Source organism: Oncorhynchus clarkii, chromosome 3 (assembly GCF_045791955.1).
Source record: "Oncorhynchus clarkii lewisi isolate Uvic-CL-2024 chromosome 3, UVic_Ocla_1.0, whole genome shotgun sequence".
In the NCBI taxonomy this organism is placed as follows: domain Eukaryota; kingdom Metazoa; phylum Chordata; class Actinopteri; order Salmoniformes; family Salmonidae; genus Oncorhynchus; species Oncorhynchus clarkii.
The window spans coordinates 69932570-70003205 of NC_092149.1; the positions used below are offsets into that span (position 1 = coordinate 69932570).

At 44.2% G+C, this 70636-nt stretch overlaps 4 protein-coding genes and 1 pseudogene across 11 annotated transcripts in view; 2 read left to right on the forward strand and 3 right to left on the reverse strand.

Moving 5' to 3' along the window:
- Positions 1-16760: 16760 nt before the first annotated feature.
- LOC139402738 (uncharacterized protein C3orf38 homolog) lies at positions 16761-20611 on the reverse strand. Of its 2 annotated transcripts, none has more exons than XM_071146649.1 (4): positions 20470-20611; positions 19705-19880; positions 19367-19605; positions 16761-19216 (listed from the first exon to the last, which is right to left on the reverse strand). In XM_071146649.1, the coding sequence occupies exons 1-4, from the start codon at positions 20609-20611 to the stop codon at positions 18850-18852; spliced, it is 924 nt and encodes a 307-aa protein (XP_071002750.1). In that variant the 3' UTR covers positions 16761-18849. The 2 variants fall into 2 exon arrangements, with proteins under 2 accessions (XP_071002750.1, XP_071002761.1); XM_071146660.1 differs by having other exon boundaries at positions 17135-19216; positions 20303-20543.
- Positions 20511-26709, forward strand: LOC139402712 (uncharacterized). Of its 4 annotated transcripts, none has more exons than XM_071146621.1 (11): positions 20511-20616; positions 21525-21764; positions 21953-22082; positions 22819-22971; positions 23075-23254; positions 23731-23804; positions 23894-24091; positions 24177-24314; positions 24470-24559; positions 24656-24799; positions 24882-26709. In XM_071146621.1, exons 2-11 carry the CDS (start codon positions 21525-21527, stop codon positions 25008-25010), a joined length of 1476 nt encoding a protein of 491 aa, XP_071002722.1. In that variant the 5' UTR covers positions 20511-20616; the 3' UTR covers positions 25011-26709. The 4 variants fall into 4 exon arrangements, with proteins under 4 accessions (XP_071002722.1, XP_071002740.1, XP_071002714.1 ...); XM_071146613.1 differs by having other exon boundaries at positions 20565-20798; XM_071146639.1 differs by lacking the exons at positions 22819-22971; positions 23075-23254 and having other exon boundaries at positions 20546-20616.
- A 44-nt stretch (positions 26710-26753) lies between these two features.
- Positions 26754-48784, reverse strand: LOC139402689 (zinc finger protein 654-like). 3 transcript variants are annotated; one of them, XM_071146603.1, is made up of 14 exons: positions 48415-48784; positions 43413-43558; positions 37154-37235; positions 36807-36942; positions 36476-36678; positions 36220-36356; positions 32454-32595; positions 32041-32322; positions 30967-31878; positions 30550-30891; positions 29602-30377; positions 29023-29439; positions 27828-28789; positions 27352-27486 (listed from the first exon to the last, which is right to left on the reverse strand). In XM_071146603.1, the coding sequence occupies exons 1-13, from the start codon at positions 48535-48537 to the stop codon at positions 27829-27831; spliced, it is 4659 nt and encodes a 1552-aa protein (XP_071002704.1). In that variant the 5' UTR covers positions 48538-48784; the 3' UTR covers positions 27352-27486; position 27828. The 3 variants fall into 3 exon arrangements, with proteins under 3 accessions (XP_071002698.1, XP_071002691.1, XP_071002704.1); XM_071146597.1 differs by having other exon boundaries at positions 26754-27486; positions 27837-28789; positions 30550-31878; XM_071146590.1 differs by having other exon boundaries at positions 26766-27486; positions 30550-31878.
- Positions 48679-58328, reverse strand: LOC139402749 (coiled-coil domain-containing protein 93-like; annotated as a pseudogene).
- A 10125-nt stretch (positions 58329-68453) lies between these two features.
- LOC139402759 (insulin induced gene 2) overlaps positions 68454-70636 on the forward strand; it is a 5669-nt gene continuing 3486 nt past the window's right edge. The window contains exons 1-3 of one of the 2 annotated variants that reach the window (XM_071146678.1): positions 68454-68630; positions 69510-69775; positions 69887-69980. In XM_071146678.1, the coding sequence (XP_071002779.1) occupies positions 69602-69775; positions 69887-69980 (268 nt within the window). In that variant the 5' untranslated portion in view covers positions 68454-68630; positions 69510-69601. Of the gene's footprint in view, positions 68648-69509; positions 69776-69886; positions 69981-70636 lie in introns of both variants that reach the window. The other variant, XM_071146687.1, reaches the window with a different exon arrangement.

Genomic DNA, 70636 nt, shown 5'->3' on the forward strand with positions numbered 1-70636 from the left:
ATCTGCCAGAGCCGCCAGTCAGCCAGGAGCTGCCAGAGCCGTCAACCAGCCTGAGCTACCTCTCAGTCCTGAGCTACCCCTCAGTCCTGAGCTACCCCTCAGTCCTGAGCTACCTCAGTCCGGAGCTGCCCCTCAGTCCAGTGGGGACCTTTGTTAGGGTTCCTAGGCCAAGGTCGGCGGCGAGGGTCGCTACTCAAAGGACGCTAAGGAGGTGGACAAAGACAATGATGGAGTGGGGTCCACCCAGATGCCCACCCAGACCTTCCCCTATAGGTTTAATGTGGAGTCCGCACCTTGGGGGGGGGGGGGGGGGGGGGGGGGGGTACTGTCACGTTCTGACCATAGTTCTTTTGTGTTTTCCTTGTTTTAGTGTTGGTCAGGACGTGAGCTGGGTGGGCATTCTATGTTGGATGTCTAGTTTGTCTGTTTCTGTGTTTGGCCTGATATGGTTCTCAATCAGAGGCAGGTGTTAGTCGTTGTCTCTGATTGGGAACCATATTTAGGTAGCCTGTTTTGTCATTGTGGGTTGTGGGTGATTGTCTATGTTAGTTGCTTGTGTCAGCACAGTTCTTATGATAGCTTCACGGTCGTTATTTGTTTATTGTTTTTGTACAGTTTACCTCGTGTTTTTCGTCATCTATTAAATTATGCATTCACACCACGCTGCGCTTTGGTCCGCTTCTTACGACGATCGTGACACTAGGCTGTAAGAGGACTGAGTGAGAGGGAGAGGAGCAGCAGCTGGGTGGGTGGGAGTTGAGTCTTCCACTGCCCATCTGGTAGGCAAAATGCAGTAAGTGAGGTTCCACTGGTAGGCTTAGCAGAACAGGGCCGGGGCCAGTAGTTGAACAGTTCAGCAGTTGACGGTATAGTAGTAGAGGTAGTAAGGCAAGTCAACTGTAGAAGGACAGCACCTACCCCCACACCTGAGGCAACTGGTGGCACCTTAATTGGGGAGGACAGGCTCATAGTAAGGCCTGGAACAGAATAAATGGAACGGTTTCGAACACGTCAATGTATCATAACTTTTAGAACTTTCAGCTAAGTTATTTGTTAAAACCTTCAAAGTTTTCCCGTTGTCTAAATCTCTCCTCTACTCAGCAGGAGAGAGCTGATGCTTTCTGGGTTTAGTCTCTTCATAGGGCTCTGAAAGAGAGAAAGAGAGCTGGAGGGAGAGGGAGAGAGAAAGCTATAACACTTCTGATGGCTTTACAGTGAATATCTCTCAATGTAATCTAGATGAAACATGGGACCAGATCTGATCCACCTGCTGTATATCTAGAGGCTGGGCTATAGGCAAAAGGACATAAGGTCATAGGGTCAGTACCCACATCTTTACCCTTCAAACTGGCAGTCCACTTCCAGACAGATGGATAGAGGTGGGGAGTGGACATTGCTGCTATTAAGAGCTATTAATAGCATCCAAATGTCCAGGCACTGATGTCATTTTGTGTGTGTGTGTGTGTGTGTGTGTGTGTGTGTGTGTGTGTGTGTGTGTGTGTGTGTGTGTGTGTGTGTGTGTGTGTGTGTGTGTGTGTGTGTGTGTGTGTGTGTGTGTGTGTGAAGTGGCAGCGGCTGGGTTCCCTGGGAATTGAAATTAATGAGTGTAATCAGAAGCAAACAGCGAGCAAAGCAAGGGCAATTAATACAAACAGGCGGGCAGTGGGCTGAGGGCTGGAGGCTGGAGAGAGACAGGGATTAAGATGCAGCGTGGACAGGCAGGCAGCTCTCAGCAGCAGATGTCCTGGAGGACGGGTGCTGGGAGGCTGGCACCAACACACATCCGCCAACCGGACGCTCTGGTCGGGGCAGCCAGCAGGCCCAACGCGAGCTGACAACCTCCTGGCAACGTTCTGATAACGTGATGATCTCTATTTAGAGCCAAGCTGAGAGAGTAGTCAGGGCCCTGGGCTGCTTGGTGAAGGCCTGGCTATATCAGAGTAACACTCAGTATGGAGGACCTTTAGAACTGTGCTGTTGTTCTAAAGGGCTGTGTGCTTATAGAACTGTGCTGTTGTTCTAAAGGGCTGTGTGTTTATAGAACTGTGCTGTTGTTCTAAAGGGCTGTGTGTTTATTGAACTGTGCTGTTGTTTTAACTGGCTGTGTGTTTATAGAACTCTACAGATGTTCTAAAGGGCTGTGTGTTTATAGAACTCTACAGATGTTCTAAAGGGCTGTGTGTTTATAGAACTCCACAGATGTTCTAAAGGGCTGTGTGTTTATAGAACTCTACAGATGTTCTAAAGGGCTGTGTGTTTATAGAACTCTGCAGATGTTCTAAAGAGCTGTGTGTTTATAGAACTCTACAGATGTTCTAAAGGGCTGTGTGTTTATAGAACTCTGCAGATGTTCTAAAGAGCTGTGTGTTTATAGAACTCTACAGATGTTCTAAAGGGCTGTGTGTTTATAGAACTCTGCAGATGTTCTAAAGGGCTGTGTGTTTATAGAACTCCACAGATGTTCTAAAGGGCTGTGTGTTTATAGAACTCTGCAGATGTTCTAAAGGGCTGTGTGTTTATAGAACTCTACAGATGTTCTAAAGGGCTGTGTGTTTATAGAACTCCACAGATGTTCTAAAGGGCTGTGTGTTTATAGAACTCTACAGATGTTCTAAAGGGCTGTGTTTTTGCAGAACTCTGCTGTTGTTCTAAACGGCTGTGTGTTTATAGAACTCTGCTGTTGTTCTAAAGGACTGTGTGTTTATATAACTCCACAGATGTTCTGAAGGGCTGTGTGTTTATAGAACTCAGCTGTTGTTTTAAATGGCTGTGTATTTATAGATTTGTGCTGTTGTTTTAAATGGCTGTGTGTTTATAGAACTGTTCTGTTGTTTTAAATGGCTGTGTATTTATAGATTTGTGCTGTTGTTTTAAATGGCTGTGTGTTTATAGAACTCTGCTGTTGTTCTTAAGGGCTGTGTGATTATATAACTTTGCTGTTGTTTATAGAACTCTTCTGCGCACAAACATCAGCCCACAGGGAGAAGCACGAGATTGAACTTCACTCAACTTTCTCAAGTAGTGGTCACCAACCGGTCGATCCATGGCATTCCTAGACGATCGTCAAACATTTCTGTAAAAAACCCAACGATAAGGCCTCTCTCAGCTGTTGGTAGAAGGTGCACCAGATTCAGCTGCCCTGCATGCCGGTTAGGTGAACTGTTGCCATTTTTAACAATTTCATGTGTCTGAAGGTACAAACTCTGCCTTCCCAGCAGGCCCAGAGAGCAAATCAAGTGCACTATAGGCCTACCACTTTGCCAGCAGCATACCACCCTGTATCCCACTGCTGGCTTGCTTCTGAAGCTAAGCAGGGTTGGTCCTGGATGGGAGACCAGGTGCTGCTGGTCTAAATATCCTAATGCCCCAGGGCAGTGATTGGGGACATTGCCTTGTGTAGGATGCTGTATTTTGGATGGGTAATTAAACGGGTGTCCTGACTCACTAAAGATCCCATGGGACATATTGTAAGAGTAGGGGTGTTGACCCTGGTGTCCTGGCTAAATTCCCAATTTGGCCCTCAAATCATCCCCAGCTTACAATTGGCTCATTCATCCCCCTCCTCTCCCCTATAACTATTCCCCATGTCGTTGCTGTAAATGAGAATGTGTTCTCAGTCAACTTACCTTGGTAAAATAAAACCACTGGCCAATTGGATGGCTCAGATGATTGTGTCTGTAGGAATGTAGCAGGCCTAAAAGAACGTTGATACTGTGAGATTTCAAAATGTTTAAAACCATGACTAGAGAGAGACTCAATGAATACAGAAAAAAATGAGTGAGTTCATATTTAAGTTCTTCCTCAGCACTGTATTCAACACTTTTATAAACCATAAAATGTGTGTTCTTCCTATTTCCCCTCAGCGCTAAAAGGCACACTGCATCAGTAATGAATGAGTTGGAAAGTGGATCTATAAGCAGGCGTTATTGTTATTATTAGCAGCTTGGGTCTTTTTTAATATTGAGGAATATTTCACTTTCTCTGTTCATGGGAGTAACAACATGAATTTGAGCATGTGACAGAAATAATGCGGTGCAACTCGAGTTTCACCATCATCTGCAAGACTGTGTCCCTTTTTGGTCAATGTCAGTGGAGGAAAGGGAGAGCGGAGGGATGTTGAGAGGCGGACCCTCAGTCTGTTCCTCTCTCCCTCTGCTGAGACTGACCATCAGATGCAGGCACCATCAGCCCAATAAATTAAAAATAAAAAGCACATTTATTTAAATGTATGCTCACTCAGCTGTGCTTTATAAGTAATACAACAATGGATCTATTACCGGTGTGATCATACAGCTTTTTTAATAAAGAAAAATGGCCCGAACAACAATGCATTGGCATGGCATTTCCAGCAATGCCAATATGCGGTGATAATGCATTGGGCCTATAGCTGACTCCACCAATCTCATTGCTACAGTACTGTTTTTAATTGATTAATGTTGCATAGGCTTATGTTTTTTACGTCATGTTAAAAAAATATGAGTGGTAGATATCGTCGTACATATGATCTTGACTCAGAAAAGATTGGTGACCACTGTTCTAGAGTTTTCCCTGTTAACACTATCAACGTTTCCCTTTACTGTGGCAATTGTGATCGAATCACGCAATATTAGCCACTTTCAAAGCAATATACCAAAACAAAACAAACTATGCAAGAGATTTTGTTATAGGCATAATTCATCGTAGTAGGATTCTATTGCATTGATACCACTACTCAGCCCATACTCCACACAGATCAGTGAGGCATAAACAATCAGAGCTGCAGTAGGCCTATATGCAAATAGACCGTTGCCATAAATGGATCTGTGCCATTTACTTTGAACTGGACTGTGTTTACAGCATGAGCAGTCGTGATGAAAAGATGCGCTGGTTTGAGATCAAAGCGAGGGCTACATGTAGCAATGTATACACATTTTGTTCATTTCCTTTGTTAGTTAGTGAGTTATTAACCAGTTATCAATCATTTGAATGTCAGCAACAGGGGAGGGAATGCTTCCTACAAGAGCACAAAACGTCTACATCTCTAAACATCTTTGAAAAGCGAGTCAAGTAAAGAGCTTTTTTTGGTCTTAAAGGGGCAGTGTTGTATTTTTAGATGGGCTTGAATAAGCTAAGCAGCCAATAGGCAGAGGGTTGCATAATTTGTCTGCTTCTCTGTAATAATGGTGTGGGAATAATAATGCATTTTATTTTGCAAAGTGGTTTCTTGCATCAAACACCACGCGGAGATAAGTGGATAAACAGGTTAATATCAAGCCCTGCATATTTTGTTTTTTCCTAATCTCATGGATTTTAGGCCTACATTGAATACCACACATTAGCTGCAATTATAGGCTAAAATAGGCTTAAAATGTTATGGGATGCATTTTCTCCGCTGTTTTTAATGGTAGGCCACTCTGGTAGGCCTACAGTGCATTCAGAAAGTATTCAGAACCCTTCACTTTTTCCACATTTTGTTATGTTACAGGCTTATTCTAAAATATATTAAATAGTTTTTTTCCCTCATCAATCTACACACAATACCCCATAATGACAAAGCAAAAACAGGTTTTAATTTTTTTTTAAACGAAAATATCACATTTACATAAGTATTCAGGCTCTTTACTTAGTACTTTGTTGAAGCACCTTTGGCAGTGATTACAGCCTTGTGTCTTCTAGGGTATTACGCTACAAGCTTGGCAAACCTGTATTTGAGAGGTTTCTCCCATTCTTCTCTGCAGATCTTCTCAAACTCTGTCAGGTTGGATGGGGAGGTTGCTGCACAGCTATTTTCAGGTCTCTCCAGAGATGTTCGATCGGGTTCAAGTCTGTGCTGTGACTGGGCCGCTCAATGACATTCAGAGACTTGTCCTGAAGCCACTCCTGCATTGTCTTGGCTGTATAAGTTATGAAAGTAAGACCACGTCGAATAAAAATGTAATAATTCAACAGGGGCGGGCCATAGACAGGTCAAGGCAGGTAGGGGTCAATAAACCAGAGGTGGGGCAACAGTACCGGACGGCATGCAGGTCAGGGTCAGGGTAAGGCAGAGGTTGGTAATCGAGAGGGGGGCAAAGGTACAGGTCGGCAAGCAGGCTCAGGGTCAGGAAACAGGAGACAAAGGGCTGTGAGACATGGGTTTGACTCTGGACACATGAAAGATGGGATGCATATGAAGGGTACGGGCAACAGAAGATGAACAGCAGAGGGGCTAATGATCTTGGAGATGGGAAACGGGCCAATAAACTGGGGGGAGAGTTTGCGGGATTCCACCAGGAGGGGCAGATACCGGGTGGACAGCCATACCTTCTGCCGAGAAGATACCGGGGAGCTGGGGTCCGATGGCGATCCGCTTGTCGTCGTTTCCTGTAGGTGGTCTTGAGGAGGGCCGACCGGGCTCTCCTTCAGGTACGACTACAGCGGCGGACAAACATCTGGGCAGAAGGTATGTCAACCTCCTCTTCCTGCTCAGGGAAGAGCGGGGGCTGATTCCTCAGGGAACACTCAAGCGGTGATAGGCCCGTGGTAGAGCAGGGAAGGATGTTGCAGGTGTATTCCACCCACACCAGCTGCTGGCTCCAGGTGGTGGGGTTGGCGGAGACGAGGCAGCGCAGGGTGGTCTCGAGGTCTTGGTTGGCTCGATCTGACTGGCCATTGGACTGGGGGTGGAACCCGGGGCACAGGCTGGCCAATAACCCAATGAGGGTGCAGAACGCCTTCCAGAACCGGGACGAGAACTGAGGACCACAGTCGGAGACAATGTCCACGGGCAGTCCACGGATCCGGAAGATGTGCTGGACCATAAACCGATTCAGCATGACGCGGAGAATGTCATTCACCAGAGCCTAGAATACGGCAGGGGCGTTGGTGAGGCCAAAGGGCATTATCAGATATTCGTAGTGGCCACTTGCCTTGTTGAAGGCGGTCTTCCGCTCGTCCCCCTCTCGTATCCACACCAGGTGGTAGGCGTTTTGTAAATCCAGCTTGGAGAACACAGTGGCCCCCTGGAGCGGCTGGAAGGCCTAGGAAATTAGTGGTAGCAGATAATGTTTCTTAACAGTGATGTCATTGAGTCCCCGGTAGTCAATGCACGGGCACAGGGTCTTGTCCTTGTGCCAGGGGGAGAGGAAGAGGGACGGATAAATCCAGTAGCTAGGGAGTCCCCAATGTAGTCCTCCATAGCCTTCCATAGATCCTGGAACTCCGTGGGAATGGCAGAGAGATCCGAAACCATATCCGAGGACACAGGAAGACGTCCCGGGGCAGGTTGCGCCAACTTCAGACAATGGGCGTGGCAGAACGGACTTCAGCCCATGATGTTATCCGTAGACCAGTTGATGAGTGGGTTGTGTCGCTGGAGCCAGGATAATCCCAAAACCACAGGAATCTGGGGGGGGCTTGATGAGCAGGAACTGAATGGTCTCGCTGTGATTCCCTGACACATGTAGGTTGATTGGAGGGGTGTTATGAGTGATCTGACCTATAGAGCGCCTGTCCTACACTCTAACATCCACGGGAATGGAGCGGGGCTGAGTGGGGATGTTCAGCTAGGAAGCCAGTGTGGTGTCCAAAAGGCTCTCATCGGCCCCAGAGTCAATGAGGACACGGAGAGATTTGAACTGTTTTCTGCACAGCAGAATGACATGAAAAGGGGTCAAATTCCCCATATGGCCCTTCAGAGTACTCGCTCCTACCGGTGAGCCTGGTCTTATACTGGGCACGAGGACACAAAATGACCAAATGTCCCGCAATACAGGCACATCCTTGTGCTGATCCGGTTTTGCTGCTCCACTGGCGACAGCCCAGCCCTGCTTAGTTGCATGGGCTCGGGAAACAGTGCCTCGGCCCTTGTCAGTGACTCTCGAAGAAGGTCGGGAAATCTCAGGTGCTCTTGGCCACGGGACCGCCAGGGACTTCTGGGATGACTTGGAGGCAATGTGGAATCCCTGGACATGCGAATGAAATCGAATTTCCTCTCCATCCGTCATTCCCACCCATCGATGTGGATGGTCATAGCGATGAGGGAGTCAAAATCTGTGGGTAACTCCCAAGCCGCAAGCTCGTCCTTAACCTCCTCTGAGATGCTGTGCAGGAACATGTCAAACAGTGCTTCCGGGTTCCACGCACTCTCCGCTGCCAACGTACAGAACTCCACTGCATAGTCCGCCCACAGTGCGGAAGTCCTGCCGGAGCTAGATTAGCTTCCGGGCAGCTTCACTCCCAGAGAACAGGGCATCAAAAACCTTCCTCACCTCTCTCACGAACCCCTCCAGGCTCGCGCATATGACTGGCTGCTGTTCCCATACGGCTGAGAGCCCTACCAGACATCAGTGTGATTAGGTAGGCAATTTTGGAGCGATCCGAGGGGAAGGAGGATGGCTGAAGCTCACAATTGAGGGCACACTGAGCTAAAAATGCCCGACAGGTGCTCAGCTCTCCATGAAAGCATTCCGGAGGAGGTAACCCGGGACTCCCGGGAATGTGGAGTGGCCGGTGGGGCTGCGTTGCTAACCGCTGAGTTTCTGAGGGGCGGTGGGGTTACCACCGAGGCAGGCAGACGACCCGCCAAATTGCTCCAGCAGCATGTCCAATGCCCGGTCATGGCGCTCAGCCAACGTTTTGTCCCCTCCATCAGCCCATGAAGCAATTCCTTGTGCCTACCAATTGAGACTCCTTGGGAGGAGATGGTGTTGCGCAGCTGGTCCAGGTCTGCTCGGTCAGTCATGGCCGGTTCGTACTATCAGGTATGAAGGTAAGACCCAGATGCAGACCACGTCGAATAAACAATAGTTTAGTAATTCAACAGGGGCAGGCGATAGACAGGTCAAGGCAGAGCTCGGTAATCCAGAGGGGTGAAAAGGTACAGGTCGACAGGCAGGCTCAGTGTCAAGGGCAGGCAGAGTGGTCAGGCAGACGGGCTCGGAGTCAGGACAGGCAAGGGTTAAAACCAGGAGGGCGAGAAAAGAGAGACTGGAGAAAGCAGGAGCTGAGACACAAAACGCTGGTTGACTCGAACAAACAAGACAAACTGGCAAAAGACAAACAGAGAACATAGGTATAAATACACAGGGGATAATGAGGAAGATGGGCGACACCTGGAGGGGAGGGGGGGGGGTGGGGGGGGTGAGAAAATCACAAAGACAGTTGAAACAGATCAAGGTGTGACAGGCTGAGTGCTTAGGGTCTTTGCCCTGTTGGATGGTGAACCTTCGCCTCAGTCTGAGGTCCTGAGCACTCTGGAGCAGGTTTTCATCAAGGATTTATTTCATCAAGGATATACTTTTTTATATATAAAAAAGTATTTAGTCAGCCACCAATTGTGCAAGTTATCCCACTTACGAAGATGAGAGAGGCCTGTAATTTTCATCATAGGTATACTTCAACTATGACAGACAAAATGAGAAAAAAAATCCAGAAAATCACATTGTAGGATTTTTAATGAATTTATTTGCAAATTATGGTGGAAAATAAGTATTTGGTCACCTACAAACAAGCGTGATTTCTGGCTCTCACAGACCTGTAACTTCTTCTTTAAGAGGCTCCTCTGTCCTCCACTCGTTACCTGTATTAATGGCACCTGTTTGAACTTGTTATCAGTATAAAAGACACCTGTCCACAACCTCAAACAGTCACACTCCAAACTTCACTATGGCCAAGACCAAAGAGCTGTCAAAGAACACCAGAAACAAAATTGTAGACCTGCACCAGGCTGGGAAGACTGAATCTGCAATAGATAAGCAGCTTGGTTTGAAGAAATCAACTGTGGGAGCAATTATTAGGACATACAAGTTTGAAGAAATCAACTGTGGGAGCAATTATTAAGACATACAAGACCACTGATAATCTCCCTCGATCTGGGGCTCCACACAAGATCTCACCCCGTGGGGTCAAAATGATCACAAGAACGGTGAGCAAAAATCCCAGAACCACACGGGAGGACCTAGTGAATGACCTGCAGAGAGCTGGGACCAAAGTAACAAAGCCTACCATCAGTAACACACTACGCCGCCAGGGACTCAAATCCTGCAGTGCCAGACATGTCCCCCTACTTAAGCCAGTACATGTCCAGGCCCATCTGAAGTTTGCTAGAGAGCATTTGGATGATCCAGAAGAAGATTGGGAGAATGTCATATGGTCAGATGAAACCAAAATAGAACATTTTGGTAAAAACTCAACTCGTCGTGTTTGGAGGACAAAGAATGCTGAGTTGCATCCAAAGAACACCATACCTACTGTGAAGCATGGGGGTGGAAACATCATGCTTTGGGGCTGTTTTTCTGATGAGTGTAAAGGAAAGAATGAATGGGGCCATGTATTGTGAGATTTTGAGTGAAAACCTCCTTCCATCAGCAAGGGCATTGAAGATGAAACTTGGCTGGGTCTTTCAACATGACAATGATCCCAAACACACCGCCCAGGCAACGAAGGAGTGGCTTCGTAAGAAGCATTTCAAGGTCCTGGAGTGGCCTAGCCAGTCTCCAGATCTCAACCCCATAGAAAATCTTTAGAGGGAGTTGAAAGTCTGTGTTGCCCAGCAACAGCCCCAAAACATCACTGCTCTAGAGGAGATCTGCATGGAGGAATGGGCCAAAATACCAGCAACAGTGTGTGAAAACCTTGTGAAGACTTACAGAAAACGTTTGACCTCTGTCATTGCCAACAAAGGGTATATAACAAAGTATTGAGATAAACTTTTGTTATTGACCAAATACTTATTTCCCACCATAATTTGCAAATAAATTCATAAATAATCCTACAATGTGATTTTCTGGATTTTTTTTCTCATTTTGTCTGTCATAGTTGAAGTGTACCTATGATGAAAATTACAGGCCTCTCTCGTCTTTTTAAGTGGGAGAACTTGCACAATTGGTGGCTGACTAAATACTTTTTTGCCCCACTGTATGTACTTTGCTCCTTCATTTTTTGCATCGATCCTGACTAGTCTCCCAGTCCCTGCGTCTGAAAAACACCCCGGACCATGATGCTGCCACCACCATGCTTTACCTTAGGGATGGTGCCAGGTTTTCTCCAGAGTTGCCACTTGGCAGTCATGCCAAAGAGTTCAGTCTTCGTTTCATCAGACCAGAGAATCTTGTTTCTCATGGTCTGAGAGTCTGTTAGGTGCCTTTTGGCAAACTCCAAGCAGACTGTCATATGCCTTTTACTGAGGAGAGGCTTCCGTCTGGCCACTCTACCATAAAGGCCTGGTTGGTGGAGTGCTGCAGAGATAGTTGTCCTTCTGGAAGATTCTCCCATCTCCACAGAAGAACTCTGGAGCTCTGTCAGAGTGACCATTGGGTTCTTGGTTACCTCCCTGACCAAGGCCCATCTCCCCGATTGCTCAGTTTGGCTGGGTGACCAGCTCTAGGAAGAGTCTTGGTGGTTCTAAACTTCTTCCATTTAAGAATTATGGAGGCCACTGTGTTCTTTGGGACCTGCAGAAATATTTTGGTACCCTTCCCCAGAACGACACAATCCTGTCTCTACGGACAATTCTTTCAACCTCATGGCTTGGTTTTTGTTCTGACATGCACAGTCACTTATATAGACAGGTGTGTGCATTTACAAATTATGTCCAATCAATTGAATTTACCACAGGTGGACTCCAATCAAGTTGTAGAAATATCTCAAAGATGATCAATGGAAATAGGATGCACCTGAGCTCAATTTTGAGTCTCATAGTAAAGGGTCTGAATGCTTCTGTAAATAAGGTTTTGCTCTTTCTTTTATTTTTATAAATTAGTAAAACAATTCTAAAAACCTGTTTTCACTTTGCCATTATGGGGTATTGTGTGTAGATTGATAAGGGGGGAAACTGTTTTTTCAATTTTAGAACAAGGCTGTAATGTAACAAAATGTGGGGTCTGAATACTTTCCACATGTGCTGCACATTATGATAAAATAGCCACAGTAGCCTACATGGCCACTCTTTAAACTGTAAGTTAAAGTTGGTACAGCCTCAGTGTTCAAAGTAAGAAGTTGCACAGAATTTTCACAAAGTTCAAGTTTGCGCTCAGCAGACCTAAAATTTGCTCAGTGCCGAAAAACATTATAGGGAACATTGGCTGTGTATTTACAGAACTCTACAGATGTTCTAAAGGGCTGTGTGTTTATTGAACTCTGCAGATGTTCTAAAGGGCAGTGTGTTTATAGAACTCTGCAGATGTTCTAAAGGGCTGTGTGTTTATAAAACTCCACAGATGTTCTAAAGGGCTGTGTGTTTATAGAACTCTACAGACGTTCTAAAGGGCTGTGTGTTTATAGAACTCTACAGATGTTCTAAAGGGCTGTGTGTTTATAGAACTCTGCAGATGTTCTAAAGGGCTGTGTGTTTATAGAACTCTACAGATGTTCTAAAGGGCTGTGTGTTTATGTGTGTTTGAAAAAACAAGTTGCTCACTCTATCTTTAATACTCCCATGATATGTATTGTGGATGAACCCGTTTTGAGCTGGCATTCAAGCAATAGAAAATCTGAGTTACTGGGTCAGTGTACCAGCCCCTTCCACCCCATGTCAACTACTGTATAGGATGATGGAGAGCAGTGATTGTTTCCTGGTTTATTTTAAGCTCTTCTGATTGAAACATCCTAGTTGGCTTCATGTATTTAGGTGTTCTTATCCCTGTGTTTTCCCTTGTATAAATACAGAAAGTGTTCTGGTTGTTGTTTGGGTTAATTGATGTTAAACTAGACTGTCACAGCCACAGGATCCTCTCACGCTCTGCCTGTTTGTTTCCTGGGATCCTGGGTATTCCCCTGTGGTATAACGTTTCCAATGTTTATATGAGGTAATTATGTGAGTGTAAAACTACACCAGGCCGGAGCACAGAGCACTGTCAGAACCTCTGAATCCTGCCTCTCCAGTCCACATCAATTTAGCCTGAAATGGAACAATGATGTCAGATGTAAATAGATGCATTTAGCTGACGTAAAGGGAAGGAAGTAAGAGAGAAGGTGACATCATTTGTCAATCGATAGAGACCTTGTCCAGAATCTAGTTTACCATCACCCTCAATTTTCTTACACAACTTTTTCTATATATTCTTTTAGATAAGTCTACTCAACTAAAGTTTGTAACAATTTGTATGTATTAGAAATTCTCTGACTGAATATCACTTCTGAGATTCCAATCACATTGATTGAATTTACCTCTTAATGTGATTTGTCAGTCAATTTTGAGGAGAAATATTATTGCCTATTGATTGATTATAGCTGCCAACATAAATCCAGTTTTTATTGTCTTTCTTCTGTAGCAGCCAATGCTGTCTCTGTCGCCTTCATGTGCATCCATAAATTACTGCCACTTGCATAACTAGTGAAATATGTGTTTTCATACCTTTGAAAGGGAATAGTTTAATGTGCCACTCTTTTAGAACCCTATTAATTTAATGGCAGACAATTCACAGTAAACTAAAAAATTTACTGTTTTGTTCATGACCTAGGCTTCAAGAAACTGCCAGCTTACATAAAGTAGCCCAGGCTGTGCTTAGGAATTGACAACTTTCCTCACATAATTGCTTTAAAAGCTTTTATTTTGGCCAAGGATCAAAATATCACTGCTCCCTGATGTAGCATGCCTGCCCCCTTGTGGAATGATGGGAAAATGTCACTTTGAAAGTCATCAAAACTTGAAATGGGGGGAAAAGATCAGTATCATTCTTTCAGTATGAGATTATTTAAAAAAATAGGGCATAATTATCCGGTATATAACGTTTTATTATTTCATATATTATACCATCATGAAACAGTAACCCAGTTCAAAAACAGACAGGATACATTTAACTCCATCTAAGGGGAAAATCTGGGTTTACAATGCACCAGTAAAGCCATCATTTTTGTCCGAGAGTGTCTGAGAAGGGATGATGGTTCCACCATACAGACTTTCACCAAATTATTCTCTCATTAATATGCTCATTCATCTCTATACAAAAGCAACTGTGTAACGTAATTAGAACCGTCAAATCAAACTGAAGTGCAAAAACAAAACTACTTGGCAATTAAAGCTGTTTCCATGGTTCACCACCCGAAAGCTATTTTAAAGCTCCAGGGATCCAGAGTTTAGAGTTGAACATTTCCTTTATGAGAAACACACTTCTTCATTAAAGAAAAACTCCAGTCACCGGGATCAGGAGACGCCAAACATACACACACACGCTCAGACGCCAGTGAGTCGTATTTTTGAAGCTGTGCGTCAGAGCCGTGCCATGGGCCAAACCACTTATTAAACAGAGGAAAGCCAAGTGCCATAAAGGCAGGAGGCTGGCAACTTGTTATTATTCTTTCTGTGAGGTGAACAGCCAGAGATCAATGGCCGTGGTGGTTTCCTCTGCCACAACTATGGCCCAGTAAAGTACAGAGCCCCAGCCGACAGAGACAGATATTAACTAGCTCAGTTCCTTTGAAGCGAATGCCAAGAATAATTTCCCACATGTAACATTTCCCACCAAAACCACAGAGTCACTGCTGCATTCTCTACCCCACCACACAGAGCCAGGCCTATAGGCTACATTCACACAGAGTGAGAGAGGAGAGAGTGACAGAGAGAGAGATTGAGGGTGAGAGAAAACCAGTGAAAAAGGGAGTGGACACATATCATTACTGTCATGAAATTGTCTTTGTGAAAGTACATACAGTGCCTTCAGAAAGTATTTACACCTCTTGACTTTTTCCATATTTTGTTGTGTTACACATTGGGATTAAAATATATTTAATTGTCATCTACACAAAATACTCTGCCGTAGTGGAATATTTGTATTATATTTTTATGAATATAAAATAAACATGAATATATCTTTATTAGTGCCCCAAGTCAATACATGTTAGAATCACCGTTGGCAGCGATGACAGCTGTAAGTCTTTCTGGGTAAGTCTCTAAGAAAAGGGGATACCTAGTCAGTTGTATAACTGAATGCATTCAACTGAAAGTAAGAGCTTTGCAAACCTGGGATTGTACAATTATTTGCCCATTATTTTTTTCAAATTCTGCAAGTTCTGTCAAATTGGTTGTTGGTCATTGCTAGGCAGCCATTTTGAAGTTTTAGTCAAAACTGTAACTAGGCCACTCAGGAGCATTCAACACTCATGTCTGAGAATGTCGGGAGATGACGTGGAAACCAGTCACTAGGGGCAACAGTGAGCACTGTTACCTTCAAGTAGGTTTTGGTTATGTTAAGGTGTTGTGGAAAGTGGTGGTGGATGGGTGTAAGCGTCTGCCTCTGGTTGCATGTAGGAATCCAGTGATAGAAAGTTGTTTTTGATATTTTGGTTTTAAACCTATCCCTAACCTTAAACTTTACATTAACCATTCAGAGTTAATACCAAACCTTAACCTTTACATTAACCATTCAGAGTTAATACCAAACCTTAACCTTTACATTAACCATTCAGAGTTAATACCAAACCTTAACCTTTACATTAACCATTCAGAGTTAATCCCAAACCTTAACCTTTACATTAACCATTCAGAGTTAATACCAAACCTTAACCTTTACATTAACCATTCAGAGTTAATCCCAAACCTTAACCTTTACATTAACCATTCAGAGTTAATACCAAACCTTAACCTTTACATTAACCATTCAGAGTTAATACCAAACCTTAACCTTTACATTAACCATTCAGAGTTAATACCAAACCTTAACCTTTACATTAACCATTTGGAGTTAATGCCAAACCTTAAGAATTTGGAGTTAATGCCAAACCTTAACCTTTACATTAACCATTTGGAGTTAATGCCAAACCTTAAGAATTTGGAGTTAATGCCTAAACTTAACATTGGAAGGATGAAGAGAAGTAACCAAAAACTTTGAAATTTGACATTTGAGAAACATGGATGAACATCTAATTCTGACGTGAGACTGTGAGAGTCTTGTTTTTTGCAGTATTATTTAGTGCCTTATTGTAAACAGTATGCATGTTTTGGAATGTTTGTTAGCTGTACACGCTTCCTTCTTTTCATTATGTAATTAAGGTTAGTATTGTGGAGTAAAAACAGTGCTGTTGATCCACAGTGGTGTATATTCATGGATACCTCTGTGTTTCATAATTTTACTACAATTCGCAAGAAGCTGAATGTATCTCACAGGAGAAAGCATCCGAGCGAGCAAAACAACGCCCCTCTGTCTGTCTAGTTGCTGTCTAGTCTGTCTCGTCCAAACGAGTATACTGTTGCCACCCTTGGCATTGAAGGCAAGGGAAGCCAGCGAGCATCTGGCCTTCCTTGACAAAAAGAGTATAATTTGCCAATCAGCATTGTGCTAAACCTAGCAAGCTCAAGTGTGAATGGTCCTGTCACACCAAAAAAAAGTGTCAACGGAAGCCAGCTTGGATTTGGCCATCACTCCGGTCTTTAAGGTGTCACTGTATTAGACAAAGCAGAAGTGATTTGATGATGTTGAAATGTTGAAGTTGAAATGGTGGAGGCAGCTCCTGTTTTCCACTTATGGAATTGCTTCAGGGGGGGTTGAGCATTGGCTTCCCCAGGGATTTTACCATCCAAAGTATAAGTAATAACTTCACTATACTCTAAGGAATATTCATTGCCTGCTTATTTTCTACCAACAGGTTCCCTTCTTTGTGAGGCAATAGAAAACCTGCCAGGTCTTTGTTAGAAATTCATTGCTTGACTGAGGGACCTTGGTACAGAGGTGAGATACAGTCATTCAAAAAACATTTTAAAGACTATTATTGCACACAGAGTGTAATTTATGTGACTTGTTAAATACTTTTTTACTCCTGAACTTATTTAGACTTGCCATAACAAAGGAATTGAATGCTTATTGACTTTTTTTTATTAATTATTAAATGTTGAAAATCATAATCCCACTTTGACATTATGAGGTATTGTGTCTATAGCGGTGACAAAACAATCTCAATTCAATCAATTTCAAATTCAGGCTGTAACACAACACAATGTGAGTACTTTCTGAAGGCACTGTAGCTACCTGGACTATCTACATTGACCCTTTTTGCGCTAACTTTGACTCATCACATGCACTGCTGCTACTATTTATTATCTTTCACTTTATTCCTACATGTACATATAGTATCTACCTTGACTACCTTGCACATCGACTCGGTACTGGTAGCCTGTGCATATAGTTATCATGACTCATTGTGTATTTATTATTACATGTCTTCATTTTCTATTATTTCTCTATTTTCTTTCTCTCTGCATTGTTGGGAAGGGCCCGTAAGTAAGCATTTGACTGTTAGTCCACACGCGTTTACAAAGCATGTATCGAAAAATGTGTATTTGATTTGAAAAGAGACGTCTTTTTGTTAGTGACAGTAAATTGAAGTGAGGATGTCGTCCATCTTCTCCAACTCTCTGCAACCATAACGCTCGTTGTAATTAAATCCTGACATTTTAAAAACTACAAAGAGCTCATTTAAAATCAGAAACGTGTGCTGAAACTTTTCATAGTAACTTTATGTCAGATCATGCCAGCAATATATGCCAATTTAACCAGTTCCATTTCAGCAGAGCATATCTGGGAGCTTTTGATTTCAATTACGCAAAATAGAAACCTTTGTAACCTCAATAAAAAATCGAATTAACTGCTAAACATTTGGTTCATTAACCAATGTATTGATGGTCTATTGCAAAATGATTGTGCAAAACATTGAAAAGTAATGCAAATTCAGTGAATTATAAGAATGCATAAAGCACAGGTCGAAAGAGAACATATACTGTTGGACTAGGTAAATGCAGTGCATTTGGAAAGTTTTCAGACACCCTGACTTTTTCCACATTTTGATATGTTACAGCCTTTTTCTAAAATTGATTAAATGTATTTTTTCCCTCATCAATCTACACACAATATCTCATAATGACAAAGTGAAAACAGGATTTTAGACATTTTCGCACATTTATGAAAAACCAAACAGCAATACCTTATTTACATAAGTATTCAGACCCTTTGTTATGAGACTCAAAATTGAGCTCAGGTGCATCCTGTTTCCACTGATCATCCTTGAGATGTATTTAGAACTTGACTGGACTGCTGTAAATTTAATTGATTGGACATGATTTGGAAAGGCACACACCTGTCTATATAAGGTCCCACAGTTGGAAGTGCTTGTCAGAGCAAAAACCAAGCCACGAGATCGAAGGAATTGTCCATAGAGCTCCGAGACAGGATGACACAGAGCGAAGCAAACAGTACACAGGCAAAGGTTTAAATTATTTTTAGTACTGGTATGATACATATTTACAATATAATATACTTAAAGTTTTAGCCATATACCGTTACCGATGATAGAGGCATGCTTCTGCTTATAGACTATTCTACATAAGGCACAGATCACAGGTAATTTAAGGGAAAATGCCTCAAATGAGAGAACAGAAGAATCGTGAAAACCACCCAGTCCTACACCAACCAAGAACTTTTCCCATTACATGGAGAGTAAACCTAAACATATCCTGGAATATAGTATTAATAGCAAAAATATTCCATTTTTCTTCTTGATACAGCAGTAAATAATAGCTAACTATATAGTATTGAGGAAAACAGACCATGAAATGTATGTTTACCCCATCATGACAATTAAATGACTTGCATAATGTATTGAGTGCACTTTGTCTTTCATTCTCACAGGCACATCTCTAACCACTGCTCCCTTATGGTCTACAGAGCAGTCCTCTTCTCTTAGTGACACCAAGTGTGAATTTCAATAATCTGAAGTGTGTCTCTCTCTTCTTCTCTCCTTTATCTGCACTGACCTGAGAACCCAAGATAGGTGAAAACAATATGGTGGATGGTGACATTGGCAATTTACTTTCACCTGTCCATGTTTTTCACAAGTGCAGATAAAGGAAAGGAAGTAAGGAGAGGAAGCCCCTTTAGACTATTGGGATGAACCTCAGTTCCCTCATCTGCAGAGCAGCTGTAGTTCAGAGGAGCTGCAGGTCAGTGCAGGAGAGGCCAGCTCCTCTGCTCCTCCCAGGGCGTCCTGCCCCTTGATCTTCAGGTTGACAAACTTGATCTTCCAGCTGTTCTGTTCCAGCGGTGAGCGGATGAGGCCAAACACCTGTTCATATACTCCTAAGCAGACATCATCTCTGTGAATGGTCCCTGCCACAGCCACCAACACCAGGCCGTGGGGGGAGGACAGGACCTTCAGGCCAGGAGGGTCAAGGTTGGGGCTCAACAGGAGCCTCTCGTCCCTCGCCAGGGCCAGGAGACGCAGGCTAGTCAGCTCAGAGCCATGGAATTCTTCCATTTGTTGGCCAACAGCACTGAGACAGAGAGTGAGAGAGAGAGGTCCTATGAATTAATATGGTATTTAATACTGTATGGTCAATACAAAAGAAAATGGTAAGTTAGTCAAAATCAATGCTTAGTCCCTAAGAGACCAAAAACGATATCATTTGTGTCCAGATTTTTACCTGGAGAAGAGGCGCAGACGGACGTCCTCCCAGAAGTGTTGTGGTCCCCAGTCCCCAGGAGGCTGGCGCAGGGAGGGGTTCTGACTGTTGAGAAGCTGGAAGAACCACTGACAGAACTGTCTGGCCAAGGACAGGTGGTCAAAACCAGGACTGTACCCTGCCTCAGAGGAAACAGAGACACTCTCAGCTGGTCTCAGACTTAGGCTGGTCTCAACTGCTGGGGTTTGATAGTCCAATGCCTACAAACAAGACCACAGACATTAAGTGACAAAAGCATGTTAAAATGTTCTTGCCAAATTCAGCCTCTATGAAACACAGAAACACGAATGTGTCTATACCTTCCCAGTAGACCAAAACTCTAGAGTCCGCTTCACTAGCTGGTGTTTATCACTGTTGGGGGGCATCACCACCCCCTCCTTTGCCAGGTACTTGAATATAACGTCACGATGGACCTTTTTTCGTTTTAGCAGCTCCTCCGTATCCTTGGTGTATGAAAGAATGGCCTCAACTGCTTCTGTAACCGACAGACGACCCCAAGATTTGACTATGGTATACCATTTACAGATCAAAACTTCAACAATCAAAACAAATCTGTCGTTCTGCCCCTGGACATGGCAGTTAACCCACTGTTCCTAGGCCGTCATTGAAAATAAGAATTCGTTCTTAATTAACTGACTTGCCTAGATAAATAAAGGTTACATTTATTTAAAAAAATACAAATTGTGATATGAAAGTAAAGCGATTTAGGATTCTACAGCCGAACCGCAATTGACAATTGATTCACGTTTAGATTGAGTATTTGTCTGTTTTTGTATCCAAAGCCAATTCGCATTTAAACAGAACATGTGGTATTTGGACTGAAAAGCAGCAACGTTCGGCTCCTTTAGTCCATTATTATTGGGCTAGCCTAGTTAACATTAGCCGCTAAGTTCTCACCTGTAATGTTTTCCACTGCAATCATTTTGTTGGTGACTGTATCGCTAAGCGAAAGTATGTCGCCCCTTGACATGATACCCAACATATGTTTACAGCCCTTACGCTCCGTATCGGACAATACAGGCATATTTAAAACGATAGTATACAACTTTTAACCCAGTAAACACCTGCAATGGCTGTGGTTGTACTTCCGTCATCCACCACTCGAGGGTACCAAAGGGAACGTCCGGGAGGAAACACGGCATCCCTCAAAGGTTCCGCAAGTATTTGCACGCTGCCTGTAAACAGAAGCAGAAGTGACAGTGCCATCTACAGTGAGTTAACTAATCATTTTCAGCATGTACTAGGTACAATTTTTTTTCTTAATAATGCATACTAAGGCATTATTATCGCGACAGAAGAACATAATTTATTCCGTGCATCTCTGAGATTTGTCGATAACGGTTGTGGCGTATTGCAAGTAACGTTAGGGTGTCCGACGCCGTCCCAAAACAAGGTAGGCAATGATGATAACTAGCTAGCTAAGGTTACCTAGACTATGCTATGGTGAGTATCATTAGCTAGCTATGTCAAGCATCTGCATTTTATATGATAGTTTAATGTTGGCCAGTTGATAATACACTACTGTACTGCTGGGCTTCGCAATCATTTAGCGATTCAGTAGCTAGCTATATGGGTCTTGCCAGCACAGTATGATGACGTTAATTAGCTAAGGGTGTTTCTAGCTAACGGTACGTTAATAACCCTAGTAACCCAAACAACCCCAACCCTAAACTAATCCTATTACCAGAGACGATGAACCTCTTTGCAGAAGATTGGACAAAGTGGATGTCATCAGTAGCCACGTTTTTTTTTTCTCGTGATTGCTCTATCTTGTCAGATTTATTAACAGAAAGTTGTAGGCAATGTTTAAACCACAGAGTCCTTCAACAGTGTGTTAAATGTCATCATGGAGGTAAAAATATACTTTTTCCAGTATTGATGAACTCTGCAGGTAAGCATGTTTTGAGGAGGAAGTTGATAGTGTACCATGATTTCATCAACCCAATGAACCTATATTGCAAATCACTGTCATTTCCCCACAAGGAACTTGGTACATAATTATTGCTACACATCCTCAAGGAAGTGTTGTCAAAATACTTAATTTCACCACTACCACCCAACAATGCTGCTTACTAAACCTCTGTCTCTTCTCTGTTTATCCTCTCCGGTGGCTGTTTAGATGGGGGAGACTGAGGGCAGGGTGCTGGGCAGGGTGACGGTGTACTCTGTGCTGGGCTGTCCCCACTGTGTGCAGGCTAAGACAAGCCTTGGCCGTCTGGGTCTGCCTGTGTGTGATGTAGACATGGGAAAGCACCCAGAGCTCCGGGACAGTGTGAAGGAGCTGACCGGACGGAGCACAGTTCCTCAGATCTTCTTCAACAGTGTCCACATCGGGGGGAATGATGACCTGCAGGAACTGGTGAGAACACTGTCTCTCAGATGGATGGATACATTGTCTCTTTGACTGCTCTATATTCAGTTAAGTGAACTTTAGGTACTTTACCAAAAAATGTACAAAAGGTGGGTTTGCTATTGTAGTAAGTAGAGGCTTGCTTCTGAATGCCTTACCTGGCTAAATAAAGGTTAAATAAACACTACTCTCTGAAGCTTCCAGAGGAGTTGGAGCGTCTAGTGCGTTTGGTGAGGGAGGAGCCTGTCTTGTCAGAAGCCCTGCCCCTGCCCCTGCCCGAGGAGAACCAATCAGATGGCCCAGACACAGCTGAGGAGGCTGATGGAGGTCAGTGAACACACAAGAAGCCCTGTGCCTGATTAGATTACGGTCGATTTAGAGTTGGGCCCTGCTCTATAGAAATGTTTGCACCTTAGAACTGGAATGGGTAGACTGGAATGGGTAGACTGGAATGGCTGCAAAGACACATTCAGTCAAATGTGGTTATTAACCATTTTTGCCTATTGCAGTTAAAAGACAGACCTCCTGCGGCGAGACTAATCTAGTCTTCCTCTAGTTATAAACATGAGCTCTGATTCGACAGGGTTATTTGGATATGATACTGATATTACTGGACATGCTACTGTTTGAATACCAGCTATAATATCAGTATCATAAGACCTGGGGAAGAAGTGTCTGTCTTGTCAGTGTGGAATGTTGGCGTCTGCTGCATGAGAGACAGGCTGGTTTTGTGGTTTTGTTTCAGCAGCCACAGCTCTCTGTGTGTGAGTGTGTGTGTGTGCGCCCATCTCCTGTCACCACAGCAGAAGCAAAGACAATGGATCAGTGTTACCTGATAGCCAGCACCTGGCCTCTCTGCCCAGCCACAGTATGTGTCTGAGTTCTAGTCTCCTCTGCTACCACTCAGGTCCATAAAATATATTCATATGGACTACAGTAAGAAATAAATATTGTCAATTGCTCCAACCATGTTCTCTTACACATTCCTATAGTGTTGATGTCTGGTGAGTGGCATCCATTCACACATTAGATGATTTTCAAGCCCTGTGTGCATTCTCTGCAGAGTTTAAGTGTGAGAGGCATGCGTTAGCGGACGTGGTAGAGGATCTCAAGCAGAGCGATGTGATTGGATTTCAGTGGAGGGGACTGAGCATGTGCAGAAACAGCTTCACAGGAGCACAGCTGGTTGGCTGGCTGCAGAAAGAGAGGGGCATGGGTAAGGAATGAGTAAACAGATATTCCTAAATTCTACGTACAAATTCTAATTCTATTGTTCTATTCTATGATTCTAACTGATTCTAATTCTCGGATTCTGGCAGAGATGACTAAGGCATGTGAGACTGGGCAGATGTTACTGGACAGGAAGTACATGGTGGGCGTGGCTGGGGCAGGGAAGGGGGAGGGGTTTGGAGTGAGTGACAGGCTGTACAGGCTGATGGAACGCAACCCTCACTCGGCCCTGAACGCAGGACAGACTGCTGCATGCTCTCCTTTACAGGGTAGGTAGGGAGGACTCTCTTTTCTGAGTCTGGTTCTTCTCAAAGTTTCTTCTTGCTAGTGAGCATTTCCTTGCCACTGTCGCCTCTTTGGGTGGTTTAGGCACTTTCAGATAAATCACACTGTGTAGGTGTGGGCTTTCCTGCATGGAGCTTCTCTTTCTGCTAGTTAAACACACAAGTGTAAGAGGCAATCCACACCTGGTGTGGGCTATTACATTAATTCCCTGATACGATTAACTGGGATTGCAGTAGGTGTCCTTAAAAGCTGCTGATCTGTCTGTGTTCGTGCAAACGTGTGTGTGAGTCTCTGTCATTGCATAAGTTTAGCTTTTCTGCATGCCTCTTGTTGTCTTGCATAAGAAGTAACCTTAATCAGAATGTCTTTCCTAGTTAGGACATCTGCTCATTATCTGTTAAAAATAGATTATTAATTATATAATGTGTCTATATTCTCTCTCTTTCTCCCTCTCTCTCAGCTGCTGAGTTGTCTGCCATTCTAAGGAATATGATCCTGAAGTTGTTCTCTGAGTACCTCTCTTCTGATGGAAAGGTAAGTCACACTGAACTAACTGCACCCTCCACTACAGTAGATATATTATGACATGAGAGTTGTACTACAATATGTGTGTTTCCTTACAGTGTGTGGACTACAAGGCCATGTCCCTGAGCCCAGTGTTTGAGCGCTACTGTGAGCTGGCTGTTCAGCTACAAAGAGTGGAGCTGCTGTCGCTGACCAGAGAGGAGAAACTAGCCTTCTTCATCAACACCTACAACGCTCTGGTCATCCACGGAAACGTCCGGATGGGAGCCCCAACCAACACGTGGCAGAGATACAAGGTAAGAGCACCATCTAGGATTGTGGAAAGACAACAAGTAATAGTCTGTTTAGCAGTGATATTACTTTGTTCCTGTGTGTTTGCAGTTCTTTAACTACGTGAGCTACCTGATTGGAGGAGAGGTGTTCACTCTGCAGGACATAGAGAACGGAGTTCTGAGAGGGAACAGAAAGGGCGTCGCACAGCTTCTCAAGCCCTTCTCTAAGACTGACCCTCGTCTACAGGTACACTACTCCGCTGGACCGGGAAAACTATTCAACTTATTATCATTTTTTTTTATTCACATCTCTGATTTACTGGTGAAAATGTATGTGCAACATTTCAAATAAAAACAATCTGTGGTAGTGGTGATAGTGGATGTTCTCTGTTTGTCCACCAGGTGGCTCTCCCAGACGCTGAGCCTCTCATCCATTTTGCGCTGAACTGTGGAGCTATGGGCTGTCCACCCATCAAAACATACACTCCACAGGTAACACACTGGGTTTTTACACTGAAAATACTACACAGTATTTTATGAATCTGGAGATGAGTAAAGTCACGTGATTTGTCCTCTCTGACCAATCAGGACATCGATAGTCAGCTGCGCACGGCGGCCGAGTCCTTCCTGGAGAACGATGATGGCTGTGTGGTGGATTCTGAGAAGGGGGAGGTCCGTCTCAGCCAAATATTTAAGTGGTACAAGGCAGACTTCGGAGGCACAGATGAGAAGGTACCTCAAAACTGACCTTTTACCTTTAACTGAAGAGTACGGTCTCCTGTCCTAACACAGCCTTGCCCGGTCTCTCCTTCAGCTGTTGAACTGGATCCTGGAGCACATGGGGGATTCTCCCAAGAGGTCCAGCCTGCAGAGTGTCCTCTCCTCTGGGAAAATCAAAGTCAGCTACCTGCCCTACGACTGGAGCACCAACAGCTCTCACTGAGGCAGAGTAACAAGCCATAGGAACACACTGTTCTGTCTACAACACAGAGAAACACACAGCTCAGCCTGCAGACATGTCTATCCTCAGTAAAGAGGTCTGTGTGTCTAACCCTTTCTTTCAATCTGCTTCCCTACCCTCCCACAGCATGTGAACCTATAGTTTAAACTGGTTTTACTTCCTCTTCTTACTGGGTCTTCCATTTTCAGCCTTGGAAGTGCTAATGCTGCATTGTAGCACGCATCTACTTATTATAAATTTGTTTTATCATTGATTATAAATATATTTATTGATACTGTATATGTTAGGAAGGCTTGATTAATTCCATGCATGTTTATGATCCAATTCAACATTTAAAGGACACATTTGTACTTTTTCTAACAAAATAAAAAGTTAACTATTTATAAATTTAAAAAAAGATCTAAAACTGTTTAGTAAAACTTATCTTATCCCAAATGGTTTGTTCATCTGCTTTATGCACACCACATTGTGCTGGTCTCTGTATAGCCAGGTATCAGTACCTTGTTCTCCAGAAAGAGCTTTGTATTGTGTAGCACACTGAGTCTGTTCTAGCCCATCTGTTTTTAGAACTCTCCCACGGTATGACAACGGAGGGGTATGTCTCCCTCTTTACCCACAAATCACTTGTGTGTTTATCTCAGGTCAGCTGCCCCATGATGCAATGGTAGGACTTCTTGTATGAACAAAATCTGGAAAACTGTTGTCATATCACATGTAATATCTGTATCATTCATATACCTGCAGTGTACTGCACTATTTCTGTCAAATCCTGATGTAGCTTAACCATTTGCTCTGTCTCCCACTCTGATGTTTGGCTTTGTTTGTTGGGTTTCTGTGAGGCTTGCTGTACCTCTAGTGAAGCAGATTCTCCAGTGAGAGGAATAACTCTCCTGCTCTGAAGGCAAAGCCGACCTTAGATACTGTTTAGAAGTATTACTAGGCATTACTATTTTTACTGTCTCATTCACTCACTGAAATGCATGTTACAATGACTGGAATGCATTAGTTTGTTTGATGCATGTACTACTGTATGCTTGGGATGCTGAATCCTCTCATCCTGAAGCCTGTAGTTAGAATATATGACCCTGTTCTCTAGCCAGTGCCTTCTAACCCTGCATGAGAGAGAGAGAGTACCTCAGACCCTGGCCACATCTATAGCTAGTACTCCTATTACAACTGCTCCTAACCCCTACTGCCAACAACAGGCACCAGTACTCCATATTAACAGAGTTATAACTACTAGTAAGTACTACACTGGTAGACATGTTGCCGGGAGATTCCAGTTGGGCAGTGTTCTTTACTCCTGGTCCTGGATAGCCACAGTATGTGCAAGCTTTTCTTCCAGCCCTGCACGAACATACCTGTTTCAGACCTTGATTAGCTCCGGGACCAGTAATGAACACTGCTTTAGTAAGGTTTCATGCATCTGCAACAGTAGGGGCTTGTACTCTGAATGATACCCTAAAAGTTGGAGCTCAGTCTGCTCTGACGACTACTGTACTTCCCTAAACTTACCTCATCTCTCTTTGTATTTGTCAGGGGCAAAAATGTGATGCAAACCTGTAGAGAACAACACTGTCGTGGCTTTTGCCTGGATCCAACTATGACCTAACTCTGAAGCAATACTTTTTATGATGGAAATGATGCAATTTGTCATCTGAAATAAATATCTTATAGTTCACTGATTGTGCTCTCCCTTCTTGACCCGTTGCAGTAAAGCACTACTTTGGTTCATACTGGAAATTGTTTATTGAAAACAAGTGACTTTTCTTTAAGAAAAATAGAGTTGAATTGAGTATATTTTCATTGAGTACAAACTTATAACATTTGTACATATAAACAACCAATGCAGGTAAGTGCACATCACCATATTCATCCCATTATGGGCTCTTCAACAGTGATTTTTATTCTCAAATGAATTTTGGAATCACTTTTACAAACAATTTAAATTAAATGCATAGATCCATTTCTAATACATTGTGAAACAGTTTAATTTGTCAGAACAAAATCAGTTAAAATACTGAACTAAAATATAGATTTTATGTGCCAACTAAAACTTATGCCTAAGAATACAATTAGAATGACTTTTGAAGCACCATACCTACTGTGTGATTCTTCATATTGATTTTAAAGCAAATAAGAATTGAACAAAGAAGTGTAATGACAAAGGCAGTACTGTTCGGTCCACATGTATGTACAGGGAAGTGTAGCAGTAACACTGATTCCAGAGGGTTGTGTGTGTTGTATTTTTAGTGCCCGGCAAACTTCAGGCCACGAGTCTGGCCCTACAGCTCTCAGAGCCGACTGTCTGCTAGTAGTGCCTGTATTAGGCCCTGTTCAGAGAGTACAGATATAACACAGAAGTGGAGACACCTGTCTGATAGGAGCATTGTGGCGCTTCATATGGTCTCTGTAGTGCTTGAACATGAAGAGCATTTCACTCCCCTTCACCACTAACCTGGGAAGGAATAGAACAAAATATATATTTGCTTTACAAAACAGAGTTGTCACATTACTATGCAAATGCTTTTTGTATATGATAGAGAAACTGTTGACCAAGTTCATGTTTCAAAACATTCTCTCCCTTTTGATATAAAGCTGTGCTCTATTCATTAGGTGTACTGTAGCTCATTTTCAAACATGCATTATGATACATTACAAGCTCAAAACATGTTTCAACAAATTACAATTATGATAAATGGATATTTGCATGACAATTAATCGTTACCCCAAATGTAATAATGGTCACAGCCCTAGCTCCCCGTTTGACAAATTCAGTGAACAGAAACTCCCACGTACGCTACTCACTGTCGTCATCGGAGTCGAAGCTGAAGAGGGAGGAGCAGGTATTTTGTGAGAGGTGTTTCTCCAGTTCCTCGGTGCTAGTGAAGGAGGAGAAACACTTGGAGCAGCGCTGTCTTTGAGGGGCCTCCTTCTCAGCCACCACCTCCTTCTTCCCCACCACACTCCTCTTTACAGCAGCCTTACTGCCAGGCCCGCAGGAAGTGACCTCACTGGGCTTCCTGCGCTTGCGCATGCTGAGGGCTGCCTCGGTCAGGTATGTAGAGGGGGGCGGGCGGATGAGGGGAGCTTTGGCCAGTGGTAGGTAGGAAGGATCCTCTTGTTTGAAGGTCTTGTGTTCCGCGATAACCGGTTCCTCTCCGCCAGGCACCACCTGAGCCAAACTGACGATATTGTCCACGTCCCTCATGGTCATTGGCTCAGTGATGTTTTGGAGGATTCTGGGATGGGGGTGTGTGGATGTGGTGGTTCGGGATGGGGGTGTGGGAGAGGTGGTAGTGGTGGCAGGGACGGCTGTCTCGGGGCCTTTGTCTTTCTTATCCTTTTCAGCATGGCCGTTGATGAGTTTCAGTGTGCAATGATTAGGAGGTGTGGTGACAGCACCATGAACAGTGCCTGGAGTCTCCATTGGGCCATCATAGTCGTTACCGTTGGTGTCTGACTCCGGAGTCTGCCCCTCCTCTTTGGATGCGCTCTGCTCCTCTGTCGGCTCGTCATTAGGCTGGCCCTGGATGTAATGCCTCCACTCATGGTCGTGGAGAGAGGGGAGACGGGAGAAGATCAGCCCACAGCCAGAGTACCCACAGGGGGCCTGGAGAGGCAGGTGCGTATCCATGTGCTCCCAGAGTAAGTGGCTTCTGTAGAAGCGCTGGCCACAGTTCAGGTGGAGACACACCTGTTTCAGAGGAGCATCATGGATCTTCATGTGTTCTAGGAAGTGCTGGTGGTTCCACAGGTACCTGGAACAGAAAAGAATAGAGACATAAGCAACACCATTTTCAACAAGCTACGGCCTGTTTTACCGGCTCAACCATCTATGGGCTGGTTCCCCAGCCTAATCATGGAGAGCAGTAGATTTGGTGTTCTCACTGGCTTCTGCAAGTCGTGTCTCAGGCCTGGCCTGAAGAACATTTCAAGGTTGAAATATTGTTTTGATAGAAATCATTTGACAACAGTGTGTCCCTCTTTTCACCTGTTACAGTGAAGGCACTTCTCATGAGGATCAGAGCGCCTGCTTTTGGGAGTAGGCGTTTCCCTCTGCCCCCTCCACCCGTGCACTGTCACATCCTGGCTCTTCGCCCTCTGTTTCCAGCGGGCCTCGCCCTCAGGGCTCAGCTCTGTGGTAGCGCCCTGCTCCAGCTCGTCTTTAGACTGGGGCTGGGTATAGTGCCTCCACTCGTGGTCGTGGAGAGAGGGGAGGGTAAAGAAGATCTCCCTACAGCCGGAGTACCCACAGGGGGCCTGGAGAGGGCGGTGGGTGTCTATGTGGTCTTTGAGCTCCTGGGCAGTCTTGAAGCGTTGGTCACAATTCGTGTGGAGACACGCATGTTTTAGAGGAGCATCGTGGAGCTTCATGTGGTCTCTGTAGTGCTCAATCACCAACAAGAGCCTGGGGCACAACAACAAAAAAGATGGAGACATAAGTGACACCATAGTAAAGTTGGAACCCCCGCCCCACCTAGATACATTTTGGTCTAGTTGGAGCCTACATATTTTTCTGTGCCTTTGCATCTGACCTGGGAAATAATCTGTGGGGAAAGACCCTTCTTACCTCTGGCAGATCTGGCACTTCCCCTTCCCCCACTGGAAGGTCTTGTCCAGGACGGCTGCGTCCTCCATGTGGTAGGTGACAGCGTGTCTCAGCAGCGATGGGCCGATCTTCATAAAGATGCTGTCACAGCCCTCTGAAGGACACAGGTGGTACTGCTTCTGCTTCCCCTCCTCCTCTCCTCCTTCGCTCTCCTTGTCCTCTCCTCCCTCTGTCTCCTTCCCAGGCACCACCTCTCTCACGATCACCACTTTGTCTTTCACAGTCACCTGTTCATCAGTCACTTCCATAGACTTCAGGTTGTCCATGTCCATTTTACACTTCTGGTTCTGGGTCTTTCTGATCAGGTTTCTCAGGTTCTGGATGATTCTACTCTGCTTGCTCACCACCGGCTTGGCTTTAACACGTTTGGGTTTAGGAGGCTGGTCCGTCGAAGTCGAGGGCTCAGTCACGTTCTCAACAGGTTTCGCTTCGTTCTCTGAAGCTTGATTAATATTCTTTGAGGGATATGTCTCCCCATTGACAGTGGGTTTGACCTTAATGTTGGCTGTGGAAGTTCTCAGTTCCTCTATGTGCTCTAGAACGTGTTCCCTGGCGCGGTTGTACCTTTGGAAGTGTTTGCCGCAAAAGACACAGCTGAGCCTGGTCTTTCTCAGCTTCAGGTGGGCCAGGGTGTGTCTCACCACGTTGCCTCCCTTGAAGAGTTTCTGGCAGTGGCTGCAGTGGAAGCGCAGGTGTTTGGAGCGTACTGGAGCCTTGCCTGGCTTGGTCTGTTCACCCTGCAGGTGCAGAAACAAGCTGTTATGCTGTCAAAGTGGAGAGGTGATAATCACAGAACCGGTGTACTAGATAAACACTAAAATAACTCTGAAGGAAGGTTAAACATACATTATAGATTAACATTATAGATGAATGAATCACTAGATTATTTTCTCTCCAGATAACACTAACCTGAGTGTTTGAGTCTGGTCCCGCCTCTGTCACTGTGAATTCACTTTCTCTAGAAAGTAGTTCCTTAGCAGCTGTCCCTTTGGAAAGTTTGGCGTAGATGTGGAACAGTTTCAGTGGACACTCCTCCATCTCCAAGGCTGGACCATCCAACTCTGGGTCAGTTTGCTCACTGGGACCTTCTAAAACCTTCACGTCTGAAGGCTCTACTTCTAAAGGCTCTACTTCTAAAGGCTCTACTTCTAAAGGCTCTACTTCTAAAGGCTCTACTTCTAAAGGCTCTATGTCAGAAGGCTCTACTACTGAACGTTTGGAGTCTAAAGGCTTTGCATCTGAAGGGTCTACCTCTGAAGGCTCCACTTTTAAAGGTTCCACCTCTAAAGTCTCCACCGCCGAAGTCTCCACCGCCGAAGTCTCCACCGCCGAAGTCTCCACGTCTGACTCTGGTTTATACTTAAACGGTCTCTCACCATATACACCATTAGGCAGTCCCATGTTAACATATTTCTCAGACTCACTGTGCTGTTGTTTAATACGAACACTGGGTTCTAGATGACTCTCTACCACTTCCCGGTCAACAGGCACTTCATTTTCAGGGAAGGACAGCTCCATGCCAGATATAGTCCGACGGTAAGGTCTCTTACTCTCCCTTCCCTGCCTCATCTCTCTCTTATTTTCCTTTTCATGCCACCTCTCTTTCCCCTCCCCTCCCTGTCTCTTATCCTCTCCTCTCATTCCCTCCCGTCGCTTCTCCCTCATTCCCCCTGGGGATATGTTCTCCGTCTGTCTGGTCATCTCCAGGAGCAGCCATCTTGGTTTCCTGCTGCGTCTCTTCAGGATCTTGTTCTTCACATGTCTGGCCAGGTATTCTCTCTGCCGATTGGCCGGTAGCTTGGTGGAGCTTTCAGAACTGAGATTGTGAATGAGGGAGTACTTAATGTCTGGGTCGTCAGCATGCTCAATATCTGACCTACACTTTCTTCTCCTCCACCTCCTCTTCCTCCTCCTCCTCACAGGGAAGTCCTCTGTCTGTGACTCAGGAGCATCCCCATTCAATACCTCTTCGGGTTCCTGACCTACAGTGTCAGAGCTCTCCAGTGCTGTGTTAGTGTGTGGGTGGAGGTGGGAGGCATCTGTGTGTATTCTGCATGTCTCCTCCTCCATCCAGTAGCTTGGTATCCACTCCTCCTCCACCTGCTCCAACTCCTCTTCCTCCTTCAGCTCATTTAGAGCATCCCTCATGGCCTTGTCAGTCATCAGCTCCAGACAATGGGTTCTCAGGGTCAGCAGATTCCAGAACTCTGGGTCAAAGAACAGACCTTCCTTCAGCACCTGGACCAGGACAGAGTTTTCAATTCTAAGTATTACATTATTATTACAACATGTATCCTCAATGAGGAAATCCAACATTTTCTTACATAGAAAAAAAATACATAGCCCAATGGGCTTTCAAATGCCATACTGTACAATGAAATACACTTTTGACAAACAAACCTGTAGGATATAGAAGCGGATGTTGGTTCTGACATGGGTGTGCTGGGGGTGTGGCTCCTCATCGGGGTATGTGTAGAGCAGATACATGGTCTTGTAGGCCTCCATGCTACGTTCCAGACAGAATACCAGCAGGGCACAGAGGCGACATACCTCCAGGTCCCTGGGGAGCAGGAAGGCGATGGTCTTACACAGTAGACAGCGTGTTACAGGGTCAGACTGGAGGTCTGTCTGTAACGCTGTAGCACAAAGCTCCACACACAAGGGCACTCCCTCACTACCCATCTGGCAAAGAAATAGGAACAAAGTTTTACATTTAATTATGTAAATAGCAGAACAACAAAGTGTATTTCTAAGTCAGGGTAAACTAAGCAAACAAGAGTGTCAGATTTGTTGGTGGTTGGCTGTACACCCACCTCTGCTGTGATGACTTTGATGAAGGGGAAGATGGCGCTGGCGTTGATGGCGGAGAGCATCAGCTGGCGACACTCAGACAGGAATCCCTGCTTAGAGGGATGGGCCCTGAGGTACAGTCTGCTCCACAAGAACACCAGATCCCTGTATGAACGCAACATTCTATTATGTTACAGTACTGTATTATTACTGACCAGATTTAGTACAGTCGTGGCCAAAAGTTTTGAGAATGAAACAAATATTAATTTTCACAAAGTCTGCTGCCTCAGTTTGTATGATGGCATTTTGCATATACTCCAGAATGTTATGAAGAGTGATCAGATGAATTGCAATTAATTGCAAAGTCCCTCTTTGCCATGCAAATGAACTGAATCCCCAAAAAACATTTCCACTGCATTTCAGCCCTGCCACAAAAGGACCAGCTGACATCATGTCAGTGATTCTCTCAATAACACAGGTGTGAGTGTTGACGAGGGCAAGGCTGGAGATCACTCTGTCATGCTGATTGAGTTCGAATAACAGACTGGAAGCTTCAAACGGAGAGTGGTGCTTGGAATCATTGTTCTTCCTCTGTCAAACATGGTTACCTGCAAGGAAACACGTGCTGTCATCATTGCTTTGCACAAAAAGGGCTTCACAGGCAAGGATATTGCTGCCAGTAAGATTGCACCTAAATCAACCATTTATCGAAAAATCAAGAACTTCAAGGAGAGCGGTTCAATTGTTGTGAAGAAGGCTTCAGGGTGCCCAAGAAAGTCCAGCAAGCGCCAGGACCATCTCCTAAAGTTGATTCAGCTGCGGGATCGGGGCACCACCAGTACAGAGCTTGCTCAGGAATGGCAGCATGCAGGTGTGAGTGCACACACAGTGAGGCGAAGACTTTTGGAGGATGGCCTGGTGTCAAGAAGGGCAGCAAAGAAGTCACTTCTCTACAGGAAAAACATCAGGGACAGACTGATATTCTGCAAAAGGTACAGGGATTGGACTGCTGAGGACTGGGGTAAAGTCATTTTCTCTGATGAATCCCCTTTCCGATTGTTTGGGGCATCCGGAAAAAAGCTTGTCCGGAGAAGACAAGGTGAGCGCTACCATCAGTCCTGTGTGCCAACAGTAAACCATCCTGAGACCATTCATGTGTGGGGTTGCTTCTCAGAACACAGCCATGAATAAAGAATGGTACCAACACATCCTCCGAGAGCAACTTCTCCCAACTATCCAGGAACAGTTTGGTGCCTTTTCCAGCATGATGGAGCACCTTGCCATAAGGCAAAAGTGATAACTACGTGGCTCGGGGAACAAAACATCAATATTTTGGGTCCATGGTCAGGAAACTCCCCAGACCTGAATCCCATTGAGAACTTGTGGTCAATCCTCAAGAGGCGGGTGGACAAACAAAAGCCCACAAATTCTGACAAACTCCAAGCATTGATTATGCAAGAATGGGCTGCCATCAGTCAGGATGTGGCCCAGAAGATAATTGACAGCATGCCAGGGCGGATTGCAGAGGCCTTGAAAAAGAAGGGTCAACACTGCAAATATTGACTCTTTGCATAAACTTCATGTAATTGTCAATAAAAGCTTATGAAATGCTTGTAATAATAACACTTATGAAATGCTTGTAATAATACTTCAGTATTCCATAGTAACATCTGACAAAAATATCTAAAGACACTGAAGCAGCAAACTTTGTGGAAATGAATATTTGTGTCATTCTCAAAACTTTTGGCCACGACTGTACATGAAGTATACATCACAGTGTTACTGACTAGATGTAGTACATGAAGTATATACATCACAGTGTTACTGACCAGATGGAGTACATGAAGTATTTATATATATCACAGTGTTACTGACCAGATGAAGTACATGAAGTATATATATCACAGTGTTACTGACCATATGTAGTACATGAAGTATATACAGTGCCTTGCGAAAGTATTCGGCCCCCTTGAACTTTGCGACCTTTTGCCACATTTCAGGCTTCAAACATAAAGATATAAAACTGTATTTTTTTGTGAAGAATCAACAACAAGTGGGACACAATCATGAAGTGGAACGACATTTATTGGATATTTCAAACTTTTTTAACAAATCAAAAACTGAAAAATTGGGCGTGCAAAATTATTCAGCCCCTTTACTTTCAGTGCAGCAAACTCTCTCCAGAAGTTCAGTGAGGATCTCTGAATGATCCAATGTTGACCTATATGACTAATGATGATAAATACAATCGACCTGTGTGTAATCAAGTCTCCATATAAATGCACCTGCACTGTGATAGTCTCAGAGGTCCGTTAAAAGCGCAGAGAGCATCATGAAGAACAAGGAACACACCAGGCAGGTCCGAGATACTGCTGTGAAGAAGTTTAAAGCCGGATTTGGATACAAAAAGATTTCCCAAGCTTTAAACATCCCAAGGAGCACTGTGCAAGCGATAATATTGAAATGGAAGGAGTATCAGACCACTGCAAATCTACCAAGACCTGGCCGTCCCTCTAAACTTTCAGCTCATACAAGGAGAAGACTGATCAGAGATGCAGCCAAGAGGCCCATGATCACTCTGGATGAACTGCAGAGATCTACAGCTGAGGTGGGAGACTCTGTCCATAGGACAACAATCAGTCGTATATTGCACAAATCTGGCCTTTATGGAAGAGTGGCAAGAAGAAAGCCATTTCTTAAAGATATCCATAAAAAGTGTTGTTTAAAGTTTGCCACAAGCCCCCTGGGAGACACACCAAACATGTGGAAGAAGGTGCTCTGGTCAGATGAAACCAAAATTGAACTTTTTGGCAACAATGCAAAACGTTATGTTTGGTGTAAAAGCAACACAGCTCATCACCCTGAACACACCATCCCCACTGTCAAACATGGTGGTGGCAGCATCATGGTTTGGGCCTGCTTTTCTTCAGCAGGGACAGGGAAGATGGTTAAAATTGATGGGAAGATGGATGGAGCCAAATACAGGACCATTCTGGAAGAAAACCTGATGGAGTCTGCAAAAGACCTGAGACTGGGACGGAGATTTGTCTTCCAACAAGACAATGATCCAAAACATAAAGCAAAATCTACAATGGAATGGTTCAAAAATAAACATATCCAGGTGTTAGAATGGCCAAGTCAAAGTCCAGACCTGAATCCAATCGAGAATCTGTGGAAAGAACTGAAAACTGCTGTTCACAAATGCTCTCCATCCAACCTCACTGAGCTCGAGCTGTTTTGCAAGGAGGAATGGGAAAAAAAATTCAGTCTCTCGATGTGCAAAACTGATAGAGACATACCCCAAGCGACTTACAGCTGTAATCGCAGCAAAAGGTGGCGCTACAAAGTATTAACTTAAGGGGGCTGAATAATTTTGCACGCCCAATTTTTCAGTTTTTGATTTGTTAAAAAAGTTTGAAATATCCAATAAATGTCGTTCCACTTCATGATTGTGTCCCACTTGTTGTTGATTCTTCACAAAAAAATACAGTTTTATATCTTTATGTTTGAAGCCTGAAATGTGGCAAAAGGTCACAAAGTTCAAGGGGGCCGAATACTTTCGCAAGGCACTGTATATCACAGTGTTACTGACCATATGTAGTACATATATCACAGTGTTACTGACCAGATGTAGTACATGAAGTATATATATCAGTGTTACTGACCAGATGTAGTACATAAAGTATATATATCAGTGTTACTGACCAGATGTAGTACATGAAGTCTATATATCACAGTGTTACTGACCAGATGTAGTACATGAAGTCTATATATCACAGTGTTACTGACCAGATGTAGTACATGTCTCCGTTGTGTAGCCGTTGGCTGAGGAAGGCTTTACACAGAGACAGCAGCAGCTCATCTTTCTCCTGGCTCTCTGCATTACAGATTATCTCTACTGCGTCTCTGCCATCTATCTCAGCCATCTGAGGGAGGAAACAAAACCATGAGTCCATGCTGATGATGCTCATTGTCCATCAACCTACTCTGATTAGAGAGACTGTCTAAAGATAGAGTGAAAGGTAGTTATAGATGGTTGCTGTACCTCTTCGTGCAGGTGTTGATGTAGTGAAGCCTTGTACAGGCATGTGAGGTAGGCCTGGTGGAAGAACAGGTGCCTCCACACCTCTGGGTGCTCCAGGCAGCACTTAGCCAGGGCCATGGCCTCCTGCACGCGCTCACAGGCCTGCAGGTACCGCACACGCAGCTCAAAGAACATTGGCTTCTCTGAGCTCAAATACTTCTCCACTTTAACAGGGAGAGAGAGTGGGAGAAGGAATAGAGGAAAAAAGGAAGAGGGGGAGAGGAGATAAAAGACAATAAGAAATGCATAGGAACCTCACAAACAAAAAAACAAACAGAGAATGTATATGTACCTTCTGTCTGTGTGAGGGCTGTGTCTTTCAGGATGGATTGCAGAGCGGGTCTCTCCCAGGGACCGCCATCTTTGATGATCTGCCTCACCTGCAGCAGGTACACGTTCCTGTGTCTCAGCAGGCGGCGATGACAGGCCTACAGAGGAGTAATAAAAAAATAAAAGATAGTCACACACTCTATATAAAAACTCACAGTAATTTATTGGGTAAATCACCAACGTTTCGGCATCACTGTGCCTTCTTCAGGGTCAAAGAGGAGGAAATGGGACTCACATTAACACTGTTTACATGGATCATCATGATGATTGCACTCAGTGAGAATAAAAACATGACTTTTTTTGCCTCACCTGAAAAGAGGCTAATATGTCCCTCAGGGGGGCTTCTAGGAACTCCTCTTTCCCAAAGAACAACATCAGCTCAAAGAAGCTCCTGAAAATTACATTTACACACACACACACACACACACACACAGTGCATTTGGAAAGTATTCAGACCCATTCCCCTTTTCCACATTTTGTTACGTTACAGCATTATTCTAAATTTGATTAAATACTTTTTTTTACTCAATCTACACACAATACCCCATAATGACAAAGCGAAAACAGGTTTTTAGACATTTTTCCAAATGAATTGCATTTAAAAACAGATACTTTATTTACACAAGTATTCAAACCCTTTGCTATGAGAGGTTTCCTTGCTTGGCATTTAGGCCAAAGTGTTCAATATTGGTTTCATTAGACCAGAGAATCTTGTTTCCTGTAGTCTGAGAGTCCTTTAGGTGCCTCCAAGTGGGCTGTCATGTGCTTTTTACTGAGGAGTGGCTTACGTCTGGCAACTCTACCATAAATGCCTGATTGGTGGAGTGCTGCAGAGATGGTTGTGCTTCTGGAACTATATATACACACACAGTATCAGTCAAAAGTTTAGACACACCTACTCATTCCTGGGTTTTCTATATTTTAAATAACACATATGGAATCACGTAGTAACCAAAAAAAGTGTTAAACAAATCAAAATATATTTTATATTTGCGATTCTTCAAAAAGTCACCCTTTGCCTTGATGACAGCTTTGCACACTCTTGGCATTCTCTCAACCAGCTTCATGAGGTAGTCGTCACCTGGAATGCATTTTAATTAACAAGTGTGCCTTGTTAAAAGTTCATTTGTGGAATTTCTTTCCTTCTTAATGCGTTTGAGCCAATCAGTTGTGTTGTGACATGGGATGGGATGGGTGGTATAGAGAAGATAGCCCTATTTGGTCCAAGTCCATATTGTCAAGAACAACTCAAATAAGCAAAGAGAAACAACAGTCCATTATTACATTAAGACATGAAGATCAGTCAATCTGGAAAATATCAAGAACTTTTAAAGTTTCTTCAAGTGCAGTCGCAAAAACCATCAAGCGCTATGACAAAACTGGCTCTCATGAGGACCGCCACAGGAAAGGAAGACCCAGAGTTACCTCTGCTGCAGAGGATAAGTTCATTAGAGTAACCAGCCCCAGAAATTGCAGCCCAAATAAATGCTTCACAGAGTTTAAGTAACAGACACATCTCAACATCAACTGTTCAGAGGGGACTGCGTGAATCAGTGCTTCATGGTCAAATTGCTGCAAAGAAACCACTACTAAAGGACACCAATAAGAAGAAGAGACTTCCTTGGGCCAACACGAGCAATGGACATTAGACCGGTGGAAATCTGTACTTTGGTCTCATGAGTCCAAATTTGAGATTTTGGGTTCCAACCGCCGTGTCTTTGTGAGAACCAGAATAGGTGAACAGATGATCTCCGCATGTGTGGTTTCCACCATGAAGCATGGAGGAGGTGGTGTGATGGTGTGGGGTTGCTTTGCTGGTGACACTGTCAGTGATATATTTAGAATACAAGGCACACTTAATCTGCATGGCTACCACAGCGATACGCCATCCCTTCTGATTTGTGCTTAGTGGGACTATCATTTGTATTTCAACAGGACAATTACCCAAAACACACCTCCAAGCTGCGTAAGGGCTATTTGACCAAGAAGGAGAGTGATGGTGCTGCATCAAATGACCTGGCCTCCACAATCACCCGACCTCAACCCAATTGAGATGGTTTGGAATGAGTTGGACCGCAGAGAGAAGGAAAAGCAGCCAAAAAGTGCTCAGCATATGTGGGAACTCTTCAAGACTGTTGGAAAAGCAATACAGGTGAAGCTGCTTGAGAGAATGCCAAGGATGTGCAAAGCTGTCATCAAGGAGAATGGTGGCTACTTTGAAGAATCGCAAATATAAAATATATTTTGATTTGTTTAACACTTTTTTTGGTTACTACGTGATTCCATATGTGTTATTTCATAGTTTTGATGCCTTCACTGTTATTCTACAATGTAGAAAATAGTCCAAATAAAGAAAAACCCTTGAATGAGTAGGTGTGTCCAAACTTTTGACTGGTACTATCTATATATACACACAGTTGAAGTTGGAAGTTTACATACACCTTAGCCAAATACATTTAAACTCAGTTGTTCACAATTCCTGACATTTAATCCTAGTAAAAAAATCACTGTCTTAGGTCAGTTACAGGCTGACCACACCGCTCGTGTCGTGTGCGCAAGCATTGCAAAATACATTTAGAAATCTATGTTATTCAATTATTGTGCGCGCCAACGAGTGTCTGCGTTGCCAAGGGCTAAAATAGAAATCAGTTCATTTCTGACGCAGATTGCGCTGCAAGTCCTGCCTCTCCCATCTCCTCATTGGTTTATAGAAGCAGGTACCCATGTGCCATCTCCTCATTGATTATACCCACGTGGGTGACTGAAAGACAAACAAGGTCAGTGGCGGTAATGCACCTAATTTATGAAAGTTGCCAATTGCAATATAAAGTCAAGAGAAGAAAAAGCCTGGAAGGAAGAGAGATGACTAGAGACAATTTGGTTGACTGTTTTATGTGTGGATTAATTGCCGGAGTAGAGGACCTTGTGCATTTCAGGTAAAATAACAATCAATGTTTATATCCCAGGACAAATTAGCTAGCAACAGCAAGCTAGCTAAATAGGATAACTTAGCTAGCAAGTGCAAGCTAGCTAGCTAAATTACCATAAAGGTTGAATGCTTTTCGACTTGTCTCCATATTAATGTAATTGGTTCAGAGTTTCTTTTGATATTTTAACCTGAGTGTCGTGATCGCGTTTGGTGTGGGGGGACAAAATAAATGTATGCGCGCAGCCGGTTTGGGTTCCATGTAAGGATCTTTAAGCTTTAACTTCCTGACTGATGTCTTGAGATGTTGCTTCAATATATCCACATAATTCTCCTTCCTCATGATGCCATCTAATTTGTGAAGTGCACCAGTCCCTCCTGAAGCAAAGCACCACCAGAACATGATGCTGCCACCCCCATGCTTCACGTTTGGGATGGTGTTCTTCGGTTTGCAAGCCTACCCCTTTTCCTCCAAACATAACGATGGTTATTATGGCCAAACAGTTCTATTTTTGTTTCATCAGACCAGAGGACATTTCTCCAAAAAGTGCAATCTTTGTCCCCATGTGCAGTTGCAAACTGTAGTCAGGCTTTTTTATGGTGGTTTTGGAGCAGTGGCTTCTTCCTTGCTGAGCGGCCTTTCAGGTTATGTCGATATAGGACTCGTTTTACTGTGGATATAGATACTTTTGTACCTGTTTCCTCTAGCATCTACACAGGGTCCTTTGCTGTTGTTCTGGGATTGATTTGCACTTTCTGCACCAAAGTGCATTAATCTCTAGGAGACAGAACATGTCTCCTTCCTGAGCAGTATGACGGCTGCGAGGTCCCATGGTGTTTATACTTACGTACTATTGTTTGTACAGATGAACGTGGTACCTTCAGGCGTTTTTCTGAGGTCTTGGATGATTTATTTTTACTTTCCCATGATGTCAAGCAAAGAGGCACTGAGTTTGAAGGTAGGCCTTGAAATACATCCACAGGTACACCTCCAATTGACTCTAATGATGTCAATAAGCCTATCAGAAGCTTCTAAAGCCATGACATCATTTTCTGGAATTTTCCAAGTTGTTTAAATGCACAGTCAACTTAGTGAATGTAAACTTCTGACCCACTGGAATTGTGATACAGTGAATTATAAGTGAAATAATATGTCTGTAAAAAAACTGTGTATATATACACACACATACATATACACACACACACACATACATACATACATACATACATACATACATACATACATACATACATACATATATATTGTCACACCCTGGCCTTAGTATTCTGTGTTTTCGTTAGTATTTTGGTGAGGCCAGGGTGTGACATGGGGATTTATGTGGTTTGTTTTGTCTGGGGTTGTTTGTAATTATGGGATTGTGGTTAGAGTAGTACTCTAGGTAAGTCTATGGTTGCCTAGAGTGGTTCTCAATCAGAGGCAGGTGTTTATCGTTGTCTCTGATTGGGAACCATATTTAGGCAGCCATATTCTTTAGGTCTCTTGTGGGTGATTGTTCCTGTCTTTGTGGCACCAGATAGGACTGTTTCGTTTTTTTTTTTTTCCACGTTTCTTGTTTTGTAGATTGTTGTACTTTCATCTTTATTAAAGATGTACAAAACTAACCAAGCTGCATTTTGGTCCGCCTCTCTTTCACCAGAAGAAAACCGTTACAGAATCACCCACCAACCAAGGACCAAGCGGCGTGGTAAACAGAGGCAGCAGGAGAAGCGACAGGTGCAGCAGGAGCAACAGCAGCAGCAAAAGCAGCAGCATGAGGAGCTAGCATGGCAGAGCGGCTGGAAGCCCGAGAGGCGGGCACAGGGAGAGTGTGGCAGAGTCAGGAGTCAGACCTGAGCCAACTCCCCCTGTTTACTGTAAGGAGCCATGGATGGATTTGGAGCTGTCGGCGAAGCTGAGTCTGAGAGTGTTGAGATTATATTGGACAGAGTAGAGAGAAGGCTGTTGGTTTGACATAGTAGGCAAGGCATTCGCCCTGAGGTGCGTGTCCTCAGCCCGGTACCACCAGTGCCGGCACCCCGCACCAGGCTGTCTCTCCGTCCCATCAACACAGGTGCTCCCGCCTGTCCAACGCTACCGGAGTTTCCGCCCCTCAGTCCAGAGGCACCAGCGCCACTCAGTTCAGAGGCGCCAGAGCCCCTCATTCCAGAGGCGCTGCCTGAGCGGTCCGTCTGCCCAGCGCTGCCAGAGCCTACCTCCTCTCCAGCGTTGCCGGAGCCACCCGTCTGCCCAGCACCGCCAGTGCCGCCCGTCTGCCCAGCGCCGCCCGTCTGCCCAGCGCCGCCCGTCTGCCCAGCGCCGCCCGTCTGCCAGGAGCCGCCAGTCAGCCAGGAGCCGCCAGTCAGCCAGGAGCCGCCAGTCAGCCAGGAGCCGCCAGTGCCGCCAGTCAGCCAGGATCCGCCAGTCAGCCAGGATCCACCAGAGCCGCCAGTCTGCCAGGATCCGTTAGAGCCGCCATTCAGCCAGGAGCCGCCATTCAGCCAGGAGCCGCCATTCAGCCAGGAGCCGCCATTCAGCCAGGAGCCGCCATTCAGCCAGGAGCCGCCAGTCAGCCAGGATCCGCCAGAACCGCCAGTCAGCCAGGATCTGCCAGGACTGCCAGTCAGCCAGGATCTGCCGGATCCGCCATTCAGCCAGGATCTGCCATTCAGCCAGGATCCGCCAGAACCGCCAGGATCCGCCGGAACCGCCAGTCAGCCAGGATCCGCCGGAACCGCCAGTCAGCCAGGATCCGCCGGAACCGCCAGTCAGCCAGGATCCGCCGGAACCGCCAGTCAGCCAGGATCTGCCGGAACCACCAGCCAGCCAGGATCTGCCAGATCCATCAACCTGCCTGAGCTTCCCCTCAGTCCTGAGCTTCCTCAGTCGTGAGGCACCCCTCAGTCCAGGTGGGCCCTTTGTTGGGGTTATTAGGCCTGGGTTGGCGGCGAGGGTCGCCAATAAAGGGACGCGAAGGAGGTGGACAGACTATGTTGGAATGGGGTCCACGTCCAGCACCAGAGCCGCCACCGTGGACAGACGCCCACCCAGACCCTCCCCTATGGATTTAGGTGGCGGCCGGGAGTCCGCTCCTTTGGGGGGGGGGGGGGGGGGTACTGTCACGCCCTGGCCTTAGTATTCTGTGTTTTTGTTAGTATTTTGGTGAGGCCAGGGTGTGACATGGGGATTTATGTGGTTTGTTTTGTCTGGGGTTGTTTGTAATTATGGGATTGTGGTTAGAGTAGTACTCTAGGTAAGTCTATGGTTGCCTAGAGTGGTTCTCAATCAGAGGCAGGTGTTTATCGTTGTCTCTGATTGGGAACCATATTTAGGCAGCCATATTCTTTAGGTCTCTTGTGGGTGATTGTTCCTGTCTTTGTGTTTGTGGCACCAGATAGGACTGTTTCGTTTTTTTTTCACGTTTGTTTTGTAGATTGTTGTACTTTCATCTGTATTAAAGATGTACAAAACTAACCAAGCTGCATTTTGGTCCGCCTCTCTTTCACCAGAAGAAAACCGTTATATATATATATATTACTTTCAGAGAACAGTCGTGCTGGATAGCGCATTGTAGAAAGAATATTCAAGTCAGCTTTCTACAGTGTGGGTCAGCATTACATGATGAAAACCAAACAAGTACTTACAAAGCCAAGCTGCTGAGAGCATAATTGACGTGCTGACAGTCATCGGGGTAGGCAACAGTGGCTCTGGTGAAGCAGGTCAGAGCTGTCCGCAGCACCTTCAGCTGGGGCAGCGGCACCTGCCATCTCCCTGTGTGCACCTCTACCAGCTTTACAGGGAGACAGAGAAACGGGCTGTGATTGAGATACACAGGCCAGTGCAGATTATTGGATCCGTATGTCATGCGTTGTTGTGGTTTCTGAAATATTAAAACCTTTTTTCAGGTGAGGTATTGTAGAGATCTCAGCATCTCTGCAGTCTAAACTTGTGTAGCTGGCTAGCAATCTAGATTTTAGACCATGTGGCAAGGGAATGCTTCAGAGAAGAGTGCTGCTCATCTGAAATGTTTTACAGTAGCTAGCTCAAATTGGGTTTCATTGCTCGTTAGATGTGCTGGGTAGTACCACCTCAATACTTACTATAAAATCAAGTGACAGTGCACCTTATTTGTCAATGTTTTTGGCAAGTGGAGTGAGCCAATATATTTTTTTTGCATGATCCTCTCTTTGACTGACGTTGTGACGCCATGTCCATTTCCTGAAGAATGTGTGTATACTTCATATTTTGGCGAATTTAGTATGCAGGAACTTTTGGCATACTCACTACATCCATACTATGACCAATAAGCATACTATATAATCAGTGAGGGTTAGTATGAGTATTCGAACACAGCTCTAGTTAGTTTCTAGTAATCTCTCCTAGTTCAGTCTTCTTCTTTGGATTTTATATGGCATTTGGCAAGCAACTTTAAGTTGCATCAACCAACTGGACTGGAGTGTGGACCTCATTCGTCTGTCATTCACCCACGTGGGTATATCCTCCTAAAAACAACTGAGATAGGAGAGGCGGGACTTGCAGCGCAACATGCGTCTAAAATAGAACCAAATTATATTTTAACGCCTGGTTATGTAAATGCTTGTTGACACACACGAGCAGTTTGGATGAAATTATTGAATAACATGCATGTGTACATTTATTTTGCAGGCGTTGTGGTCAGCATGTTACACAGCAAGTGGCAATAGATTTCAGACGCCTTACCACTGTGAGCTAACTGTCCAGAACCACATTGTAAGCGATGGCCATTATTTTATTATGAGTGTGCCAGTGGACTTATGGTAAGTATGCTTTACTGAGAAAGTGTTGGGATCAGGTACAATTACCCACCCCTAAACGAATATTTATGAGCAATTCCCCCCACCCACAACTTCTCACCTTAATACATTATTTTATTTTTCTTCGAGGGGCTGAAATTGGGGCTGATCTCAACTACGCGTTTCCAGTCGTTGAGATCTGATTCTGCGCAGCACAAGATGAGACATGCATATCATCAATCAACTACATTTCTCAAATACTTTGGTGCTAAATTCCAGCAAAACTTGGGAGAAGGGTGCAAGTGCAGCCTGCAGTTCAGAGCGACCCTGCATCTGCAGGAACCCCTCTATACTTATATTGGTACATGTTTATTAAGATAGGACAGGCGGGAGCGCTCCAGTGCAGAACGTGGTGTTAATGCACAATGTTGGATATCAGCCGCAGATAAACTCCACTGAAAAAGGAGAGGGCCCGACAACAGTAGCTAGCCATACACCAATAGGCAGTGTCCTTCACCCCGCCTGTCGGGCACTGTTTTCCCGCAGTTCTGTTAACGACAGCAGGTGATCGGCAGTGTTTTGCCACAGTTCTGTTAACGACAGCAGGTGATCGGCAGGCTGGAACAAAGGACACTGCTAGTTTATCCAGCTAGTCCGATACACAGCAGGCTAACTAGCTATGTGCGCTAGCTAACAAACACATGGTGTCGCTACTTTATTTTATTTATTTATCCGTAATTTTACCAGGTAAGTATTCCCCAGCAACGACCTGGGGAATAGTTACAGGGGAGAGGGGGGGGGGTGAATGAGCCAATTGTAAACTGGGGATTATTAGGTGTCCGATGGTTTGAGGGACAGATTGGGAATTTAGCCAGGACACCGGGGTTAACACCCCTACTCTTACGATAAATGCCATGGGATCTTTAATAACCTGAGAGTCGGGACACCCGTTTAACGTCCCATCCGAAAGACGGCACCCTACACATATTTTTTTAGACCAGAGGAAAGAGTGCCTCCTACTGGCCCTCCAACTGGTCTCCCATCCAGGAACTGACCAGGACCAACCCTGCTTAGAGAAACAAGCCAGCAGTGGTACCTAGTTAGCTAGCACACGGTTTCGCCCCAGCCTGCTATTCTAGTGGGAGGCGGGTGCTACCGGTAAACAGTGTCCTTCGTCCCCGCCTATCAGGCACTGTTTTCCCAAAGTTCTGTTAAATACGATGAGGGCAATCTAGAACACGGTGTCGGTAACTAACACATACTATCGCTCCAACCTGACGTTCTTGCGGGAGCGACCGGTAGACTGTCCTTCGCCACTGCCTGTTGGGCACTGTTTTCCAGCATTTCTGTTCCGCAGGCAGAAGAAAAGGCCACTGTCTACCAGTGTCAATCCCGCTAACTAGCAAGGAGGACTTCGGGAGTCAGGGGATTAAAAAAACTCAGATAATACTTTTATTTATCACATTCAAAAGTGTGAAGATGTGCCCGGGTGAGGGTGGCCTAACTACTTACAAAATGTGTGCTTCTGACGAAGTAAGGTACCTTAACATTTAAGGTAATTTCATACAATTTGAGGCTCACTAGTTGCTCATTCAACATATTTGCTGCTACTTCAATCAGTCCCGTTTTAAAAGACTCCCTTATCTATTTTCCATTCCCTGAGACCAACCAGAAATCATTTCTTGGCCAAATATTCCCAGATTTTTATAAAACAGCCACCACACATGTGGACTCGTTTCTGCATCGCCAAATTTTGCGTCAGTCAAAAAAGTAGGCTACGCTAACCTATTAGCTCGTTCAGTGCCGCGGGAGCAAGACAGCAGTGGAGCGCTTCTCACAATGGTGCTCATTTAAAGTCAGATCAAAGCTGCTGAATCAATGACAAAACATGTATTTGTACTGCTCTAATTACATTGATAACTAGTTTATAATAGCAATAAGGCACCTCTGGGGTTTGTTGGTGGTATATGGCCAATATACCACGGCTAAGGGTTGTATCCAGGCACTCCGTGTTGCAGTACGCTTAAGAACAGCCCTTAGCTCTGGTATATTGGCCATATACCACCCCCCTCGGGCCTTATTGCCTAATTAACACAATCTGGTGTAATTTGTTCACAAAAAAGTGAAGATCTAAATGCATATTCCCATGAAACTGATTTGAGATCAAGTGATTGACATGCAGATGCGATTTGGACATTTCACGTGAAGAATTGTCATTCATGATTAACAGTGATGGCCCATTTTGAAACTAGGTATGCCTTACTTGGTTTTTGGGGGTATTAAAAATAGAGGGCGCTGCCGTTTTTTTATATTTTATTATGCAGGCTACACTGTCCCACAATCATCCTGTTGTCCCCCCATATGGGTATTTTAAAATGTGGTCACCCTAGCTTTTTGCCAAGAGACATAGCTATGTGACAGCTTTAGCTAGCGTATCATTAGCCAACTGGCTAAATGTAAACACTAACATATTACAGCACAGCTAGCTTACATGTCAGCTTATTGTCATTTTAGCTAAACTTGTGGACACAATCAGTAACGTTAGGCCTCTTCACAGTGATAGTTATAGCGTTTCAATCGGTGACGTCACCTGCTCTGAGACCTTGAAGTAGTGGTGCCCCTTGCTCTGCAAGGGCCACGGCTTTTGTGGAGCGATGGGTAACGATGCTTCGTGGGTGACTGTTGTTGATGTGTGCAGAGGGCCCCTGTGTGTGCAGAGGGCCCCCGCCCGGGTATGGGCGAGGGGACGGTGTGAAGCAATAGCAATCCTAGGTAGTGTTCGTAAATTCAGAGCGTTGTCAGATATGCCGTTCAGAACGTTTCGCCACAGATAGAACAATGAGACAGATATTTTACCGGATGTATAAATGTGAAGCATCTGGTTGGTGTTTCCACACACTATATCCTAGTAGCAGGCAGTGGGAGAAACCCAGTAGCAGGCAGTGGGAGAAGATGTTTTTTGGCTGACATTCTGCACATTTTCTCATCCATACAGTTCAGAAATGTAATCTGTAACAAACAGTGGAGTGCGTTTTGTAGACTTTACCATTTGCAATATATATATACACAATTCTAAATGGTGTTTAGGAGTGCAAGGGCGAATCGAGTTAGCGTTCCCTAACGGAAATAAATAAATGCTAGAACGCGCCAATTGGATCCCGCTAGCTCGTTCTTGCTTTGCCATCTCCTTGCTTGTTCTGCCCACTAGGATTTATTTGCTCCCATTGGAAACGACAGGTCTATCTTTGGTTACGCTCTCCGGAGCGTACATTGGATGCTGGGTTGATCAGAGCGTTCTGGCCTCACAACAACAACAGTCAAGCACCCAAGCTAATTGAGCTTGCTCACAAGCTACTTCCAGACACAAGTGAGATAACACCTCACTCTAGCCATTTTAATCACCCCCAGCAGAACTGGTTAGGCTGTTTTCATATTATTTAGAGCGGTGGTGACTGTGCTGCTAGCATGACGTTTACAGTACTGACACCGGTCATATTCAACGGATGTTGCGCGTTCGTAAATTCCTCGTTCTTCGAGAGTGCTATGAATTCGCAGTAGATGGCTAGAGTGAATTTACGAACGCACCCATAGTTAGCGTGTAACGTCACATAGTGGTAGCTAAAGTTGGCTAGCTTGCCAAGTCAAAGATAAAAGCTCTGTGGGGTAACGTTATAGCTAACTAGGCCAGTATGGGTTGACTGAATTTGCGATGAATGCTAGCTAGCTAATTAATGCGATGCTACGTAACGTTAGCAAATAAATTACTTTACTAGCCATCTGAACAGCCTTGCTTCGTACTGCAAGCAACTGGCTACTTCGTAGCTAGCAATCTTGGCGTAAGAACTCGCCTCTCTCCCAACGTGATTTAGCTTACCTTACAAAACTCGGAGCAATATTCTTTGCTTTGTACTGAACAGTTGTCGTTAGAGTATATGTATAAAGTCTCCAGTTCCAATTCTAGCCTGTCTGTTTCCAAATCACTTTCCCCCTCCGCCATACTGGCTCGTTTACCTTGCACATAAAGGGACTTCTAGCGGATAGGTTGACAAACTACAACAACTCATATCCTGGATCTAGATTGGATAACAACTACATCAATATGAAGGGTTATGAGAAAGCAAGGCAGTTGCTCGTAATGCTTTGTAACATTTTTATGACCAGGCATTAAACAGCAGGAAATCTTACAGACTGTGCAAGTGCCAAAGTGATGATAAACTGCTGGAATGGGTAGACAACAGAGATCAATACACATGGGTAAAGCCAGTGCTTGACTTGGGCAGGAGCTCACTGGAACTGAGTACCAGCACCTCAAATGTTCTTCTGCTGGAGTTCCTGCATCTCCTAGAATATTAGCTCCAAAGTATAGAGTTCCTGCACCTAAATATAAATGGTACGTAGAGAACATTCCTCATGTCACCGTGCAAAGGGCAGTTGATGTCCCTCAAGAATCTCTGCCCTGCCAGTAGTGGCATCACTATCCACATACTGCAAAGCAACGTGGAATGTCAAAGCACAATACAATAGGCAGAATAAGGCAATACAATGCAAGTATTGCCAGACAGCAAGACATACATGAGATTATTTTTTATATAACAGTGAGAACTTATTTTGGAGACAGTGATTTGGGTTACGAAGCACCCTTGTCTCTCAGCTTGGATAGCAGAATTTCATTCTTACGACACTCCTGTAAGAAAGAGTATTGAATTAGTAAAACAATGTCAGTGATTCACTTTATCAGTTTAGAAGGGAAAATGCAAAAAAATACAAATAAATACATTTTTAAAAATAAGCTCTGGGAGACTACGGTAGAACACATTCATAAAACAGTTAACTAGTTCCGTCATGTTTTACCATACATAACCAGAATGCGGTTCTCTCTCAGGCCTCACCTCTTTGAAGTCCTTGACAGTTTTGAAGTAGAGCCTCTGTTTGTCCAGCAGATCATCATTCAGCTGGTCTCTCATCTTATTCTCCTGCTTCTTCTTCTCCATCTGTAGACATCACCAATATGCATCACACAACACTCATATTTAAGTGTTTTTCACTAGGGCCAGGAGGAAAGCACCTGGAGTCTTCAGCTCAAGCTGTCATTAGGCAGCGGACAGTGAAGATAAGAGAGATGGTTAGTTACCGTACTCACCTTAATGCGGCTTTGTTTGATTCCCACCACTATCTGCTCCATCTGTCTCAAGAACTGCCCCTTGGCCCCCAAAGACGCCATCGCCCTGAGCAAGACAGAAGACTACGACTTAGACAGGATGTAAACCTGCTGGACTCCATTACCCATAATATGAAAAGCAGGATAGGTTTATAAAGGGTAAATTGTGAAAATACTCACTGTTGGAAGTTGTCATGGATGGAATTCAGCAAGTTCACCTACAGAAACAGATCAACACAGGGTGGCAGATAGCCTAGTGGTTAGAGCAATGAGCCAGTAACCGAAAGGTTGCTAGATCGAATCCCCAAGCTGACTTGGTAAACATCTGTCGTTCTGCCCTTGAACAAGGCAGTTAACCCACTGTTCCTAGGCCATCATTTTAAATAAGAATTTGTTCTTAATAACTGACTTGCCTAGTTAAAAAAAAATTAAACACAGAAGATAATTACCATGAGTAAACAAGCTGATTTCAGCTGTAATGGCTCTATGAAATTGATGCCCTCTCCTCTTACCTCCTTCTCCAGGTACACCTTCTTGTCATCTAATGTGTAATACAAGGTGAAGAACTGCTTGGTCTCTTTATGTGTTGCTGAAACTAGGGGACACACACAAAAGTAATGGTTCTTTGATGTAAGAATTTGTTAACAAATCAATAAGTGGTTGAGGCTAAGATCTTGGCCATAGAGCTCAATGAGCTCAATGAACCTCTTCTGATACTGGTTCAGTTCTGCCCTGCTCGGCACATCGTCTATCTTCCTCTGCAGGATGGCGATCTCACGGTTCCTCCAAGCCTATCAGAGAGTAGCCCTCAGGTCATGAGCAAATAAAGGACTTGGTAAGAAGACCACTATTTGCATGCTCCAAACAGAATGCCTAAGTGAATTCAAATTGATTAAGCAGGAATGAATCCTGCTACAGCATTGTGCATTTTACCATCATCAGTCTGATCTTCTGTAGCTTATCTCTGTCTGTGTTGTACTGCTTGTCGATTAGCTGACTCCTCTCCTTAGGGCGAGAGTGAGAAAGAGGGGGAAAGAAAGTCAGTCACATTGTAACATTTATTAAACATAGACAAAAAAAGTGTTAGCTGGTCTTGGGAGTGTGTTACCTTCTCATCCTCCGTATCATCTCCTGACTCCATCTTCAGGTCCTCAATGTTCTGCTGCAGTCGAACCATCTACTCCTGGAAAAAAATTGCACTCCATGTTAGTTGTTTTGCTATTACCAGGAAATAAGGGAATTACATCACAAATACACCTGTGAAGTAGGTCCATTTCAAACTTAAATCTAACAAGTCATATATGGACGGACTATGACAGACGAGCTAAATTACTTCTATGCTCGCTTCGAGGCAAGTAACACTGAAACATGCATGAGAGCATCAGCTGTTCCGGACGACTGTGTGATTACGCTCTCCGTAGCTGATGTGAGTAAGACCTTAAAAACAGGTCAAGGCCGCAGGGTCAGACGCATTACCAGGACGTAATGTGCTGACCAACTGGCAAGTGTCTTCACTGACATTTTTAACCTGTCCCTGAGTGAGTCTGTAAAACCAACATGTTTCAAGCAGACCACCATAGTCAATGTGCCCAAGAACACTAAGGTAACCTGCCTAAATGACTACCGACCTGTAGCACTCACGCCTGTAGCCTTGAAGTGCTTTGAAAGGCTGGTCATGGATCACGACACCATTACCCCAGAAACCCTAGCTCCACTCCAATTTGCATACTGCCCCAACAGATCCACAGATGATGCAATCTCTATTGCACACAATACTGCCCTTTCCCACTTATCACTAAGCTCAGGACCCTGGGACTAAACATCTCCCTCTGCAACTGGATCCTGGACTTCCTGACGGACCACCCCCAGGTGGTAAGGGTAGGTAACAACACATCCACCACGCTGATCCTCAACACGGGGGCCCCTCAGGGGTGCGTGCTCAGTTACCTCCTGTACTCCCTGTTCACTCATGACTGCATGGCCAGGTACGACTCCAACACCATCATCAAGTTTGCTGATGACAACAGTGGTAAGCCTGATTACTGACAACAAGACAGCCTATGGGGAGGTCATCAGATGATTGTGGACTACAGGAAAAGGAGGACCGAGCACGCCCCCATTCTCATCGCCAGGGCTGTAGTGGAGCAAGTGATGAGTTCCAAGTTCCTTGGTGTCCACATCACCAACAAACTATCATGGTCCAAACACACTAAGACAGTTGTGAAGAGGACATGAAAAAAACCTATTCCCCCTCAGGAGACTGAAAAGATTTGGCATGGGTCCTCAGATCCTCAAAAGGTTCTACAGCTACACCATCAAGAGCATCCTGACTAGTTGCATAACTGCTCGGCCTCCGACCACAAGGCACTACAGAGGGTAGTGCGTACGGCCGAGTACATCACCGGGGCCAAGGTTCCTGCCAACCAGAATCTCTATACCAGGTGGTGTCAGAGGAAGGCCCTAAAAATTGTAAAAGACTCCAGCCACCCTAGTCATAGACTGTTCTCTCTGCTACCGCACGGTACCAGAGCACCAAGTCTAGGTTCAAAAGGCTTCTTAACAGCTTCTACCCCGAAGCCATAAGACTCCTAAACAGCTAATCAAAGGGCTACCGAGACCCCTGTTTTACGCTGCTGCTGCTCTCTGGTTATCTAAGTATAGTCACTTTAACTCTACCTACATGTACATATTACCTCAATTAACTTGACTAACCGGTGCGCTTGTACATTGACTCTGTACCAGTACCCCCTGTATATAACCTCGCTATTGTTATTTTACTGCTGCTGTTTTATTATTTGTTATTTTTATCTTCATTTTTTTTTTTCTTAACCAACAATGCTTCAAGAAGTCTAAGGGCTTGTTACTAAGCGTTTCACTGTAAGGTCTACAACTGTTGTATGTGCATGCATTATGCATGTGACAAATAACATTTGATTTGAAAATATGCAGACTCACTCTACAATGTGTCTGGAACTCCTGCTCTTGGTGCTTCGGGTTCTCATTCATGCCTACCAGAGCCCTCAGCTTCTCCAACAGTCTGTGGCACACACAGGGAGGATGAGAAAAGTCCAAAACACCTGTATAATTTTAGGGGTTTATATACTAACAACCACTGAATTAATGCCTTAATGGTTTGGTCTGTATGTGCAGCATTCACCCAGTATCAGCCTGGCCCTCAGCCTCTTCCAGGGCACTCAGCTCTTTCTCCAGTCTCTCGGTCTGCTCTGTGGCCTCCAACAGTTTGCTCTTAGCTTCCACACACCCTGATTTTACACCCAAGTGTTTGGCTTGTAGCTGAAAACACACCAAATACACATCATTTTAGTTACTTCTGACAGGAAGATAAAATGCATTGTATCCTTCCATTTAAGAAATGCATGGCTATTTTACACAACGTTCTGTGAAATTCATAAAGTCCAGTCGTCACCTCCTCCAACTGCTTGGTCTTCTGTTGGATCTGTTTGTTCAGAGAGGTCACTATCCTACGGTGCTGCTGGATTGGCCCGTACCGCTCTGGACGGTCCTCTGCAGACCTCTCCAACTGATGGAAATGTGTATGTGGAAACAGTTTTAACTACACACTGTGGCATTGACTTATTCTTTAAAATATGACATATTTTATGATTGCAGTTAAACATTTAACCCTGCTGTGGGAGTCGCTCACCTTCTCAGCATACTCAGATGCTATCTGTTTCATCTCCTCAGACTGCAGCCCAACTATCTGTCCCACTGTGCTAGCCGTTAGCCTCCCCTGTATTGATGTTACATATTAAATAAAACAACTTTACACAGTAATCAACCACACAGTAAAGGCGCTGGCAAAGAGAAGAACTAAAGCCATGCCTACCTCCTCAGTCACCATGGCAGCCATGCTGGGCATCAGTGTTTTGATGCGCAGCTGAGAGGACAGCTGAGAGGATATATCACAGGGAGTCAGGGACATCATCACAAAGAGGGATGCATTTCTGTAGTATTGGACATGGGGCTGCGGTTGGTTTTAGAGCGATACACATGTGATGTGACCTCACCTCCTCCGCTGCCTGCAGGTCCTCCTCCTCCTGCGACCCCTCTGTAATCCCTGGGGGTGTGGCCTGAGAGCCTGGCATCAACAAGGCTTTCCGGTCCTCTGCCTGTAGGGAACAGGGGGATACCATCTTTCATCGTGGTTTCACTTTCTACTAAAGCTACAGTTCACAGAATACCTATGATCCACAAGTCTCCATCCCTGTAATATTGTTTGTAATGATCGACCTCCTGTCCCTGTCTTCATCATTCTGTAGTTATAGGCTTTGAATTCATATAATGCTACAATTAACTTTACAAATATGACAGTAATTTCAATAAATCTCACCTGGTCCTGTTTTGTCTGCTTGCTGAATCCATACTGTCTAAAACACAGGTCTAATAAGTACTTAAATCACTGTTAGGCACAGGAGGTTGGTGGCACCTTAATTGGGGAAGACAGGCACGTGAAAATGGCTGGAGCGTAATAGTGGAAAGGTATCAACAACATCAAACACATGGCTTCCATGTGTTTGATGCCATCCCATTTGCTCCGTTTCAGCCATTATTATGAGCCGTCCTCCCCTCAACAGCCTCCACTGCTGTTAGGATACTGGTACATGAAAGGAGCACATAACACATGTATGCACACACACCCACTCCATGCTTGTTTGAAATTTGTACTATCTTCTGTATCGAAACACACACACAACAAGCATTCATGTGAAACACCTTGCAGTGAACGAGTCCATTTATATACTTACAGAAGGTAATCTGACATTCTAATATAAGGATGGATGAGACACAGGAAAATAATAGGGAAATGAAAGGCACACAATTGTCAAATGGGATTAGATCACATTGGTTCTGATTCTCAATGACAAGGTAAAAATCTGTCGTTCTGCCCGAACAAGGCAGTTCCTAGGCCGTCATTGTAAATAAGAATTTATTCTTAACTGACCAACCTAGTTAAATAAAGGTAAAAACATATATATATTTTTTTAATGTGAACATGTAACAAGAACTGTGGAGAAAGTTGGATATGGAGGACTGAATATGGAGAGATGGAGAGAGCGAGAGAGACAGGCAGCATACCTTCCGTACTCCAATAGAGTGGAGTGAACCCTGTACTCCTCGTCCAACAGCGATCCTGCTTCAACCTGTCTCTTGTATTTCCTATGAGGTTTATACACTTCCTGTCAATACCAGAGGAGAAAAACAACATGCTGTGTGGTTTTAAAGTCTCTATACTATAACAAAGGGGGCCTTTAAATTAAATCAAATTTAATTTGTCATATGCTACGTAAACAACAGGTGTAGTCTATTTTTATTTAACTAGGTAAGTCAGTTAAGAACAACTTTTTATTTACAATGACAGCCTACCGGCCAAACCCGGACGATGCTGGGCCAATTGTGCCCCGCCCTGTGGGACTCCCAATCACGGCCGGTTGTGATACAGCCTGGAGACAAACCGTATCGAGTCGATGAGGTAATTGAGGAAGATATGTATATACACTGCTCAAAAAAATAAAGGGAACACTAAAATAACACATCCTAGATCTGAATGAATGAAATATTCTTATTAAATACTTTTTTCTTTACATAGTTGAATGTACTGACAACAAAATCACACAAAAATGATCAAAGGAAATCAAATTTATCAACCCATGGAGGTCTGGATTTGGAGTCACACTCAAAATGAAAGTGGAAAACCACACTACAGGCTGATCCAACTTTGATGTAATGTCCTTAAAACAAGTCCAAATGAGGCTCAGTAGTGTGTGTGGCCTCCACGTGCCTGTATGACCTCCCTACAACACCTGGGCATGCTCCTGATGAGGTGGCGGATGGTCTCCTGAGGGATCTCCTCCCAGACCTGGACTAAAGCATCTGCCAACTCCTGGACAGTCTGTGGTGCAACGTGGCGTTGGCGGATGGAGCGAGACATGATGTCCCAGATGTGCTCAATTGGATTCAGGTCTGGGGAAAAGGCGGGTCCATAGCAGTCCATAGCATCAATGCCTTCCTCTTGCAGGAACTGCTGACACACTCCAGCCACAGGTCTAGCATTGTCTTGCATTAGGAGGAACGCAGGGCCAACCGCACCAGCATATGGTCTCCCAAGGGGTCTGAGGATCTCATCTCGGTACCTAATGGCAGTCAGGCTACCTCTGGCGAGCACATGGAGGGCTGTGCGGCCACCCAAAGAAATGCCACCCCACACCATGACTGATCCACCCCCAAAACCGGTCATGCTGGAGGATGTTGCAGGCAGCAGATCGTTCTCCACGGCGTCTCCAGACTGTCACATGTGCTCAGTGTGAACCTATTTCATCTGTGAAGAGCACAGGGCGCCAGTGGCGAATTTGCCAATCTTGGTGTTCTCTGGCAAATGCCAAACGTCCTGCACGGGGCTGTAAGCCCAACCCCCACCTGTGGACGTTGGGCCTTCATACCACCCTCATGGAGCCTGTTTCTGACCATTTGAGCAGACACATGCACATGTGTGGTCTGCTGGAGGTCATTTTGCAGGGCTGGCAGTGCTCCTCCTGCTCCACCTAGCACAAAGGCGGAGGTAGCGGTCCTGCTGCTGGGTTGTTGCCCTCCTACGGCCTCCTCCACGTCTCCTGATGTACTGGCCTGTCTCCTGGTAGCGCCTCCATGCTCTGGACACTACGCTGACAGACACAGCAAACCCTCTTGCCACAGCTCTCATTGATGTCCCATCCTGGATGAGCTGCACTACCTGAGCCACTTGTGTGGGTTGTAGACTCCGTCTCATGCTACCACTAGAGTGAAAGCACCGCCAGCATTCAAAAGTGACCAAAACATCAGCCAGGAAGCATAGGAACTGAGAAGTGGTCTGGTCACCACCTGCAGAACCACTCCTTTATTGGGGTGTCTTGCTAATTGCCTATAATTTCCACCTGTTGTCTATTCCATTTGCACAACAGCATGTGAAATGTATTGTCAATCAGTGTTGCTTCCTAAGTGGACAGTTTGATTTCACAGAAGTGTGATTGACTTGGAGTTACATTGTGTTTAAGTGTTCCCTTTATTTTTTTGAGCAGTGTATAAGCGGAATTAATCAGAAGCCTGTAAAACGGCTGCTATCCCCTGCAGCACCATCTTTATGGCATCTTTATTGTAAAGGCTCATGGAATAATTTGACCCAGACATGGCATGTCAGCTTCATGTCAGGGAGTCACTCACCAATACATCTAGGACTGCTTTCACAGCCTTTTCCTTCCTCTGGAGGAAGTCTTCATCCTAAAATGGAGGGACAATACAGAGTGCATAAGACAGGGAGGGGTTTATTCAATGAAAAGTTCAAAACATTGCACTTAGAAATGTATTGAGTAGAGTTGGAGTTGAATATCCCTGCCATGGAGCCACCCTACAATAACAGCACTCACCTCAGGGAAGCTGTGTGTCTTCTGGAACTGAGAGACAGAATAGGCTCTCACATAGTCTCCCATCTCCTCCCTCGTCTCTATGGCCCTCTTCATCAGCCACTGAAGATCATACAACACCGGCAATGAATCAGACATGAGGTCACAAACCAAGTGTGGTACCCTATTACAAAACTCTAATGTCTAGGAATGCACACCTGTATCACTGGAAATATATGGATGAAATCCAGCCCTTGGATCTGATGAGGCTCCTGGCAATTAAGGGCAGAACAGACACAATCTTCTCTGTGAGAGCGCTGCAAAGAGATACACAAGTTCATCCAACATCAGTTACACTGGTCCAGCAACATCACTAACAGTAAATAAAATGATGCTATATGTTAGCTACTTACATTTACTGTCCAATAGTTGAATTCTCCTGGAACAGCAGATCCACATCAATGTCAAAGTTACATGTTGTGATGCACCATGTCATCCCTCCAACCACATATAAAAAGACATGGTTCAGTGAATGGAATTAGAAATGGTAGCAATGAGATGGTAAGCCAGGAATCAAAAGCCTGCGGTTCTTCAGGTTTGTAATGTAAGTTGGTTCTCACCTTGTCAAAAGGTCCCAGTCCTTTCATTCGGGCTCTGAAATATCCAGCAGTAAGAAGAAGTTCCAGGACTTCTGCTAGCTTCACACTCTGCTCCTCGTCCTCCCTTGTTTCAACCTGCAAGCCACAGTTGCTAACATCAGTTGCTTTATTTAGCAAACTGTGAATTCGCTAGCTCCAGTAGCTATCTAGCCAAGTGGCAAACCCAGGAATGTTTACATTGCAATGTTGTGTTGTTATATTATGACAGAAACCGCACTATATTAGGAAAAATGACTGACTAAAAATGATGTTACCTGAATAAGATTTCCCTCTTGATCATATTGAGCTCCTATTTTCGAACCTGTTCTCGCTCTGTGGAAAACAGACGTGGCCGCCATGTTGAACTGTGGTGTGTAGTCGCATGACGAAAGCATATGACTTTGGTCTTAATTCTTGAAAAATTGTGCGTTCAAGATGTAGCTGTAATTTTTATACAAAAAGTAAGCTAACCTCACTTAGATGTCGACTGCAACACGGCCACTGTCGAGTGATGGGAGTCGATAAAGTGAGTATTGAGTTAACATTTAGAAAAACAAAAGCATGTGAATCGCTGCAGCGGTTCTAAACGTTGCAATACCACTTTCGTCCACTGGATAGAGCTCTAATGCCACTAAAGATTATATAGAAAGGCTGACATGATGAAGCTCTCTAGGTCTGAAGCCTTTCCAACATCATTGCATCTTTCATTTGAACAGGGTTGTCAGTATTCCTGGAAACAAATAAATCATGCACGTTGTGATTAATGATCCTCAGTTGTTGAAGTGATGTAAGGAAGCAGGACCATCAAGTACACATCCTGTCCAATGATCCTGCCATTGGCCTATAATGCAAACCATCAGTTTGTCACACAAAACATAAAATCTATTTGCTGTGTGTGTGTGTGTGTGTGTGTGTGTGTGTGTGTGTGTGTGTGTGTGTGTGTGTGTGTGTGTGTGTGTGTGTCATCAACCCTCTTCTGCTCTCAGATCCAGTGTTCATCTGTCATGGGGAGATATTCTCAATTGGGCAAAAGTGCGTCCTATCCTCAACTCATCTGTCCTCCTTTCCAACGTGACCCCGAAAACCGATAAGTGGTTGCCATATGTAGGAGAGCATCAATTAGTTCATAGGTGAAGAGAGAGTAGTTTGCTCCTCTCCTCGACTGCCGTCTTCTGGCAGAGGATGCTCCAGTGTATCCTACATGGAAGAGTTTTTAAATCTGCCACAAAAAATCTGCCCTTTGAAACATATATTTTCTCAGAGGTGAAAAGCATGCACACATTTAAAAACAATATGCCAGGTATCTTTTTATCTATAACATGTCTAGCACAACTAGCTAGATGTATTTTTATAACCATTTTTTTAGGAAACATTTTTTGGGGGATTTAAAATATAATTTACCTGATGGCCTGCTAGAGGAGTGTGTGTGTGAGAGAGAAAGCGAGAAAGAGAGAGAGAGACAATAGAACGCTCCCATTTAACAACTTGTATTTTTGAATTCCTTCTGCCTTTGTCTTCAGTATGCTTTTTGTTACAAAGAATAGATTTACCATATTTATAAGCAATACTGCGCCATTGTGTAAAAGAACAGCCATTACAGAGGGGGTTAGACCTTCACATAGGTGTGAGTGCTTTGGCAGGCACCTGATGTCTCTGTATTTCACATGAAGAAAGCTAAGATAACTGAGCTAAACGACTATCGCCCACTTCCGTCATCATGAAGTGCTTTGAGAGACTAGTCAAGAATCATATCACATCCACCCAGCTGACACCCTAGACCCACTCCAATTTGCTTACCGCTCCAATAGGTCCACAGACGACGCAATCGCAACCACACTGCACACTGCACACTGCCCTATCCCATCTGGACAAGAGGAATACCTATGTAAGAATGCTGTTCATCGATTACAGCTGAGCATTGAACATCATAGTACCCTCCAAACCCGTCATTAAGCTCGAGACCCTGGGTCTTGACCCCGCCCTGTGCAACTGGGTCCTGGACTTTCTGACAGGCCGCCCCCAGGTGATGAGGGTAGGAAACAACATCTCCACCCTGCTGATCCTCAACACTGAGGCCCCACAAGGGTGCGTTCTCAGCCCTCTCCTGTACTCCCTGTTCAACCATGACTGCGTGGCCATGCACACCTCCGAATCAATCATCAAGTTTGCAGACGACACTACAGTGGTAGGCTTGATTACCAACAACGACGAGACGGCCTACAGGGAGGAGGTGAGGGCCACGGAGTGTGGTGTCGGGAAAATAACCTCACACTCAATGTCAACAAAACATAGGAGATGATCGTGGACTTCAGGAAACAGCAGCGGGAGCACCCCCCTATCCACATCGACAATAGTGGAGAAGGTGGAAAGTTTTAAGTTCCTCGGCGTACACATCACGGACAAACTGAAATGGTCCACCCACACAGACAGCATGGCGAAGAATGCGCAACAGCACCTCTTCAACCTCAGGAGGCTGAAGAAATTCGGCTTGTCACCGAAAACACTCACAAACTTTTACAGAACCACAATCGAGAGCATCCCGTCGGGCTGTATCACCGCCTGGTACGGCAACTACCCCGCCCACAACCGTAAGGCTCTTCAGAGGGTAGTGAGGTCTGTACTACGCATCACCAGGGGCAAACTACCTGCCCTCCAGGACACCTACACCACCCGATGTCACAGGAAAGCCCCCAAAAAATAATCAAGGACAACAACCACCCGAGCCACTGCCTGTTCACCCCGCTATCATCCAGAAGGCGAGGTCAGTACAGGTGCATCACAGCTGGGACCGAGAGACTGCAAAACAGCTTCTATCTCAAGGCCATCAGACTGTTAAACAGCCATCACTAACATTGAGTGGCTGCTGCCAACATACTGACTCGAATCTCTAGCCACTTTAATAATTAAAAATGGGATGTAATAAATGTGTCACTAGTCACTTTAAACAATGCCACTTTATATAATGTTTACATACCCTACATTACTCATCTCATATGTATATACTGTACTCTATACCATCTACTGCATCTTGACAATGCCGCACAGCCATCACTCATCCATATATTTATATGTACATATTCTTATTCATTCCTTTACACTTGTGTGTATAAGGTAGTTGTTGTGAAATTGTTAGATTACAAGTTAGATATTACTGAACGGTCGGAACTAGAAGCACAAGCATTTCGCTACACTCACATTAACATCTGCTAACCATGTGTAGGTGACCAATAAAATGTGATTTGATGGACACTATTAAAGTGGAGGATCCCATAATGGAATATGCATCAGTGCAGGTAATGGTAGTCAGGTTGAGCACCCAGGAGGCAGTGGAGGATTCCATTAGACTCACAGTTCCTAAATCAGTAATTCTCTCGCTCACTCTCTCTCTCTCCCCTATCTCTCTCTCTGAGTGTGTATTGAACTGCCTCTTTCAGGTAATTACTACAGCTTCATAAACTCTCTACTCCTCGGCCTCCTCAACAATGAAAAGAGACCTAGTCCTTGGACTTCAATGCCCACCCAGCTGAAACCATTACACAGTGGCTCTCACTCAAGCATAAGAGGCTTACAATAGAACATCACCTGACAAGTATATAGACTGAAGCCATCTCAAAACAGGGTTTTGGGCTATAGGTTTTTGTTATAAATTGAAGCCATATTGCAAGTTATTTATAACAGAATAGGCTGAAGGTTTTTCTTAGGGTGATTACAATATTATTATTGCCATATTATAGCTTATTGTGACCACTATTGTATCATATATGCATATATATAGTTGAAGTCGGAAGTTTACATACACTAATGTTGGAGTCAGGGGCTAAGGCCACTTTTTTCTCAATTTCCGCCTGAATGACGTGCCCAAAGTAAACTGCCTGTTGTTCAGGCCATGAAGCCAGGATATGCATGTTTGTAGAAATGTTAAAATAATGTAGGAGAATATAACACAATAGATATGGTAGGAGAAAATCCAAAGAAAAACCAACCAGACTTATTTTTTTGAGAGAGACCGTGCTCTTACAATGGAAAGTATAAGGGCATACAGGAAATTAGCTCCCTGGATGCAATTTCTATGGCTTCCACAGGGTGTCAGCAGTCTATGTTCAAGGTTTCAGGCTTGTAACTTTGAAAACAAAGAATAAATATCAATTTTAGTACAGGGACACAGTCTTGGAAATTCGTGTTTGGCGCGACATGAAGAAGGAACGGTTTCCTATTGAACATACTTCTTTCCGTAAGAAATATTATAGTTTGATTACATTTTAGGGTATCTGAGGAGTATATATAAATGCATTTTGACTTGATATAACAAAGTTTAGGGATGGATTTTTTGGATTCCTTTCTCTGCATGTTGAACGAGTGGATTACTCAAATCGATGGCGATTTGGGACATAAAGAAGGATTTTATCTAACAAAACGACACTACATTTTGTAGCTGGGACCCTTTGGATGACAAATCAGAGGAAGATTTTCAAAAAGTAAGTGAATATTTAATCGCTATTTGTGAATATATGTAACCTGTGCCGGTGGAAAAATATTTGGATGTGGGGCGCCGTCCTCAAACAATCAAACAATAGCATGCTTTCACTGTAATAGCTACTGTAAATCAGACAGTGCAGTTAGATGAACAAGAATTTAAGCTTTCAACCGATATAAGACACTTACATTTACCTAAATGTTTAATATCCATAATTGTAATAATTATTTATTTGAATTGTGCTCCCTCCAGTTTCACCGGAAGTTGTCCCTCTAGCGGGACGCAGAGCCCTAAGAGGTTTTAAACCTCGTTTTTCAACCACTCCACAAATTTCTTGTTAACAAACTATAGTTTTGGCAAGTCGGTTAGGACATCTACTTTGTGCATGATACAAGTACATTTTCCAACAATTGCTTACAGACAGATTATTTCACTTATAATTCACTGTATCACAATTCCAGTGGGTTAGAAGTTTACATACGCTAAGTTGACTGTGCCTTAAAACAGCTTGGAAAATTCTAGAAAATTATGTCATGGCTTTAGAAGCTTTTGATAGGCTAATTGACATCATTTGAGTCAATTGGAGGTGTATCTGTGGATGTATTTCAATGCCTACCTTCAAACTCAGTGCCTCTTTGCTTGACATCATGGGAAAATCAAAAGAAATCAGCCAAGACCTCAGAAAAACAATTGCAGACCTCCACAAGTCTGGTTCATCCTTGGGAGCAATTTCCAAACGCCTGAAGGTACCACGTTCATCTGTACAAACAATAGTACCCAAGTATAAACACCATGGGACCACGCAGCCGTCATACCACTCAGGAAGGAGACGCTTTCTGTCTCCTAGAGATGAACGTACTTTGGTGCGAGAAGTGCAAATCAATCCCAGAACAACAGCAAAGGACCTTGTGAAGATGCTGGAGGAAACTGGTACAAATGTGTCTATATCCACAGTAAAACTAGTCCTATATTGTCATAACCTGACAGGTCGCTCAGGAAAGGAAAAGAAGAAGCCACTGCTCCGAAACCGCCATAAAAAAAAGCCAGATTACGGTTTGCAACTGCACATGGGGACAAAGGTTGTACTTTTTGGAGAAAAGTCCTCTGGTCTGATGAAACTCTTCGGCCATAATGACCATCGTTATGTTTGGAGGAAAAAGGGGAGGCTTGCAAGCCGAAGAACACCATCCCAAACGTGAAGCAGGGGTGGCAGCATCATGTTGTGGGGGTGCTTTGCTGCAGGAGGGACTGGTTCACTTCACAAAATAGATAGCATCATGAGGAGGAAAAGTTTGTGGATATGTTGAAGCAATATCTCAAGACATCAGTTAAGAACTTAAAGCTTGGTCGCAAATGGGTCTTCCAAATGAACAATGACCCCAAGCATACTTCCAAAGTTGGGGTAAAATGGCTTAAGGACAACAAAGTCAAGGTATTGGAGTGGCCATCACAAAGCCCTGACCTCAATCCTGTAGAAATTTTGTGGGCAGAACTAAAAAAAGCGTGTGCGAGCACAGAGGCCTACAAACCTGATTCAGTTACACCAGCTCTGTCAGGAGGAATGGGCCATAATTCAAAATCAAAGTAACAGTCAGTATCTGGTGTAGCCACCAGCTGTATTAAGTACTGCAGTGCATCTCCTCCTCATGGACTGCACCAGATTTGCCTGTTCTTGCTGTGAGATGTTACCCCACTCTTCCACCAAGGCACCTGCAAGTTCCCGGACATTTCTGGGGGGAATGGCCCTAGCCCTCACCCTCCGATCCAACAGGTCCCAAACGTGCTCAATGGGATTGAGATCCTGGCTCTTCGCTGGCCATGGCAGAACACTGACATTCCTGTCTTGCAGGAAATCATGCACAGAACGAGCAGTATGGCTGGTGGCGTTGTCATGCAGGAGGGTCATTTCAGGATGAGCCTGCAGGAAGGGTATCACATGAGGGAGGAGGATGTCTTCCCTGTAACGCACAGTGTTGAGATTGCCTGCAATAACAACAATCTCAGTCCGATTGTGCTGTGACACATTGCCCCAGACCATGATGGACCCTCCACATCCAAATCGATCCTGCTCCAGAGTATAGGCCTCTGTGTAACGCTCATTCAGTCGACGATGAATGCGAATCCGACCATCACCCCTGGAGAGACAAAACTGAAACTCGTCAGTGAAGAGCACTTTTTGCCAGTCCTGTCTGGTCCAGTGAAGGTGGGTTTGTGCCCATAGGCGACGTTGTTGCCGGTGATGTCTGGTGAGGACCTGCCTTACAACAGGTCTACAAGCCCTCAGTCCAGACTCTCTCAGCCTATCGTGGACAGTCTGAACACTGATGGAGGGATTGTGCGTTCCTGGTGTAAATCGGGCAGTTGTTTTCATCCTGTACCTGTCCAGCAGGTGTGATGTTCGGATGTACCGTTTCTGTGCAGGTTATGTTACACATGGTCTGCCACTGCGAGGACGATCAGCTGTCCGTCCTGTCTCCCTGTAGTGCTGTCTTAGGCGTCTCACAGTACGGACATTGCAATTTATTTCCCTGGCCACATCTGCAGTCCTCATACCTCCTTGCAGCATGCCTAAGGCATGTTCACGCAGATGAGCAGGGAACCTGGGCTTCTTTCTTTTGGTGTTTTTCAGAGTCAGTAGAACGGCCTCTTTAGTATCATAAGTTTTCATTGCGTACCGTCTGTAAGCTGTTAGTGTCTTAACGACCGTTCCACAGGTGCAAATTCATTCATTCTTTATGGGTCATTGAACAAGCATGGGAAACAGAGTTTAAACCCTTTACAATTAAGATCTGTGAAGTTATTTGGATTTTTACAAATGATCTTTGAAAGACAGGGTGCTGAAAAGGTATGTTTCTTTTTTTCTTTTTTTGTTGCTGAGTTTGGTATACTATTACCTTAACTGTAATGAAAACAGAAGACATTCACAATGGTGTCCTACATATGAAATAAAGCCTGTTTCATAGAAGTCTTTCCTGTTTGCCCGTGATCCAAGGCCCTCTCCTCGCCCGCACTGACAGTTGTAAGATTAACGTAGTTAGTTGCTAACCTGCTCATGCGCACCAAATTAAATTAATGGAACAAATTTCCCTCCTAATTAAGATGGAAATTTGTGCCAGTTGTAACCTTGCTGAGCACTAATTATGTACAAATGATTTGTCTTCTGTTTGGTCCTGAATAGCAATGGTCTCACCTCACTGATAGCCGTGGCCGCAGTTTAAGAGATGGCTGCTTATTAACTAACAGTTTGCTACAGAGGAGCAGCCAATGAGAACATATGCACTGAATCTCCCTCCTTTCAATTCACCTATATTGGATGCGTAACTGAGTTTCACTGGGCTCGGCTCCGACATATTTCTCTTTCCTGAATGAAAATAAAGTGTCTGCTGACTGATATTTTTTGATGAGTGTTTCTCGGTTTGTAATTGATGATGAATCCCATGTAGGCCATTTCAAATTGAGAGTGCACTGATTATACCTGTATGATGACTGATAAATATACTGTAGGGGTGAATAAACATCCTCATATATTGTCTTCTCTTTCCTCCCGTTAGAAACAATGGGTTCCATAAAGCACATCTGAGCTTGTAGTTTTGACTTGATAGGTTGACCAGGCTAGTTCTATGATGGTGCCAGTAGATGGTGCAATAGGTTAACATTGACAGTGAGCAAGTGGGGTATAAAATGCAGTTGGGCTAAAAATGGCAAAACACGCAGCGCTCTGTACAATGGTGTAACTGCTGTATTCCATTTTATTTCCCTGCTTTAGAGCTACATGGGAAAATACATTTCAATGGGAGCCAACAGTGATTAGCATTAGAATCCTGGTCCTCTTGGGGGTGTGGACACACTGGCCAATCTGTAATCAGCGTACCACAGACTTGCTCACAAGGGATATGGCGTGCTTTGTCATTATCATTCAAGATGCCACACACATGCTGGTATTGGTGCTTCCGTGTGGCCAGCTAAATTACATTAGCATTTTACCTCATACGCTGAAGAATTTTCATAGACAATGATGAACTAGTAGACTACCCTCTGTTTCTAAAGCTCCAGCATATATATTATTGTCCATACAGTGTTTCTTTCTAATTTATTTTGAATTATAGACATAAGTGTGCTTCCCTGTGTGCCTGAATGCTGTGCTCCTTAAATACCACATGGAATGTCTAATCATACAATTATGGGCCATTTGACTTTCCATTATTACTCATTGAGCAATACCATGAATATGACGGTTGGTATTTTATTGTTGCATCAAATGCCAATATACTTTCTGAGGGAGGTACTTGCATGGTTCTTTATTAATTCTTGGCTTATCTTCTGCTTGGCCATCCTCTGCTGCTGTAAACACAACACATTACAGATGTTCATGCAGATTCACAGCATGTCAGTCATGCAGAGAGAGACAATAAATATGTCAAGCCCTGCTGATACACCCTGTGAGCCCTGCGGACCAGGGGGCATACTAGAACGTGCAAACAGATGTGCGTTGGTGGAATTTCAAATAAGGAATTTCATTAGTATTATGAGTTTATGTTAGAAAACTATTCTTAATTCTCTATGGCATTTAGACAACAGCTTTATAAGTGATTGAAGACTACCATCGTTGTCCCCAACAGAAATGACACGCAACGGCATAAAAAATGTTACAGGTATTTATTGGTCATGATGTACAGGCAGCCCCAGTGAAACACATACTCAGCCATTTTCCTTTGTTGCCCTCAGTGGTTTTTAGTTTTAAATAACACCTCTGAGAGGCGGAGAGTTCCAGTGGCACAGCAAAAAGCATCTATTATCCCTGTCTGGGGATTGGTGGGCGAGTCAGAGAGGGGAGGGGTTTAGGGGTTAATTAGAGACAACAGAAAGGTCAGGGGACCTATTATGTGTGAGCTGAGACCTGTAACAGGCCAATAGGGGTTGACTTTAACTAGAGCACACCTCACCCTGCACCTTCTCCATCAGTCACATACATACCAGGGTTGTGTCTGACTGGGAAACACGGGGCTGGTAATGAAAAGGCCCTTAACATTGAGCCAGTCAGGATGATGAATTGGGTCCCTGACCATTTTCTCTTAGCGCCAGGGGGCCTCCAAATAGCCCTTGACAACTAATTGAAACCCCTTCTGTATCCTGCCTGTACCTAGCAGGCTCCCTCTATCACTCTGATTATTAGGGTTAAGGACATCTCCCCAGGGATTGTTGGTACTGCTGTAGTAGATGGGATTTGCAGTGTCCTGATTGAATCCAAAAAACCCAAGGTGATAACAGTTCTAAATGAATTCACCACCACTATTCTTCTTCTCCTCTGCTATGTGATTTTAGGTCCTAGCCATCCAGTGTAAATGCATACTAAGGTGTTTTCACTGGTGTGTTGGGAAGTAGTTTAGTGACAGTTCATCCTACTGTATGTCAGAAGAAATGGAAATATCCCTTAATAGTTCAACTATCTCTGTGTCAAATAATTCAAAAGGCTTTTGTGTCCCTCAAAAGTACAGCTGCACAATATCCCTGTCTTGCTTCTCACTGTATATTCAAACAAAAATGGGATCCCATTCTCTCTCCTGTCATCTTTCATTCATGATGGCTGAATTTCTTCCCTTAAGTCTCTTACCACTGCTCAGTCAAGACATTCCTTTTGCTCCAGCATGTGCTCTAATAGGCTTATGCTATGGAGGTGAGGCAGTCACAGTGTGGAGTAGATCACAGATAATCCCCATTCCCATTTCCACTTGATTTGGTATTCAGTATTCAGACTTTTGCCTTCTCAAAGTCTTACAGACCATTGACACTTTCTCAGCCTATTTGGTTTTATTGTTATGTTTAGAGCAACTCTGGATTTCATCCAATGGATAGACCAAAAATTACAATAGGCCAACACTAATGACAGATGTGATCCACATTAAATACATTCTTATATAACGGGGTGACAGGTAGCCTAGTGGTTAGAGCATTGAACTAGTAACTGAAAGGTTGCAACATTGAATCCCTGATCTGACAAATTAAAAATCTGTTGTTCTACTCCTGAACAAGGCAGTTAACCCGTTGTTCCTAGGCCGTCATTGTAAATAAGAATCCAATTATACCTGTTGACAACCAATTGCCAAACAACTCAGCCATTTTATCAATATGTTTTATAAATTAATGTATTTTAACCACTTCTGTGCATTTTCTAATGTTTAATATCAAAAACAACTTTGCATTTATTCTACCTGGGCAAAATGTTGGTTTTGCGCAATGAGATTACGTCAGGGTTTTAGAAGCCGATTGGTTGGCCACGTAGCCAGTGCCAAAACAGTTCATCCGAAATTAGCGAGAAGGCGAGTTTTTCCCCCCTCGAAGCTAGTTCTCAAACTCCTGCTACTACCTAAAAAAAGAAGCGAAATGTGTCTTTTACCATTTTTGAAAAATACTTTATAAACATGGAAGGTAATATTTAATTCAAGGTAAATAGCGTGTTACTGTAAATATCAGCTGACGAAGTGTGCTAGCTAGCTAGGCTAATAAACAATATGTCTTTGCTGATTATCAGCAATCAACGGTTGCTAGCATATATACAAAAACTATCAAATTCGTTTTATTTAACACTACACTATATAGTTAGCTAACGTATGGTAACTATTGTTTGTATCCAACAGTGTATTCAAAGTATTAATGTTGGCTATTATGCTAGCTTGATATTATGCTAGCAGGCTATCTTCTAACGTTAGCTAATTTAGCTGGTTTCAATGACCTTCGCTAGCTAGTTAGATAACGTTGCGTTGCTCTGGCAGTGCCAATACTGCCACAGGTTGCTGTTATATCAGCTTCCAATCTCGAAGTAGATGAAACGTCACTGTAGGTAGCTAACTAGGTCAAAAGTAGCGAGCCATCTGGCAAATGTGATGTATTCATTTGCTGAGGCTGAGCATAACGTGGTTTGATGAAATGACTGAAGAGTTGTCTCTTCTTGAGACAAATAAATCAACATTAGGCATAGCTAACTACTCTTAATTATTTGACTAGTGTTTGTAAGCTGAGACATGAACATTGACTAACTAGACCAGGGATGTCTGGAGTGGTGTCACACTTTTTGCCCATTCCTAGCAAACACAGCTGAAGATCATGATTAGTTGATTGTTTGAGTCAGGTGTGATAGCTGGGGCAAAAGTGTGACACCAATCAAGCCCTTCAGGACTGGAGTTGCCCATCCCTGAACTAGACACACATCTGTGTTTGTCCACTGACTTCACACCTCTGGGCTGTGGTTGTTTTGTTGGATGATCATGTAGCCACATCTGAATACCTAAACATGTTCCTGTGTTTTAGGGTATTGGTGATGTCAGTGGACAGCGCGATCACTGGAGGATAGAGTTAGCGTTTCCCCTTCTGTCCTGGTGTCCACGATTTCCCCAGCCGCCATGGCCGACTCCACAGTAGTCAGCGACCAGCAGCGGTCTGGGTCCGGGCAAACCGATCCTTCCAGGGGACCATACATTGCAGTGATCACCAACAGAAGCACCACCCTGGTGATCCGTGGGTTCATGCTGTTCTCTATAGGAGTTTTCCTGGCTCTGGTGCTCAACCTGCTGCAGGTGAGCTATGTTTGTATTTTAATGATACATATCTTGAATGGGAAAACATTTTAAGGGGAAGATATGACTAAGAGTACTAAAGTAGCTAATATTTGTTTTCTCTCACTGCAGGTACAGAGGAACGTCACTCTGTTCCCGCCTGATGTCATTAGTAGCATCTTCTCATCAGCCTGGTGGGTGCCGCCCTGCTGTGGGACCGCCTCAGGTAGGACACACACATTTACATTTTAGTCATTTAGCAGACGCTCTTATCAAGTGTAACTTACTGCTAGTGCATTCATCTTAAGATAGCCGTGGGGCGGCAGGGTAGCCTAGTGGTTAGAGTGTTGGACTAGTAACTGAAAGGTTGCAAGTTCAAATCCCCGAGCTGACAAGGTACAAATCTGTCGTTCTGCCCCTGAACAGGCAGTTAACCCACTGTTCCTAAGAATTTGTTCTTAACTGACTTGCCTAGTTAAATAAAGGTTAAAAAAAAAGATAGCTAGGTGGGACAACCTAGCAAAAGGTATAGTATAGTAAGTACACTTTTCCTCAAAGTAGCTATCAGCAAAGTCAGCGCTAGAAGGGACACACACACAGGTTTTTGCTGCCAGACTTGACTACTATCATTATTGAATTGTTGTCCCCTGGGTCTACAGCACAGAGAGTAGATGTAGCTGCTGATTCCTAGTGGATCAGTAGAAAAGCACAACAGCCGCAGGCCTGTATCCCCCTGAGACTGAGACTGCTGCGCTCGACTGCTCAGCCTGGGGGAGATGCCGGTTTCCACTGTTACTGCGCACTGGGCTGTTTGCATCATGCAGTAGCTATCGGGTTTTATTGAGCAGTTTACTGTATATAGTTACCTAAATTTGCACAGCA

What these genes read in the sequence shown, in the direction of transcription:
- LOC139402689 (XM_071146590.1), bottom strand. Translation starts at nt 48,537, where the DNA reads ATGGCGGAGGGGGAAAGTGATTTGGAAACAGACAGGCTAGAATTGGAA. An exon ending in AGCCCTCACACAGACAGAAG is followed by an intron (nt 36,679 to 36,806) that starts GTACATATACAT and finishes TCCCTGTTAAAG; the next exon opens with TGGAGAAGTATTTGAGCTCA. An exon ending in AAGTGCCAGATCTGCCAGAG is followed by an intron (nt 29,440 to 29,601) that starts GTAAGAAGGGTC and finishes GTTGTGCCCCAG; the next exon opens with GCTCTTGTTGGTGATTGAGC.
- LOC139402712 (XM_071146621.1), top strand. Translation starts at nt 21,525, where the DNA reads ATGGGGGAGACTGAGGGCAGGGTGCTGGGCAGGGTGACGGTGTACTCT. An exon ending in ATGATGACCTGCAGGAACTG is followed by an intron (nt 21,765 to 21,952) that starts GTGAGAACACTG and finishes TACTCTCTGAAG; the next exon opens with CTTCCAGAGGAGTTGGAGCG. An exon ending in TGCATGCTCTCCTTTACAGG is followed by an intron (nt 23,255 to 23,730) that starts GTAGGTAGGGAG and finishes CCTCTCTCTCAG; the next exon opens with CTGCTGAGTTGTCTGCCATT.
- LOC139402738 (XM_071146649.1), bottom strand. Translation starts at nt 20,611, where the DNA reads ATGGCACTGTCACTTCTGCTTCTGTTTACAGGCAGCGTGCAAATACTT. An exon ending in TACAACCACAGCCATTGCAG is followed by an intron (nt 19,881 to 20,469) that starts GTGTTTACTGGG and finishes TGTCGGTTACAG; the next exon opens with AAGCAGTTGAGGCCATTCTT. An exon ending in AGTTTTGGTCTACTGGGAAG is followed by an intron (nt 19,606 to 19,704) that starts GTATAGACACAT and finishes TCTTGTTTGTAG; the next exon opens with GCATTGGACTATCAAACCCC.